The sequence below is a fragment of the Leuresthes tenuis genome, unplaced genomic scaffold (assembly GCF_036924035.1).
Source record: "Leuresthes tenuis unplaced genomic scaffold, fLeuTen1.0.hap1 SCAF_10, whole genome shotgun sequence".
Classification (NCBI taxonomy): domain Eukaryota; kingdom Metazoa; phylum Chordata; class Actinopteri; order Atheriniformes; family Atherinopsidae; genus Leuresthes; species Leuresthes tenuis.
The window spans coordinates 24,037,290-24,109,010 of record NW_027325364.1 but is presented as its reverse complement, the minus strand read 5'-3'; the positions used below and the strand labels follow the sequence as shown (position 1 = coordinate 24,109,010).

Sequence of the window (71,721 nt, the reverse complement as noted above, 5' to 3'; positions counted from 1 at the left end):
ATTTTTGGATTAAGCGAGACAGCGATGTGTGAGACTACAACATGGCCAGCGTAGAAAGAAAAGGAACCTGTTGGGAGAGGTCAGGCCGTAACACTTGTCTCATCTGTGAGGAGAAATGAGGCATTAGATTGAGTTCCCGTTTTAGTCACCCAGTCCTAATGGGTCATCTATTCTGAGAGTCTTGGAGTTATTCTGTGAAAAAAGATATTACAGAAGCTTTGCTTTCTCCTTTTCCAGGAACGCTCTGAGGGTGAAAGGTAACGGCAAAAAGAGGCAGCCGGATTCAATTCATCCTACTATTATGATTTAGTCTTGCTTTTGAAAATACTTTTCCGTTACCTGACCCTGCCCTCTTGTTCAATCTGTTTGTCCAGTTAGCAGAGCTAATAAATTCATCGCTTTCCACTTTAGAAGCCAGACATCTCCTGTAAAAGTCTAAAAGGAATCTGAGAATGAAAGTACGCTAAATCCCTCTCTTTTACTTTCCAATGTAAGAAAGAATGATGCAAAAAGCAGACTAATGCACAAAAAATTACATTTATCACGAGAATGCCCTTTAAAATCTAAATTTTTGGATGGATTGTCAGGATTTTTTTATTAGTATATGGACACTGATGGCCCTCAGAGGATGAATGACTTTGGCCTAATGTCACTAGCAGGTCAAACCTTTTACTGCCGTGACATATCAAATCAATGATTTGTAGCATGTGTGCATGTGTGTTTCTGTTTGATTACCAAGTTTCCTTTTATCTTACCACTATGAGGTCAGTCTTAGAAACCATCAGTTATAATTTGAAGACGAAGCCTCTGGGAGCAACAGCCCGTATTTCTGGAATTCCAATGCAGCCAACCGATATCCTGTTAATGGATAATGGACATGTGGGCCAGCTCCTCCTGTTCTGTGTGCCAGTCATTAGTCAAAAGATTTGTTGTCATTGATAATCTTTTGTCTCCAGTTTCTTGTGTGTGTGTAGGATTTGGCCTGCTTGGAGGAAAGCACAGCTCTTTGTTGTGAGGTCTGATGTACAGGATGCCTTTCCCCACACTATCTTGTCATTTGGAGGCTGCTGATCTTCTTGGAAGTTGAAAAATAAATGGCATCCTGTTTCTCTGCTCCCTCAAGCAAGTGCAATGTTCTTGTTCTTCCCATGATTACACATCATTTGGAACACAACTTTTATACTTTTCAAGACCTATTTCCTACAAGCTTGATAGATTGGCTTCATCTTACCAGTGTGCCTAAGGTCATATTTAAAACACTTCTACTGTCAGAAAGTTATTGGGACTCAGAGCCACCCTCGTGTCCAAATATACTTCTCTCTCCAGAAAGGCTATAATGGAAAATAAAAATGAATCCCCATGCTATCTTAATTCCAAAATGATATTGTACTATCTTCCCTTGCAGCTTCTTCCATTTTCCCCAATAATTTTAACAACCATTCCACCTCTTGCACCCATACTGCTCCCATCTTGGCATTCTAACAAGACTGTTGGGCATATTCTCAGGCCTTCAGGGGCTAATTAGTTAGTCCATTGGTCTCAACAAGCCTCAGTGGCAACCATGGAGCAAACCTTCAAGTTTCAAAACCGACAGTCAACCTGCTCCCGAGGAAGAATGTTACAACTGCCTCAGCAAGCATGAAGTAATGATAACTCAGAACAGTCATCTAGAAAAGATTTTGGCAGTTATATAACTACAATGCCTGTGGCACGCAGTGACAGATGAAGACCTGCTTACTGTCATGAGTGTCTGGGTCTGTGAGAGTGCAGGGGTGAGAGTGAAACTTGCCGAATGCATCAGCAGTTTTTCTCTTGTTTAAGTTCTGGGAAACATATCGGCCTTTTGTTTTCTCCACTTAAGGTAAACCTAATTTCTGACTTTGAAAAGAAAGTGTTGTGGTAGGTGGGCAGACAAACAAGATTGAGCTGAAAGCCGGGGCCCGACAGGCAGGAGAGGCTTTGAGCTGACAGCTGACAGTGAAGATGGAAGCCCTGCTGGAAGTGGGGTGTTTGGATGCTGTTTCTGCCGCTGCTGTAGCTTGATATGTCCTCCTACCTGAGGGGAGATTAATCGACTGCTGCTTCTCAGTATGGAGACAGAGGAAGTGTTGGAGGGCAAAATGCTTATCAGCAATTATGTTTGGAACATACTATGTGAAAATTAACAATAAGGGTTCCTGTTGCTGCATATCCTGGGAAAGAAGCATTGCGTGTGTTCAGGAAAAATTATTCAAAACAAGCAACATGGTTGTTAATTAGTAAACAAGAATTGGACTCGGGTGTTTACATTGATGACAAGATGAAATATGACTTTTTAGGAAAAGGCCAGTGGGTGATGATGATATGTTGTAACAGACCACATCTGGTCGATTACACTTTCACTCCAAAATGGAATCTTTTAAATATAAAGATTTATCACTCAGCTGTTTCCCATGAATGAGATGACTGGTACAGTATATATGAACTACTCTGCCGCTGCTGCAGGGATCTAATGAGGAATAGACAGAATTGGGAAGAGGAAGAGACAGAGAGGAGGTTGTTGACAGGGCAATCTGTCAGCACTCATGTCAAAGACAAATGAGCCAATCTGCACAGATTCAAGACTTCTCTGTGTGCGTCATGGGGGGTATTTGCTGCATCTGCTGTGGCTCCTACTGTTTTGGACCAAAGAATTGAGCTTTTTTCTGATTGTAAACAGATCAGAGGGTATATTTGTACTGTAGAGGTCAAAGAGAACTTTACAAAGGTAGATGATAAGGCAGATTTAGCAAGATTTGTTTCAGACCAGAACACAAATATACAGGTGCACTAGAATAAACTGCTTTATTTTTACTGTGGATTAACCGTATCTTACTGTTATCATAATAATTGAAATTTATAAGTACTGAATCATTTGTTACAGTTAGTAAATAAATAAAACACACCCTCTTTAAATTGTAAGGCTGGACCTACCAGGATGCTCATTACCTAATTAACTAAAATTAAATTAAAATCCAGAAGTATCAAAAACTAAGTACACCCTCACAGCTTCAAATGCATTTCATGTATTGATAATCAGCAAGGGTGAGTACTTCCATTAAAGGAGAAGTTTTGGCCGTTTGCTGGACTGGAGCATTTCAGGTGTGTGTTAACACAATGCAAAGGAGGAAAAAGACATCGACAATGATCTTAGAGAAGCAGCTGTTGCTGCTCATCAATCTGGGACAGATTACAAGTCAATTTTCAAAGTAGAAAGTATACATGACAGTTGCAGCAAGGTCATCCCAAGGTCAGACCGTGCAATGCTCGGAGTGAATTTAAAAAACCTAATAGCTCCACGTCAGACTCTACAGTCCTTAATTACTACGTTGGTATATAATGGTACTAATGTCACAAAAATTTTGGAACAATGTCCTTTGTACAGACAAGGTTGAAGTGGAGCTGTCTGGTTATGATGGACAGCACAAATTTTGGAGAATACAAAACTCAGCACAAACCCTTCGTACTAACTGTTAAGCATGGTGGTGGAGGGCTGATGATTTGGGCTTGTTTTGCAGCCACAGGACCTCATTGGAATCAATGAGTCAGCGATTACTTTTTTTTTGCATACCAAAGTATTCCAGAGTAAATTTGTGATGATATCTGTCTGACAGCTTGGCTGAAAGTTGGTCATGCAACAGGACAATGGTCTCAAACACAGCAGCATGTCTGAAAAAGAAAATAATCAAGATGTTGCAATGGCTGTGGATAAACGATTGCCCTCAAAACTCAATAAATGAAACAACATTATGTGGGCCAAAGTTCCTCCGCAACAATGTGAGAATCTAACATCATACAGAAAACTGTTACTTCAGCTTATTGCTGCTAAAGGGGTTTCTACAAGCTTAAAGCTACCTTTTATTTTACAAGTCTGTGTGCAAGGGTCCCCCAAATACACACTTGACTCAGATCCAGGGAGTAAACAGACAACCTCCCGACACCTGTCTGTCTGCTGTAGTCTGCAGCTGTGGACTTATTCTGGAAATCTTTTAGTTGCTCTGAACATCTGCTGAAATGAAAATTCATACTCTGTCATTCTGAATTGTTTCATGACTGTTGTTTTATGGTTTACAGTTCAGTTGCTCAGGTTGCATTTTATTTGCCTTTGTGTTCAGCAACCCACTGAGGTTTTATCTACCTCTCTGGGCTGCTGAACTGATGACTGGATCAGTGTTAGCACAAATGGTGAATGTGAAGCAAATCCACTTCAAGGGAGACTTTCCTTCAAATCCTGCAGAAGAATCTAATGTTATCACTTTTTGTAAATGAATGGTAACATGCTGGTAGATACCGTGAAATTATGTAAAACCCTCCTGTTACATAATATGCTCCAATATACAGTAACATGTTTGTCAAAAATAATTACAGTAGTGCTGTAAAATAACAGTAAAATGCTGTCATCTCTTTTGCATGTGCTGTTATTTTATAGTGAAATCTCTTCTAAGCCGCATGAAGTGGACACATTTAGCAAATTAAAATTTGCTCTGTGGAATAGTGACATTTAATGGAACACTATCCACGAGTTTTTGAGATAACCAAAACTGCCAATTTCCTATCAAACAGATATTTCAGTCTTGACCTATGAACCACTATTCATACAAGCCATGTGGTGATGCTAAACATTTTTCCCATCATGTATAAAAATACTGACTGAATTAAAGCATATCTCTCCAGCATATCTAGAACATGAGGAAAACTGTAGTGTCAGTGACAGAGGAAGAGAATCTGGCACAAACTAAATTGCTATATTGCCCAGCACACTTCTCTGCTGTCCTTGTCTCCTCCTCCAGCAGTTTGCATTGATTGTTACATAGGCTTTCTGTGTGTGTAGCAGACTGGACCCCTGGAAGCCTGCAGCAACACATTCCTCACATGGTAAGTAAGAAAAATGAGGAAACCTGTAGCCAAAGCAAATGAAAGGCAGAGACACATTCCAACTGGCCAAGCAGGACGGTCTCCTCGGTTTCTGTGTGTGCATCCCTGCCCATCTGTGTGTTACCCACTGCCTCCTGCCAAAGAAAGGCCTTGTTTCCATTCCAATATATTTCCATGAATCTATCTTTAGATGTGTTTTAATGTGACGAGTCCAGTTTTCTGAATGATTCCAGGGCTGTGCACATTATGAGTCTCTTGAGGCATTGTTGTATTCAGGTACAAGGGTTCCATTTCTCAGAGCATCTCCCAAATATGTTTCCTCCACACAAACACAGCACGTTCCATTAGACGGAGGACATTTACAGTGAATGGTTTATTGCTAAGTCAGAACAAAGACTCCCACTATCCCACAGAGGTAACAGGAGGAGGGGAGGACAAGTTAAAAGCCTCATCTTATCTACGTTCTTGTTGAAATATCTTCCCCCCTTTTCTACCGCTGGGGGAATCCTTTACCTCGCCGTACATTACCATCATTGTAAGGGTGTAGCAGAAGATGTAGAAACATTGGATAGTTTAGATCTGTCAGAGCTAATGAAATGACTGAAAACCAGCAGGGATAAGAAGATTTTTAATCCCTTTTAAAAAGCTTTCAAAAGTTTTTGGCCATCACCTTGAAATAATGCTTTTAACCACAGTCCACTTATATAAACCCCTCCATTTTCATCTCCTCCAGTGAGGGGATCCTCACTGTATCCCTGTTCAGTGTGTGTGGCAACTCTTTCTTATTGTTCTCACACTATTTCAGGAAGAGTCCAGAAGACAGACTGCAATATTCAGGTGCTGAAAGTCGAGTGTTGGACCGCCTTGTCTCATCTATGAGAGGCTCCATCCAGAACGCCTCTGGCTGCGACGCATTGTGTCGACTTTAATAGCTTCTGTAACAGAGTTAAGAAATGATTCACTTCGGTTTGCTGAGGGCTACATTTGTTACATAGCGCTCTGTTGTACGAGGAGAATGAATCATGTGCACAATATGCTTTGTTTAATGCCATTTTTTTATTCCTGTTATAATTGCAGTGCATGTGATTATCTTCCACACATTTTCATCAGCGCAGTCTTTGTAATCACCATGTAGCTGTTTTGACTTTCATTCTTAGCTGTACCTAATTACATTTACTCTATATTTTCATTAAACGATCCTTGCAGCTCACTGACAAATTGTTATCACAAACAGAAAATTGGAGGAATGAGTTTCCAATATGCCGTGAAGTGAGGGAAAGCAATCTCAATTTGGAAATTGCTGAATCAAGGTTTCATTTCAGTCTACATTCAGTCAGAAACATGTACTATTGGAATTCCAAACAAGTTGGGAAGATGTTTAAAATCTACACAAAAGCACAATGAAAGGTTTGGCAAATCTTGTAATTCAATATCTTATTCATAATAGAGCATAGAAAACATATCAAATGTTTAAACATCTGACGTTTTACTATTTCATGAAAAAGATTGCTCCTCTTGAATTTGATGGCAGCAACAAGTCAACAGTGGTACTTAAACAAAACAGCTGGAGGAACATGTTGAAACTAATTAGATTAATTAGCAGGTCAGTAACATGATTGGGTATAAAGATGAGCAGAGGTTCAGCAATCTGCTTAAAACTGTGTCTACAAATTGAGGAGCAATGTCAGAATAATGTTTCTAAATATAAAATGATGAAGTCCTTGAATATTCCATGATCTACATTACTTAATATCATGAAATGATATGAAGAAACCTCTGTGCTCAACAGACACAGCCTAAAATGGATGCCTGTGATCCTCAGGACCTCAGTCATCACTGCATTGAAAGCAGATATGACTCTGTCATGGAAATCACTGCGTGGGCTCATGAACACTTTCAGAAATAATTTTCTTTGAACACCGTTTACTCTACCATCAACAAATGCAGGTTAAAGTTTTATCAAATAAGAAGTCGTATGTGAACTTGATCCAGAAATGTTGCTGTCTACTGTGGGAGAAAGCTCACTGAAAAGGCACGGAGGCAAAGTGGAAAACTGATCTGTGGTAAGATGAATCAAAATTTTAAATTAGAAATCATGGACGCTGCGTCCTCCAGTCGAAAGAGGAAGACATGTTTCTGTGTTCTACTCTGAACAAAATTTTTGTTCATGTATTTGTAAATCATTGCATTCTGCTTTTATTCATGTTTCATACAGCGTCCCGACTTGTTCTGAATTGGGGTTGTAGTATCTTTTTCTTACGTGATCCTTATCAGTCTTGATACACTTTAAAAAGAACTCCACTGATCACATCTGTCAAAGCCATACCTTTCAGGCCTCTGTGTGTTTAAATGAGCTCTATGAAGAAATGAATGGAGAGAGTTGTTGTCTACATCGTTGTGGTACCGCTGCAATAGTCCAAAATGTCTCACTTCAGTCCAGTGTAAAGCCCAGAGTAAAATGCAGCATTTGAATGTTACTTTTTAATATCAACATCTCTTAGCAAATACCCCACCAACTTGCACAAACATGTCCCTTGTCAAAAAGCAAGCAAGGCTGCCTATGGAGGTTGGAGAGGTGATTCTTCTTTGGAAGTTCAGCAAGTTCTGCGTGAGACAATTGTTTCTCCATCCATCCATTTTCTATACCCGCTTAATCCAACTGTCAGGTCGCAGGGGGGGCTTGAGCCTATCTCAGCGGTCATCGGGCAGAAGGCGGGGTCCATTGTTTCTCCATCCATCCATCCATTTTCTATACCGTCAATCCGTTAACTGGGTAGCGGGTGGGCTGGAGCCTATCCCAGCAGTCATTAGGCGAAAGGCAGGGTACACCCTGGACAGATCGCCAGTCCATCACAGGGCCACATACAGACAAACAACCATGCACTCTCACACTCACTCCTACGGACAATTTAGAGTCACCAATTAACCTGACATGCATGGTTTTGGATGGTGGGAGGAAGCCAGAGAACCCAGAGAGAACCCACGCATACACGGGGAAAACATGCAAACTCCACACAGAAAGGCCCCAGGCAGGGATTGGAACCCTCTTGCTGTGAGGTGACGGTGCTAACCACCACACCACCGTGCAGCCCATTGTTTCTCTATTTAGAAAATGAAATTCTTCAATATTCGAAATGATTCGAAAGATGACTTTGCCAAGCAGAATGCATGGGGAGAGCACCTGACATGTAAGAAGAACTGTATTCTTTTCTTTTGCTGTCCTCGTCGATGTCATGTGCCACTGCCACTATGTTTTTGTCTGCCATGGTTCTCATACACCAGATTTTGTCATTCTGAGGTGTTTCCTTTTGCAAGCCACAAAGTCCTCGTAAGAAAGTAGGAGAGGGTGCAATGTTGCAGTTACATGCACCTCTTAAGTTTCAAGACCAAAATTAAGGCATTAACACGGCAACACTCAAGTAAAACTATTTTGTCTCTTCCTTGCTGGTTATAGGCAGTGACATCCCTTGGTTTGGATAAGAAATCAAAACTGCCTGGGCAGGGTCACAAAATGCCACTGTTTCCTTAATTGGATGCCAGATTTACACCCTGATGCAGTTACTCTTATGGCCCCTAGAGGTCACACACTCTGAATGTGATCATAGGTTGTTTCTGCCTGCCTGAACAAATGACCCATAGGGTTGTTTTTAGAAGAAGGACAGTCTTCTTAAAATGAACTTTATGAAGCTTCCCACTTCTGTCTACACGGGAGGTGTTGTGTGAGAGAAGCAGCAGTGTGTATGTGTCTGCGCAGGATGCAGCCGAAAAAGGTCAACAGCGTGTTGGCTGCACACAAAGCACCACACACGGTTTCTGCTGCTAATATATGTGCAATATGGAAGATTAGACAAGACCATGTTTGGTTTACACACAGAAGAAGGGAAATGTGAGCTACCACATGACCTGTGGTGAAGGCTTTTAATTATTTGCCCATAGTAGAGACCAAAAGTCTAGATATTCCATTCTCCACCGTATCCACATCATTCTTTTTAAATCTAGTTCTTGCAACTCGGAACATAGAGGTGCAAGACTAAATTGCTGTAATAACTTTTTAACCAAGTCCTTTTTGTTGCCAGCACTAGAACTGTTTTTGGCCGACCTGACGGCAGAGTGGGTTGTGGCTAATACCACAACCATCACACAGGCATAACTGCCATCTCAGCAGCGTCCTTAGCTCGACTCCTGGCCATCCAGATCTTTGCATGTCATTCCCTGGCTTTCTTTCTCACTTTTATGGCCTCTATCAACTTAGACAATGGTTCCTGGCAATCAGTGCCTGCAGTCTCTCATGACCTGTTGGATAGAATAGGATGTACTGGCTGGATTAAAGCAGGACATTTAAGGTAGAGATTAGGTGCTGACCAACTAAGTCCAAAAAACGTCCCTGTTCCACAGGTAGCATGAGTTTTTAGCTGTAGCAGCAGCTTCTAGTATGAACTGATAACCTAAATAAAGTCTCACCATACAACACTTAAGTCTGGATATCCCAAACCCACCAGAACCTTACAAAATTAGAGATATGCATCAAAATATTCAACCAACATAGCTTCGTAAAAATCAGACTCTATTAAAACTTTTACATTGAAATCTTTAAATTGGACGCTTTCAGCCTGAATGCCCTGAAAAAGGAGACAGACGGGAGAGTTACAGACTTTTACAAACTTTGCACAAATGTCCCTCTTAAAAGTATTAATTTAAGACTGCAACATTGAATATTGTCATTATTGGTTCAACCAAACCCTCCATTCTGATGTGTGCAGACCTTGATCAGTGCCAGCTATCAAAGGCACTGATGAAGACAGCTATCAAAGCATATCAATGTCAGCACATGCATATGATGCATCCATGTCCATATCCATTGAATACCATCACTACACTACATCATAAACTTTGAAAACAGCAACTTTTTTTTTTTTGCATGAATAATGTTATTAGGCCATTATCAACAATAAAGTAAAATGTGTAATGGTGTCAACAAATCAAACCAGTGCCTTATGAGTAAAATTTCTTTCCAAAAAACTATTGGCTTATACACTGACATGCATCATATTAAGGTTACTATTTCCAATCAATAATTCCTTTTTTTAAATCTCAAAATAGATAAAATGAAGGAAGCCATAATGTATAGTTTTACATGTGTTTTAGAAGAGCTGGACGGTCTCTTCTGTGATCAAAAGGAAAGTAAACTTTTAGAACCACAGCTCTGTGGGTCAACTTCCTGAATGTGGACGGATCATACAGAATTCAGTTATTCTACTTTTATGCAAATATATCAGTTAATGTTGAAATGAATTATCCCAAGTAAAAATGAAAATTTCAAGGTTTATAAAGCATAGACTTAAGACGCAGAGTTAAACAGCCAAGATCAAAATTTTATTCAAGCGTTCCTTTGTTCCGTCTTTGGCCTTGAAATGTTGAGTTTTCTGAATAAGTTTTAAAGTGTGGTGAAGGCAGTGCAGAAGACAAAGTTGTAAATAGTAAGTTTATATGTTATACTGTCTGTTTGTGTAAAAAAATAATGACGCTGACTAATTGAGTTGCACAGAGAAGATGGCATTAGTTCTCTGTCCTGTGGCAGAGGACCAGTCTGTGCTACTACTGGTCAACATTGGAAACACACTTGTTCACATGTTATCTAGAACATGGTAGACTGGAACACGTCATTGGGATTGGAGTAACCACACTTAGCTAACTCAAGCCCTATTCATCAGATAGATTTCAGTTATTAGATGTGAACAGTTAGTCGTGGAGTTCCACAGGGTTCTGTGCATTCCTTCCATTCTGCACTTTTAAGCACATTATTACCCATTTCTATACAAATGCCTCTCTTCTATAGTCGTCCATGTTGTCAAACTCAATCACTTAGGTAAATTTCAGGAATGTCTTAAACACATAACTGCCTGAATGAAGTGTAATTTTTTGTTTCTCCTCACTTTTAAACTCATAATACCAGAGCTGAAGACCTCACAGTGCCGTATTATCCCAACAGAGCGCTTTGCTTTTGCCAACAATTTTGTGTATCTCTTTGTCCATTTGTGCTTCTTCTCTTGCCACATATTTCCGGTGCACCATATTTCTGATCTGCAGTTTCTGAGCCAGCCGCGGAGCCCAACATTATTTGTTGTTATTTCTCTTCCCCCTCTCTCTCACCCTAATGATGATCTTTTTTTACTTCTTGTCCCCAACCCTAACCCTAGCTGTACAGCTCAGTTGTTTTCATACGACTAAATGATGCCTCTCGGGGTTGTCAGTGCCTCAAACAGAGGATGTTGTTACAGCAGCTTTTTTTCTCCAGTCCTCCAGTTTCTCTGCTTGTTATTCAATAGCTCCTTTATCACTTGAACAGGCCCATCATCACAGCACGGGGCAGCTGAACAGGAGAACAGCAGGCCACGAGGACTGGACTGTGTCACTAATATCATTATGTGTCACGATGTTGCAACACTTAAACTGTGCAGTGAGCACAACTCATCAGGCCTACTAAAGGAGGGGGGGTAACTGGCCAGTAGGGAGATGGTGATGTGATTACTGTGTGTGTGCATGCACAGCAGATCTGTTGTCATTAACATTTTCCACCCTCTTTGTAAAATTAGTGTACCACAGCGTTACGGCCCGTGGACTTAGCTTCCCTGCAACCCTGCCACCCTTGTTTAGGATCACAGCTGATGAGAGGGGGTGTTTAAAAACTCTCTTATCAGGAGAAAGGAGCAGGAGGTGTTTCTGTTTTCTACAACAGCTGTCTGGTTGATTTTGTACATCCTAACACGCACACACACACACACACACGACACACTTTTCTAGTCTCTCCCTCGCTAATTAAAGTTGGAGTTTACCTGATGTCTGTGAATCTAAATTAGCTTCCAGTCTGCAGTGTTGAGCTTTCAAGAAACTAATTTATGTGGCGTATACATGGTTTGACAGATACTGAAAAAACACACATTTCATGGTGTATTGTACGCTGTAGCTGTAGTTTTATTTAGAAGTGGCTGATCTCTTGAGGAATTCATGACATGAATTCCAACTTAAAAGATAATATAAAATGAATGTTTTTACATATGCTGTACTCTGCCGTATCTTAAGTAAATTAGATTTTTTGGGTAACCCTGGGGTTAGCTTAAATGACATGTCAACACAACATTCACATCATCCCCTTTTAAAAGAGACTTTTTATTTATTTATTTACCAGTTGAAACGATTTCCTGAGGTCTTCTTGGAGAAGATATTTGTGAAGTAACAATGCCCCATAGTCCCGATTTCAGACCTTACCCTGCTTTGGCTGCCATCCGGTAATATTTCTGAATTACATGAAATAAATTAATCTCTGACAAACAGCTTCTCTGCGAGGCACAGAAACAATAGAAGTTGAGAGAAAAAGATGGATGCTGAGAAAGTATTGGGAAAAGTGGCACATTTTGTCTCAGGGCCGACATCCTGAAGACTACGCACACCATAATTTAACCACATACCCTTGAGAGTACCGAACTGACGCCTATTTCGACTGCCCACTCATGGATGTCTAAACCACAGAACCAGTTGTCAGATCAAATTTTCTGTTCGGGAGGATGTTTATACGAACATTGTTGAAGGGATTTGTGTGAGAGCATGATAGATTAATCCTTTTGGAGCTGCGTTTTAGTACATTCCAGTTAATTGCAAGAATTTTGGTTTTGTGAGGAGAGACTGGATTTTTGACCCAAAAAGAAAAGTGAACCTGCATTTGATCCCGCTAGGTGCGGACTATTTGACTTTCCAAAGGCTAATTGGATTTTTATCCTTCTCATCTCTGATTGGCCCATGCACAGAGGGGTAACTGGAGAAATGTAAATTGTCCAAAGAGTTGGCTTCTGGTTGGTAATGGAGGTATCATCTAATACAATTTGATATCTACAAATGAAACTCATGTTACGTAGCACTTTAAGAGTACTGCGTGTCATCTGTCGGGGGGGCTGTGTGACCTCTCGTCCACGGATATGAATCTTGTTTCATTACTCTCCAGGGCTGCTGCCAAACTGCTTTGGTGGCATGGACGCTCATCTCATTTCATACAGAGAATAGAAAATGACAACATGGAGTACAAAGGCGCGGAACGACACACTTGACAACTGGGGGCAGAGATTGTAACTGGAGAAAGGTGGACGTAAGTATTTCCACAAACACTTAGGCGCCAGAGAGTGCCAGCTTGACTGAGGTCTTGAATGTTACACATGCATGTACACATGCAGAATGCATGCATAGACACAACGAAAAAAGTTGAAACCTGAAATGAAAATATGAATATGAGTCCAAATTATAAACAAATACTTCAATATTGCCAGTAAAGAACATAGACATAAAAGATTAAGAAAAATAAAGAATGAACATGCACACATAATACCCCATTAACATCAAACTGGTTGCCATTAAAAAAAAAGATGAATAAATATTTCTCTACAACCTGTTTAGATTAATAGTTTCAACATATAATGTATGATGGTTGTTCTGCAAAACAGCCACATGGCTGTCAGGTCCACTTACAAACAGAAGATGGATGCTGCTCAGCCATCCATAACATTTTGTCACAGCAATCTGACTTGTTCCGACCTACATATATCTGACATTATACATGCCATTTTCAACATGGATTTGGGTGGAACCAAGTAGAAATGCTAACAGATTAGTCTGGATGTTGCTGAGAGAGGCCTGATTTACAGAGAGAACTACTGCAGTCTTCTGATGTGTTGATTTAAGCAACATTAGAACTACTGACCAGAAAAAGATGGAGGAAGACTCCCGGTCTGAAAACTGAAGCCAATGTAGACATGTGTCAGCAGGACCCCTGCGAGGACACCTCTGGTTGCAAAAAAAAAAAAAAAAAGGTGCAAATTGTAAACTCAGCCATCCACGACATTTTGTGACAGCAATCTGACTTGTTCACACTTACATGTCTCTGACAATATACATGCCATTTTCAACATGGCAGTAGTCTGAACTGCTGCTGTCACACAGAGGGAGAAACAGGCAGAGTAAGGGTGGTTACTGCAGCATCTGATCAGCTGTGTCGAGAAATCTGACAAGTTGTGTTTTTAGATTAACAAAGAAACACCACAGTGTGACTTTCCACCTCCTCCAAAATAATTAGCAACAGCTGCAAGTTGTTTGTTTTCTTTTTTCTCTCAGCCACTGAGCCAAGTAATTGAAAGAAAAGCTCTAAAAAGTGTTTGAGCTGTAGCCAAAGCCTCTTCTCTCTCTGACCATATATCAGCATTTTCAACCACTCCCATCCCCTGTAGTTAGTTATATCTAATGCAGCATGACGTGATAAAACTGCAACTCTAGAACGACTTAGAGTTTTGTTTGTTGGTGCAGCCTCTCTTCTGACAACAGCAGTGATGGTGCAGATTTGATGTCCTCTGGAGAAGTTAAAAGATCATGTTTTTCTCCACTCGATCACCATCATGCTGTAACGGCAGTGCAGTTAATACCTCACTTAACCGACCACTACAACCACTACACAGTGGGCGCACTATCCATCCATCCATCCATCCATCCATTTTCTATACCCGCTTAATCCATCGGTCGGGTCGCGGGGGGGCTGGAGCCTATCCCAGTGGTCATCGGGCGAGAGGCGGGGTACACACTGGACAGGTCGCCAGTCCGTCACAGTAGTGGGCGCACTAATTGAATAAGAATTGAAATGGAGATGTAACAAGACATTGAGAAAAAAAACTGTGACTTTGTTTCACTCGTTACATTATACCAATCAAGCAAATGGCCAATGTCACGTGCACACTGTGATTGTATCCATCACCGTCACTTCTGAATGAAGCATGGGGGACATTAACGGAAAAGTGACTAATGTCTATGTGACCTAATGCTGTCCCATTAACAAACTGATGAATCCATTAATGCTGCATACCTCATGTCTGACATTTGCCATGTCATTAAACACCCCACCACTCAGCCTAAAAAAGCTCAGAAAGGGCTCCAAATTCGCAGATACCCACTTGATGGGATCTAAGACAATATTGGTGGTGGTAATGTTGTGGCATTCTACTGTACAGGAAAATTACCCTACTTCTCCCTGGATCTGTTTCCTCAGTAACCATATTCCTATCAGGTCTTCAGTTATAGTTACCATTCTCAAGTCACTTACCAATTAAAGCGAGGTAGGCACTAAGCCAGAGTGGTTTTTTTTTAGTTTTTGTGAAAAGCCACCTTATGACTGACACTATCCACTGGGTGAGCAAAGTTTGGGCATGTTCTCAGTCATATCCATTCCTCTTCTCAAAGGTTGGATGAGGACAAAATGTGAAACTCAATGCTTCAAGAACAGAACTCCCAAAGTGATATCTCACTTCCTTGAACATCCTAATGGTGAACAATTAAAAAAGAAGGAAAAATTCAACCAAACATCTATTGATGTCTCAAAGATGGCACCCGCTTGGTTTCATGAAACTTGAACTTTACTTTTAAGACTCAACAAAAATAGACCCCCCGGTTGAAACCAAAATATAATAAAAAGGGAGATCATCTTAAGCAGGATGACAAATTCCTTTTTCCTCTCTTACAGCTGTAATCTGAGGAATGGGACCAGAGTTCATCTGAACACATCTTGTACCAACAGATTAATGACTAATGACAGAAGCACAACTTTCCTGTTCAGTGTAGACCTTGTTTAACTTGTTTCTTCAAAGCCTACTGGGTATTCTAATTTGAAGGAAGAACACATGACCTTGTACAGTGCTGGACCTCGTGATCAAGCTCTTTCCGGCTGTCTGACCTGCTGGTGCAGATCATTACTCACTGCAACATCCTCGGCTGAGCTATGTCATATTACCAAGTATTTAACACCGCTCCCTGTCGACCACGTGGCCTCGCAAAACAGCCACCAAATGGACTCACACGCTCTATGAACTACATCATGAAAATATTCTTCCAAAAGTATTTAAGTTCCCTCTGGCTGCTCTTTTTCTTCTGCAAAACTTTTTTGAAGTTTGAGAAAATGCACACAGTATGCAATCAAAATCAGACTAGGCTGCAGTATATTGTACATTTTTCTTTCCACTTCTGATGTCATTGGATTTTCTTTTCACTTCACACTGCAATATTAGAAAGAAACTTCACCCACAGACACAAACACAGACAGATGATTTTCAGTCCAAACTTGAGGCTGCTCCATTTCTCTGCTCTTCTGTATATCTGATTCTTCTCGTTCTCTAGGGGAACCACTTAAGCTTAACCAGATGGCAGAAATATGGTGCCTTCTTCAATGCTCAGCACTTAAGAGATAAAAGACACACATGCCACAAAGTTTACTGGACTGCTACTTCCTTGGCTGCATGCAGTACCTATCTAAAAAATCTCATCTTATTCTTTTTGAAGTTTATTCTGGTACTACAACTTTATTTTTGATGTTTTGTTTTTGTTGGCTGTGCAAAGCAATTTGAAATGCCTCTGTATGCCTTGTCTTATTTGGGTTGGGGTGGAACCAAGCAGAAATGCTAACAGATTAGAGTGGATGGGTCCATTGCTGAGGGAGTCCTGAGTTACAGAGAGAACTATTACAGTCTTCTAATGTGTTGATTTAAGCAACATCAGAACGAATCTGTAATAAGAACCAACACAACAAGTTGTAGTTTCACAGGATGACAGGAGCAGAATTGTGTCATGGTCCCTTATGTGCATCTAATCTGAGTCCAGTCGAACTTTCTTTAAAGACAGATCAAAGACAAACAAGTAAGAAAGCCCATCTCATAAGGATTTTTGAGAAGGGGGCCTTTTAATCACATTATATGATCTTCTTTAGTAGACCAAGTTAGAAAGTTCTGTTATGGAACTGCAGAAAATTCCCATTTACTTTCTATGCACTTTTACACGACTGCTTGTCATTAAGCTGAATGTGGGCCTTATATCAAGCAGCATAACCCAATATGAACCCCAGATATTTCATGTTTTGTCTCATTGATTGTGTTTCTTATTATACATTCATATTTGCATAGCATGATTGGAACTCATTCTGAAGTTGCAACAGTCAAGTTTTTACCTCTTTGGAGCCATCACTATTTTTGCTCCATTCTCGTCAGTGTTGTTGTATTTTTTGTTTTCTGATTTGACAATTTTTGTGAAAGGTGGCTGGCCAGTTCTGTGCCCTCTTCTTTCTGCCACGATTTGCTGAAGTGTGGACACAGAAACGGGTGAAGTTGCTTATATTGTGTTTTTGTCAGCTTAAGTATCAAGAATCAAAACACTTATTAGTCATTGACCACTGTAAAAAAGGCATTGTATAGAGTTATTACTGTGGGCAGAAATTTCCTCCCAAAACATTGTTCTTTGTCATATTAGAGTTGAAGAAGCCTCTGACTGAACACTCTCACACTGAACCACTGTTAGATCACTATTTTATGTTGAGGGTGTGTAGTATTTTCCAATATACTGAACTGCTTTTGAAACATTCTTCTTTTGCTCATCAGTTCCAGGGGCTCCAGAACAGTCCTCAGCACAGAGCCAGCCTTCTTTATCAGTTTGTTCAGTTTCCTTGAGTCACTGTCTCTGATGCTGCTACTCCAACAGATGGCTGCAACGCACACTGCATGCTCTGCAATATCTTGGCACATAAATTGAAGGACTTAAGGTTCCTCAATAAGAAGAGTCTACACCGTCCACACTTATAGACAGCCTCAATGATGCCTGGAAAGGCAACATTGATTTCTGGAAGTGTTCCTGAAATCAATTAAAAATTTGAGAGAAAACTTTTAATGAAAAAGTAAAATGTCACATTTTCAGTATTTGATGTGTTCTCTATGTTCTGATATGAATAAAATATTATCAAATCATTTTATTTTTTTTAATTCTAAATATCGTTGTGAATATCGCCTCAAAAAGCTTCAGATTTTTAGATGAGTACTAAAGCAGAGAGAGAGCCCAATCAAAGATACGAGATGAGAATGCCACTTGATCATTCATTCTGTGAGGAAAATCATTATTACATATCGATGTCAGAAGTAACTGAAAAACTCAAGGATCAGCAGCTAGTTTCAGAGTGAAATTGGAGTCAGGTGTTTTCGATCAATGGGTTGACAATCAAGACTGAGTGGGTGCCCTGTTTTGACAGAAGAACAGAGATCTGTCAAAGACTGATTTTCACATGGTGTTTGTGGAAGCGTATCACATAAAAAGCAGAGGACCTCTGAGAAAAATATGTTAATGTTCACGATCATGGAAAAGGTTACAAAATCACCTGAAAAAAAAGTTCACCAGACTACAGTCAGATGGATTGAGTACAACTCAATATAATAAAGTCATTCTACTATGAAGGATGGCTAAAGGATAATGAAGTGACTGTTTTGGACTGACCATTAAAGTCAGGAGACTTTAAACCAACAGTTGTTTTGGAAGCACCTGTCGGACCTTAATCACCACCGTGCAACAGGTGTACTTTGACCCTTTGTACAACTACTTTAATGATAATGATGGTTTTACACTAAAAGTGAAAGGTAGAAGTGAAAGGTAACCAATCTGTGCCCACAGGCATTACAAATAGCCACAGTGGCAATTGAGAGCTTTGTGGATCTGATTACGGGCCAGTGTGAACTCACTGATAGTGTAACTGAGCAGTGGAGCAACATGTTTTCATGTGCTCAGGCTGAAGGTGTTATCTGACCCAGATCAGGTTTCCAGACAAGCAAATCCAACCAGGTGGTAGCACTTAATCTTATCATTTAAATGTAGTTTCTTCTCGTTTTTACCAAGTTGTTCTCTGCACAAATGGTGAGCAGCAGCGTTTTGACTGATTTATTCAGTTCTGGGGATCAAGTGTTCGAATGATTCTTAACTTTCTACAGTATGCATGAACATGTAGGGATGATTAACACAACTTATGAAACTATCATGATTTTCTTTATTTCATTCATGCAGCGATTTACGAGGAAAATTTGAGCTCATACAGACACCACAGAAATCTTCTGAAGGGAACATTTTCAAAACTGCTTTTGGTGATGTTATATGTGAACAAAATATGTGTAAGTAAAAGCTTTTGCCCCAAACTAAGTTTTCAACACACCTGTTAAGATCTAAAAGTCATATTTTCTGTGTCGATCCCATGTGTTAGATGTACAGTAATATAAAAAAGTCCATCCTCTTCCAATTTAAAGATTTAAAGGGGCGGATGTGGCTCAGTTGTGAGAGTTATTGGTTGCCAATAACCTGAAGGTTGGCGGTTTGATTCCTGCTCAAAAAGATCACCTCCTTGCCATGGCCAAGGTGCCCTTGAGCAAGGCACCATACGCCCATGCTCCCTGTGCTGTGAATGGCTGCCCACCGCTCCTGTGTGTGGCATCTGTCTCCATGAGTGTGTGGCCCTGTGCATGTGTGTGTTCAATAGGTGCCAGATGCGGAGGAGTAATTTCATGTATTTCGTGTGACAATGACTACATGACAATAAAGTAATCTAAATTCTATGTATCAGGACATACTCTGGTCATTACTTGGTCTTTAAATTAGGCAAGTACTAGCTCAGATGAAGAACAATGTCATATGTTGTATAGTGTCATTATTCATTCAGCAAAACTAAGCCCAAATGCAGAAGCAGTGTGTAAAAAATGAAGTCCACCTTTACTGCTAACAGTAATAAAGTGGGCAAGTAGCAACCAGGTGTTGCTAATGAAACGTATTTGATTAATTGATCATCTGTAAATGTGAGCACCTCTATGAAGCCAAAACTTTTTCAGTTTGCTGGTCTGGAGCTTCCTGGTGTGTCTGAACACAGTGCCAAGGAGGAAAGACATCAGCAATGATCTTAGAGAAGCTGTTGTTGCTTCCCATCAATCTAATAAGAGTTCTAAGACTATTTCCAAAGTGTTTGGAGTTGATCATTTTACAGTGAGAAAGATTAATCACAAGTGTAAAACATTCTAGAAAGTTGCCAATCTTCCCATGAGTGATGTTCCAGGAAGCTCGGCCCATGGTGAGATCTGTGGAATTCTCAATTCATGAATGCAACAGGCTTGCTTGGAGAAAATGTCTTCTTTAAAAAGAAAATGGTTTGTAAAGTGGCATATGAACATTGACTGAAACAAAGTTCTTTGGACAGATGAGACCAGAGTTTAGACAAAAAAAAGCACACAATGGGTGCATATCACCACAAACACCCCATATATTACCTGCCAAGCATGGAAGCTGAGGGGTGATGATTTGGGCTTGTTTTGCACACACAGGACCTGAGCACCTTGCACTCATTGAGCTGACTATGAACTCCTCTGTATACAAAAGAAGTCCAGAGACCAATCTGTCCTGCAAGCAAAAGCTTGACCCAAACTGGGTAATGCAACAGGAAAATGATCCCAAACCCAGCAGCAAATCTACAACAGAATCAAGGTTTTGTAACGAACCACTCAAAGTCCAGACTTCAACTTTACTGAAGTGCTGTGGAGGACTTTAAGAGAGCTGTACATAAACAAATGAACTCAATGAACTGGAGCAGTGTTGTAAAGAAGAGTGGGTCAGAACTCCTCCACAACAATTTGAGAGGCAAATAATGCCATGCAGCAAACATTATGACTGCTAAAAGTGGTTCTACAAGCTCATGAAGTGTACTTTCCAAACACTGCCTCTGCATTTCTGCCTGTTTCTTAAGAAATACTGACGCAGTGTAATATGTTATGTGAGGTTGTAATGACCTAATCTGAAGACCCAGTAAGGACCGGATGGTTTATAAATATTATGTTTTAATACGTAAAACTTTAGAACTGAAAGAGGGTGTCCTTTCCATTTCGCATGACTGAATGTCTCTACACAAAATCAGAGTTGGCTGGTCTTTAAAAATGTGATGGAAAGGCTGCCGTCTGTTACAGGCTAGGTTTCAAATGGGAGTTCAGAGAAAATCTTTTGAAGGGAGACTGAGACTGGCCAATTGTTCAGCCAAGCTACTGAGTGCAGAGAAATCAAACGACAACAATCACTCATGTGTGCCTGAAAGATTGCTTGCTGCTGAGGTATCACCATGTTGAGTGAAGACATTCAAGTCATGCTGGCTAAAAATATAGGGTATGCTTTCACTGAGAAATCTTGATCTTTCAAGACTAGCTTTTTGTGACTTCAAAAAATGAAGAAAAAGAACATCTTTTCACTGAAATGTTTGCCGAGAGTTAGACAGGAAAAGGCCAGTATATTTCATAGCATTTTACATGTTAAACTATCATTCAGTGAGTTAACGCTATACAAACACACACCTTAGGTGTCCCTCAGTGGTAGCAAATCTACATTGAAAGGGAATCAGTATGTATTTTGAGATGTAACATGCTCAGTTGCACAGTTTTTTTCCTTTTGTTTCCCTCTTAGATGTGCAGAGATATCAGCATCTCCTTCCCCCGCTGCTGTTCCTGAAGCTCATGCGGCGGATGCTGCGCCGGCTCGCTTACTCGCTGAGGCCGCACTGCTGTCACCTCAGATCGGTCTTCATTTGGGAGGGTGCTCGCTCATTAAGGGTGGCGTGGCTCAACGGGAGGTAGGCCTGCACAACGCACTCGTGTACGGCATCAAAAATTCACATCACAGAAGAGCAGGACATGTCATGAGCGCCGAGGCTACAGCTGCTGCTTGAGGCGTTGATGACCAAACAGCCCAGGCCACCAAAGCCCAACATACGTAACTACTACACATCCTGTAAAGATCAGGAGCGACGATGACCTTTGAGGGTGACTGAGGGAGTTTCTGTTGCTTTCTTAATAGTCTTTGTCCACAAAATGAGCCCGACAAGAGTCGTATTTACATAGTCGGGACTATTTTCTTCCAAGGGAAAGGTCAGTGATGCAACTTGCCAGGTGTTTGTGGAGCAGCAGAGCCGGTTGGTGCGGTGAATGTAATTACGGCACAGTGGCAATATGATAACCTGCCAATCTGTCTCTCAACACAGGGAAAGTGCACTGGCATATTAAATGTGGTTCAGCAAACATGGCAGCGAACAGGGCACTGTGTATTTGTATGTGCAGCACAATGAGGAGGAGGAGTCATTTCATAACAAGCTGTGTCATCATTTCAGACTTTCAGATGTAGCTGTAATATTTTTTTCATTCTGTTCACAAGAAAAACGTCTCTTACGGTTGAAACCTTTAAAATAAGAAACGCATGTCTTGACAAAGATATATATGGCGTCCACCGGGACCGACTGTCACAGCAATCATCTCTACAGATCAATTTCAAACACTTCAGAAAATCTTGCTGTTTGACAGTGATGAGGAGCGAAACATTTGTTCTCCATGATTTTCTTGAAGGCAACATTCTCTCTGTGCCGGTGCGCCAGTTATCTCGAGGGAGGCACTGCTTTAATGGATGAAGTCGGGGAAGGGGGGAGTAATGCTACTCATTACTTACTTATTTACTTTGCTTCCACAAACTGATGGGGACGGATAGGAGTTACATGTGCATGTTTAAGGTTAGAAAACTAGCCACAGACTACAGTTTAATACTCACGGTTCCCGTAACGTGATCCAACCCAAAACTTCCTGTCAAAACGCTGTCGTCTCACATTTTTTAAGCCTGGATTGTGACACTTCTTGGTATTGCATTTATAGACAAACATTCCTTTTTCAGCAGGGACAATTTGTATTTTGTCTATGAATTGTTAATAGCTCCACTGAACTGTGCTTATCCCTCTTAGTTTTAGTTTAGAGAGAAAATCCCGAACTGATTTGAGAGGCAGGACTTTTTTTCTCTCCTTTTAATCATCGCACAGCCCCTTTGATCTTTCAGGTCTTCCTTTACATGAAAAACAAATGTGTATAAAGGACATCAAACATGCTACTTACGCACTTATGCTTTTATTGCTAATAATTTATGGGACCAAATAAGAATTCCTTGAATACGTTAACTACGTCTTGCTCCTAATACAACAAATAAGTGTACTTCTACCTTCAGGAGATTTTAATGTGGTGCTTTAACTTGCAAAGGAGTATTTTACATCATTGGATTGGTGCTTTCACTTTAGCTCCAGCATGTCACATCGGTCGGTCGAAATATGAATGACATTTATTCACCAACAGAAAACTTAAAAGATTAAAACCAGGTGCACGTGTTCCACGGGGGTTCGTTGTAATCATATTACAGAGAGAGTTAGATGACGTGTTCCAAAAAAGTCAGGCCTCATCAGATTAGGTAAAGCGCTGTCTGAATCCCAGAGCTTCCAGTATCTGGCTCTGTTTACCACCTAGAACAAACAGTGCTCATGTCTGAACATCTGCAGCTTTCGGTGAGCTTCCGGAGACTCGGCGCCTCCTCTCTGGACCTCAGCTGACACCACAAGTCAACTATCGGCTATTTAGACATCCGAGCTGCTGCGTTAACAGGCACAAAGGCAACAGCTGATGGAGCCAGAGAGGGCGTCATCAAAGAACAGCGAGCGCTCCCTGCCCTCATTAATTCTATTCTTCTTCTCCTTCAACCATTCATTCTCACCTCTCACTGTAATAATACCTGCTCTGTCAAGCGTGGCCCGAGGCGTGGCTGGATAAAATCACTTGTTAATATGAATGTGCAGAGTGTGTGAAGGGAAGGAGGAGGCCTCCTCGCTGATGGTCTCTGTGGAAACATTAGGTTGGAGGCAGGCTGCACCTGCATGTGCCTCCTGGGACAAAGACTTAAGGAGGCCTCGCTTTGGGGAATAATGCGAGTGTGTGAAGCGAGAGCATCCATTTCGAAATGAGCCTGCTACACTTACAAACAAATAATGAAGAAACCAGTGTGAACATTTTGATTGTGCCGGTGGCTGAAATAAAACCTGTCAAGCTGCACTCGGAAAGAAAAAAAGACGGCAGCTGTTACTGAACAAATGTCACCCGATGAAAAGTATTCCAGGCGGGAGGTGTGAAAGCGAGGGTGTGACGTCGCGTCTTCACCTGAACTGCTGGTGTGTTTGCTCTGGATCAAGCACCAGCCAGAGCAGACAGATAGTGCTGCCTGCTGTGATGTCAAACAGGCCTAATCAGACACATCCAGAGACAGTCCCAAAGCTGCATTTTTTTTCCAGCTGTGAAAAAAAAAATCCAACAAAAACAAAGCAGATGTGCCGCGAAGCCCGACCGCTGAGCAGCTAAATGCAGGCTTGGCACACTGTGAGGGAAATCTGTGCGCGTGTCACGCTGCTGTGGTGGACAGAGACGGAGGAGGGACATTTCTCCGTACTCTCTGCACGCAGACACAACAAACATCATTCATTTAGGCTGCGAGACAGCAACACGCACGCTATAACCCTTCAACAGGAGTACCCCGCATCTATTATTAATCCGTGCTATGCTGGACCAGCATGAAATGAAAAGCAGCTGACAGTTATTAAGCGCTTAATATGAGACACTGCTTTCCCCTCATGGATCATGCAGCAGTCCCCCTAAGCAGCGTTACGCGAAAAGCAAAAGCTAATTTCCATAATACCTCTGTGTGCCCCACGAGAATCTCGGGTTCAGTTTACCTTCATTTGCATGTGCCACAGAACATCACACACCTTTTCTTTGCAGCCGAAGCGTGTTGAAATACTTACAATATGCGCCGACATGCACGAGCTGGCTGAAGCTCTGGCACATTATTTTGGAATTTGCAGCAAAAATCTTTTCTTTTTTTTTTTTAGATTCCCAGGAGGAAGCAAATTGGAGAGGAGATAACAGCTGGCTACTATTCATCACCTACACCTCCTGATAGGAGCTCATTTAAATTCAAAGAGAACACCATGTCCTCTATTCAACTTGAGGATGAGTTTGTATCTCACCACAGCAGCTTGCTTGTTAATGAAAAAGACAACTACAAAGGAAATAAAAGTGCCTGCAATGTGGTAAAAGTTGTTTATCATGTGGCTCATGCAAGCTTTGGCCCAGCCGCAGGAATGCGTGTGTGTGCTTGTGGCCCTGAACTCCTCCGTCAAAGTCTTTGGGTCACATTCCTCAGACTGATGATTAAAAGGCCCCCCAGTCCAGAGAGATACCAGAAATCAAGCAATTTATTTAGATGAATATCTTCACAGGAAAAAAAAAAGGTGCAATCACATCCATCTAATAACTCCAGACACTATGCAGAGAACACTATAATCATTTGAAAAAGGGCACAGTCTACTGCATGTTACATATTCACATATTAAAAATGGCAAACTCAAGCGGTGTAACATCATCTCTGCAGCAGAGGCATAATGAAAAGGATGCAAGGACCAGCAGAATGTTCTCGGCAAGTATTCTTCTACCTAAAAGTCAGCGCTCTCCATCCATTCATCCCTACGTAAAAGCATAAATGGAACACATCACTCTGAGCAGCTCTCCTAAAAAAAACCCTTTGCTGCGATTCACTGTCCATGCAATGTTACGGAGAAAACACAGTTGGCATCAGAGCTGCCAGGTACATGTGCGGGACATGCGGCGGAGGCTGAAATCTGAATGGTTACTTGGAGGGTTGGGGGATTAGGGGCAACGGAGGAAGACTTTCATGCAGATCTTAAGAGCACAGTCATTTGACATCTCACTGCAGGGTCCCACATAGTGTCCCATCCCCCCTTACACGTCCGAGTTGATGCTCAGGTTGGCCAAACGTGGGTCAGAGTTTATCTCGTACCTGTAATGGTACCCTTCCATGTGGTCCCTACAAGCATCCCGGATGTTGTATATCCATTTCTTAATACCCTTTCTGTTCAGATAGAGCACCAGCAGGAAAATGACGCAGATCAGGGCCAGCACCAGTCCAAGGAACACATAAGAGGTCTCCAGCACACCCTCCATGTCGGTTGAGCACTTCAGCTGCGACTTCTCCACGTGCAGCAGGGGCTGGTGTCTCAGGACATCTGGGTCTGTGCAGGTCAAGTTCTGTGCGTCCACCACCTGAGTGGAGTTTTTCAGCCACGTCAGCATGTTGTCGATGAAGCAGTTGCAGCGCCAGGTGTTACCCGCCAGCCGGATTTGGAGGCCAGGCTTGAGGCTGAACTCCGCCAGCGAGGTGGCGGGCAGATCCTTCAGGCTGTTGTTTCTCAGGTCGAGGTCACGCAGCGGGGGCTGCTTCAGAGTCAAGTTCTGGATGGTGACGAGCGAGTTGTTCTGCAGGCTGAGGCTGATCAGGTTGGAGAGGCTGGTGAAGGTCCCATGTGGAAGAAACGCCAGGTCATTGTTGGACAGGTCCAAAGTGGTCAGCTGGAGAAAATCTGCACTGTGTAGAATATCTAAGACCAAATCTCCAAATGAATCATTATGAATGGATCGGCTGAGGTTTAAGAGCTGCAGTTTACTGTCGTGGGGGAAAGCTCTGTCACTGAAAGTCTGGATTCTGTTGTTACTCAGGTCCAGCTGCGTCAGGTTTGGCAAATTCACAAATACCATCTTATCCACATGCTCCACCTCATTGCCACTGAGATCAAGATCTGTTAGGAATTCCAGGCAGATAGGGAAAGAGGACTCACTTATATTGGAAATGTTGTTTCCAGTGATGAACAGGAATTTGGTTTTGGCTGGAATGTTATATGGAATCGCGTCCAAGTCCTGGTTTTGGCATTTCACAGTTTCCGAGGTACACAAACATTTGTCCGGACAGCCGTGACAAGACAGCACGAACGCGAGGAAATAAAGCAAATGCATCGTACCACACTTTTGCCGTTTATTTCTGACCTCTCCGTGGCTGGACCCGCGCGACGTGCTCAACAGGCGCATCTTGGATTGAAGAAAATCCGCGTGAGCGGAACGTGCGTAATGATTGCTTTTCAACAAGTCACCGCCTTGTCTTCCCGCGGGGAACAAAGTTTCTCGACAGCGTTTCCCACCTTTATCCTTTCGGAAACTGCTCCCAGTTGCCACTCCATTCAACTACCCCCACACCATACTTGGGAGAAGATATGTCTACATTTCAAAGAAGAAGCCCGCAAACTTATACTGTCTTCCTCGCTTGTTTTCCAGAGCCTCGGTTTTTTAAAAGAGGGCACACGATATTTTTTTTACAGTCACAGCCAAAACAAGAACAGAGCGTAGACTCGGCAAACAACTCACTCGGGCTACTGTGTTCGAGACAGACAAAGCCCTCTTTCTCCCGGAGGAGAAATATATCACATACGCACTTCCAGCTTGCCTCTCTTCAAATCGCAGGGAGTTAGGAGGGAGAAACCAAACCCAGCAGCAGCACCGTGAACTACAGCTCGAGGAGGGACCATACCATTATTCAACAATAGGAGGGTGAACAGAAAACCCACACAAGTTTCACCTAAGCGTAATCTAAAGTTTTCCACATATGTTGTTGCATAAAGGAAATCGTTTTGATGAACCTCAAAATTAAGTCTCCATCAAATATATTGTATCTTTTAGAACACGTCGACTTCATATAATGTTGTTTGACATGGGAAAATTGATTTTCTTGGGGGGATGCCTGTGGGTGCACCATTTTGATTTATAGGCTTATCATAAGATGCAAATGGGGGTTTGTGCAGTTCAGTACAAATCTAATAAGTCTCTGGAACCCACAGATAGCCTGACAGAACCAAGATGCCCAAATAAAAGTGTTAAAAGAAGCACATAAATGTGATGTACTGAAAATGTCACATTAAGGAAACCATATTTACTGCTGCTTGTGTGGAAAGCCTGAGCTCCTTTCAGGATTTGTGGGTGTTATAGGCGTGTGTAAGTCATCTGCAACATTGCAGAAAAAACTTGATCAAACACAGAACTACACAGACAACAACCTCGAAAAAATAGCCAAGAAAACACAAAGTGTCATCATTTGCTTCGCTCAGACTGAAAGACAAAAGGTTTCAGTGGAAGTGAGAGAAATTAGATCATCAGATCATTTCTCAACAATTCAAACGCTTGGTTAAAAAGAAAGAATGCTGAAAACATTTGTAATGTGATATCTACTGAGAAATCAGATCAATATTATATAACAGTGATGATTCAATAACATTATTTGATCAAACAAAGATCAGGTCTGTCCACATTTTATTTGGAGAAATAAGTTAGCTGTGACCTTGCTGTGGGAACACTTTGTGCTGGATCATGCAGGATCCCACCACTGAGAAGAAAAACTGTGGATGTGTTCATGCTTGAATGGTGATGGAGGGCATGCTCATCAACATGAGGTATTTGTAACCCTAGCCCTCTCATATTCTCAGCCTGGGTCAAAGGGACAATCATCAGAGAAATTCCATGTCACCTGGATTATGAATGAAACTGATACCCCACACAAAGTCTAAAGGGTGGGGTAGAAACTGCTGTAAGTAACATGATGTTGTTGAGGTGAACCTGTGCACTTTTGACACTAACCTCTCATGTTAACACAAGAACGATATGCTTAAAAAACAGACTTTTGTCTGCTATGATTTTAACTTTTACTCAATTTAGAGATGATTTTAAACATCTTCCACAGCTTTTTTACAGCTGTTACTGTTGCCCAACACCTGTAAATTATGTTTTTAATGACATTTTATTTGCTATTTTATGAGAATAAGATCAAGTTTAACGATTGAACACCCATTAGAGTTATTTTATTGTGAATTTCCAATAACTTTTATGATGTAATAATTCATGTTTATGATGTCGTCCTTAAGATAAGAAAAGCAACATTTCACGTGATATCAGACAGCAACAGCACACTCTCGAGTAACATACCCAAAAATCAGCAAATAGGATATCAGGATGTACGCGCTCTGACCAATCACAAGTCTCATTATTAGCGAGGGGTTCTACCTAACCTGCAGGATTTCGATCCTGTGAAATTTGGCACCAGTGAAAAAGCCGCTAACGTTTCCAATTTGTAGTTATGTCACAGTGGATTTACATCGTTGATGCGACTTTCACAATGGCCTCTTCTTACTTTATCTAGCGGAAGGTAAGAAAAGCTACGAATTTTCCTATGCGTTACAATCCGCTAATGCTAGCTTGCGATGATGTGTCAGTAAAGCTAGACGTCCCAGCTGCATTATCTGCCAAACGTGATCAAGAAATGCTATATAAACCTACCTCTGTCAGTGTTTTTGCCCTGACAGAGGATGTAAGCATTTAAAACTACATAGCGCATTTTGATATGCCACCATCTGGATTTTATGAGCTAATTCGAGGTGAAGTGGCTAACGTTAGCTTGTGCATAACTTGCCAGTGCAGCTAGTTACATAAGCAGTGTGGGAAATGGCTGTCCGTTTAAGAAACAAATTCATATCAAATTTGATTTCCGGCGTACTTTAGATGAGTATATTTAAGAGTGCAGGCAACACTGATAACCTAACAGTTCGTGTTTGGTAAAGCTTATTACATAATCCTGAAGTTTTGGCTAACATTGGAAACCTCTATCAACTATTTTAACTCAGCAGGTGTAATGCTTTTAAGTTTGAAATTAAGTCTTTTTTATTTTTGCAGTATTCTACATTAATTATTGCATATTTCTTGATGAGTTCTCTGTTATTCAGGTCATGGTAATCTTAAATGCTTAAATATAAACCAGCTAGACTTTTTGGTCTTCAGTACCAAGAAAAATTAGTTCAATTGCCCTCTAGCTAAAAAATAATAAGGGTAAAGTAGGATTACTCTACATGTTGTTGCTACCATGTAAATAAAGTGTCAGTGTTGACTGCTGCTTGAGTGAATGACTCAAATTTTCCTCCTCAGGTGCACTCTACAATTATGGAGTTTTGAAAAGAAAAGTGAGAATTTTTTGGGGGAAAGGAGGCCTTTCCCCTCAAGTTTGGTGTTTGGACTGCTGGATGAGAAGATCGGAGGGTTTTTCAAATAGTTGCCTTTTGTAAATAATTAGATAAGAAGCTATTTTTGCAATTGTACAATTTTGTATAAAACCTATGAAAAGTTTTGTATTTATCGAGTTCCTGATGCCAGTATATGCTGCAAGCAGCTTGATTTGTCATCGATTCTTGGTCGAGATGGTGGACTGAGGCAAATCAAGCAAAGGCTCTGGAGTTGCTAGGGTGCGGTGGAACCTCAACACAAGCACAATTCTAGCACTCCAACCCATCTCGACCAGTTATTGATGCTTTTCGTTTTTCTTTGGAGAGTATCTCTGTTCCACGACGCGATTTTAGTGACCGTGTTATAGGTTTGTTACCACGCATCGCATAGTTTTTTAGTTTCGTTGTAATTGTGGGTGGTGGGCTGTCAGAAGGACCTTGTAACAAAAGGGAGGAGGTTTTGCAGCAAAGATTTGGTGAAGGTCAGGATGAGTTTGGCACCATTGTACTGCACCCCAAAATGCCGGTCACAGCAACACGCAGACCAGGTGATCGCAGCCTTAACTGGAGGATCTGAGGGGCAACTCCAGGCCTTCCTGACCTCACACTGCCACAATGCAACCACCTTGCGGGATGCCTTTGGTCGCACAGCCCTTCATCTGGCAGCCTCGCTGGGAAAGAAGGCCCTGCTGGAGTGGCTGCTGGAGAGTAGGAGTGCCGACCTGATGGTGAAGGATAAGGAGTCCAGCTGGACTGCTCTGCACCGCAGCGCTTTCTATGGACAGATCCACTGTCTCATATCGCTGGTGAAGGTACGTGTCAGTGGTGGATCTTCATAACGGTGCTGTCTGTTTCTGTCAAGAGTTGCTTTGTATGTTCTGTAGAATCATTAACAAGGATTGACAATACCAGATGAGTTATGTGTGGTGTCATTAGATTGGACTGCTTTTTCCCCCCTTAAAATCAGGATCTTTTAAACATTTGGATTTGTTTTGTTTCAGCATGGTGGACCTCTGTCTACCCTGGACAAGGAGGGTCTCTCTGTGCTGGACCTGACAATGAAGGACCGACCAACACATGTCGTCTTCAAAAACACTGGTAAGAACAGCTGAAAGGTGAAATTTCAGATAATTATCTGGGCTTATGGGCATTACTGATTCATTCTGTCTCAGTGAGGCCTTCCAGACGTATACATTTAACTCTCCCTGTGCAATGTCACCTCTTTTTTTTTTTCAGCATTTTTGTCCATGGTCTGCACATAGTTCATAAAATGAATATTGGAAAGAGTGTCCAGGATTTAAAAGTCTGAATTTGGACAACTTTTAATCGTTAACTCAAGCTTCGGGTGAAGACATTGCTATGTGGGGCCGTGCTTGTTAATAGTGCTTTTTTATCCCTTCAGACCCAACAGAAGTATACACGTGGGGAAACAATACAAATTTTAGTCTCGGCCATGGCAATCAGGAGAGCCGACATCACCCTGAGATTGTGGACATGTTTGCCAGGACTGGAGTTTATATTAAGCAGGTAAGCTAACAACACGCCGTTGTTGTGCCAGCTCTCAAGAGAGTTGGACTCATAATTTCCTACAGCGCAGGGCTTCCCCCGTGCTGAACAGAAAACACTGGCACATGTCTCTGTCTGAAGTCATGGGTGGTGCAAGACAGTGTCAGTAATGTGACATTGATTTTTGGGGGAAAGTTGAAACTCTTCGGTAAAACCAGCAAAACGCTCTCTTCCCACAAGCCCTTTTACCTCAGGGTGCAACGGCAGGCTCAGAAATGTTTTGTGACTCACGTTGGCTCACATTCCTGAATCCCCTGCTGTAGGAATGATGGATGTGTTTGAGAGTTTTTAAATTGCACGTGATAAATAAATGGAGTGAATCATACAGGCTTTGTTCATTATTTGGAATACTGCAGTGGATCGTGGACATTGCTTCTGGATGACTTATTTGGGAGTTGGCCCAATTTCAGCTACCGTGTGTGTGTGTGTGTGTACACTCTAGGTGCCAAATATAGTACAATTCGTAATGCAGAATGACAGTCATTTAAACTTTTTTTAAAATTTTTTTTTAATATTTAATATTTCATGTAGTTTATGCATTTAACAACTAATTGACCTGCGTTTTCAGAAGACTTTTTCAAAACATTTCTTCTTCTTTTACTTGATGACTTGTTGGACTCGTCCTGCAGAGTGATATCATAAAGCTAGTGAAGGCCAGGCAGATCCGATATCATGGCCACACAATGACCTAGTGGCACAGAGTGTTGTCTTTGTCTTCTTAATCCAATCCAGCAGGTGCTAGAGGTTAAATATTAATTCCACAATGGCATGTTTTTAATTAAATGAGCAACGCTGGTGTGTATTCATGTGTGTGTGAATGTCCACATCAATGTGATACTTAAGGAAACATCCCTGCGCTCTGTTGAAGGTTTGAAGGGAGCAATGTATTAGTAATGATGTTTGCTTTTCCACTTGTGCCCAGGCCTTTTATTGGCGTAGTGTTTTACTGTCACTACAAGAGGGCTTGGCTGAGTGACATGGAAAGAGATGTATCACAGCGTATGCTATTAGTTCAAAGTGATGATGATGAGAGCCTTATTAGGTACAACCGAGTCTTTCAGAATTTCACCTTTTAGTAAAACAAATGTATTAAAACTAAAATCAACAAAGAAACCTCACAGTTCGGTATGCCTTTCATCCTTTCTTCTCCTTTTAGGTGGTCCTGTGCAAGTTCCACTCGGTGTTCCTGTCACAGAAAGGCCAGGTGTTCACCTGTGGACATGGGCAGGGAGGGAGACTTGGCCATGGAGACGAACAGACTTATCTGGTAAAATGTGTTCTTGGTCATCAACATGATGAAAAATGAAATCTGTTGTGTATTCCCTTTTGATGCCGTTACGCTCCTCTGTGTAAGGCCAGCAGTTTAACAGGCTCCTCTTTTTAGTGGACACCTTCATTTTTAACCTGAGTTTTGTAATTTTTTTTTAAATTTTTTTTTTTAGTTCAGTCAGGTCCTTATTTTTCCAGATTCACATGTCAGTTGTTGTTATGTACATTTGTAATAACTCAAAGCATATGGACAAACCCTAAGGTTGTAGTGTCATTTGAGTCTATGAAAATAAGAACTGCCTCTAAGGGATATTAGGTTTTGGCTGTGTTTGCGTACATATCATTGCTTTAAAAATATTTCAGCATATATGAATTTGAGCCAGTCGTCTTGTCCGGAGCTGATAAAGATGGAGCCTCCTCCTTGACCTTAATCGCATGAAGACAGATTACCAATTTCACTTTGTTTATTTTTGTTTTCTCTCTGGTTTGGTGTCTTGGGTTGCTGACTTGGAAACTCTTTTCTTTCCCAGAAATGAATCTTCTAAAGGCTGTTAATGGATTTCTAAGAAGAGCAGTTATGCTTGGCAAATAGATGAGGGAAATGAATAACCCGTTTATAATGTTCCACCCAGAAAGTGATTCCAACATGAATCTTATGTAGTACATCACACTGGAGGTGGCAGTGAAGAGTCGTATCAGTCATTTCGTGGAAGATGCTGGGGTCGCCTCTGCTATGGTTGATAATTACTAAAGATAACCGATTTATTTATTTTTTAAAATTTTTTCCCATGTTTATACCTGCGTAAAAACTCAGCTTTAACTTCACTCACTCGCACACATACATGGACACAATTTTCTCTGATTTGATGTAAATGACAGTGTACGTTCCTATTTACTGATACAGAAATCATTAAGTCGGTAAAATCAATTTATTTTAAAGCACATCATAAAGGCAGCGTTAAGTTTATCTGAGCAATAGTTAAGCTCTTTAGCAGAAACTAAATAACTGAATACAACGAAGGTATTGATAAAAACTGACTCTGCATCTATCCATCAGTGCTTCTGATTGTTTAAAACAAAGGAGACGTTGCTATAGCTTGAATTTGGAAAAGGTTATTAAAGTGCCTGCATTTACTTCTTTCCTCGGCATTCGTCTTTCCAGGTTCCGCGAATGGTGGAGGGTCTGATGTCCCACCTCTGCTCCCAGGTGGCAGCAGCTAAAGACCACACAGTGGTGCTGACAGAAGAGGGCTATGTTTATACATTTGGTCTCAACACCTTCCACCAGCTGGGCCTCGCTCCTCCTCCCGCCTCGGCACATGTTCCTAAACAGGTGGGAATGCCGATGGAAAAATGGGTAATTTGGAAGAGTAATTTGGTCGCGGGCTTTCGTCTTGATGCAACCTCTTACGCCATGCTTTTAATGTGTTTTTGTATGAAGGTGTTCTCCAAAACGCTGAAAGGTAGAACAGTGATTGGAGTTGCGGCGGGGAGGTTCCACACAGTGCTTTGGACCAGGGAGGCTGTGTATACCATAGGACTTAACGGAGGACAGCTGGGTAAGTCTCGACGCCGATGTCAGCGAAACCAGTTGAATGAGAGAGACCTGCCCTGTTTTTTCAGTTGCATAATGTGACTGAACATTCTGATTCAGCTGGATTAAGATCAAAGCTCAGGCATAAAGCACATAACAGTGTAACCATTCATGCTCATAGAGACATTTAGTTGTATTTTGTTTGTTTTGTATACAACCTGAATATTGATCTGGCTGTGGTAGAGTGGTTCAAATGTTCTTTTACTTCTGTAGAGGAGACTTTTTGCAAGGTGTGAAGCTCAGCCATCGCAGCCGCTGTTGAATGACACTAAAGAGTAAAGTATACAGTTTGTACTCGCCTATGTCTGGTTCTTAGGATACCTGCTTGATCCAAATGGGGAGAAGTGTGTGACGGCTCCCCGGCAGGTGTCGGCTCTTCACAACAAGGATGTTACCATAGCCATGGCAGCAGCTAGCGATGGAGCAACAGTAGTTGTGACGGAGAAAGGGGATGTTTATCTGTTGGCTGACTACCAGTGCAAGAAAATGGCCTCAAGGTGACTTATTACAAGGAGGGAAACGGAACACAGAGTTAATGGTTTTATAATCTACGCCTCATATGAACGGCAGCTGATAATTACGTTACTTTTTTTTGTTGCCGATATATTTAGTTCTTTTTTTCTTTCTCTAATTGAAGATTCTGCTTGGTGTCTTTCAGGCAGCTCAACATCAAGAAGGTCCTGGTTAGTGGCGGCAGTCTGGACCATAGAATAGATCCTCAGATCTTGAATGAGGGAGGAGGGGAAAAGGTGACCGTTTTGGCATTAGATGAAGCGGGGAGGGTAAGTAAAGTGTCAAGGGCAAGGCTTTTTATTTTTGATTCAACTATTTTGTAATTTAATTACAAAACCGCTTTTGCCTCAGCTTCTAAGTGCAGTGAATGCATCCTAATGTTCCTTTTTTTTGCCACAACTTTACTTTTCCTATCGTTATCTAACCCGTGCTGCACAGTGGCTGGCTATACTGTCCAAAAACACTGTGTGGTATTCTATAGATGACGGTGATGACTAAGACTTGTGTAACTCTCCTTTCATTTTTTGGTCTGCCAGGTGTTCTGCTGGCGTTCCTCGGGCAGCTCAGTGAGACAGTGCAGGTGGGCGTATCCACGTCAGGTTTTCATGTCTGATATCGCTCTCAGCAAGAACAGCATGATGTTTGTGACTGCTGACGGGGAGGGTTTTAGTGGTGTGTGGGCTGGAGAATATAAGAAGTTTGGAGAGAAGAAAGGTAAGAGCTCTTGGAACAAAATGGGATGCAACAGTACATCACTAAACCCTTTTAATCATGTCTTAAGAGCCCCTTGGAAATGTGTGGCGGTGTATTTCTTTGCAGGTACACCTTGTGGTGCTGCTTCTCTTGTTTCTTATTGCGCTGTGGTGGCATGTTTTCAGGCTGTAAAACAAACAAAAAAAATTAAATGCTGTCATTGATTAACATTGTCACTAGTCAGTGAGCCTTTGCCTTTAAAGAAGAACAAGCATGTTCGTGCTATTTGCAAGTTAATAAAATGGCATAAGTTGAGAAAAATGATGGAAAAGTGAGGCAAGCAGCTTAAAAAGGAAACGATGTGAGAATGGATCGATATAAAATAGACTGATATTTCCTTACAGATGTCACCGTGGAGGTGTGTGGCCATTCAGATGCAGGCGCCCTGTATGAACGAATCCGCCTGGAGAAACTCCCTTTTGTCCACCGAGCTGTCAGCATCACAATGGACTCAAAGGGACGAAATTTTGGAGTGCTTCAGGCGGATCCCAAAACCAGGTTCGAGCTCTCCCCCGAAGCACAGCAAACCCTGCGTGCAGTCTGTATCTGTAATGACGCATTACCAAAAACAAATGCATTCATAGACACGATTTGTTTGTGGGATTTTAGATTAGATTTTTTTATACATGCTTGAGAAATAAAACGGTAGGATGGTATTATAGTGAGGCAGCTTGGCTAAATTAACACTTGTGTGCAACACACTGCACTTCAGAACCAAAAGCAAACAAAAAAAAGATGCTTATCTTTAGAGCAGTTGCATTATTTCTTTAGTTTGAATGGAGTGCACGCTGTTTTTCAGTTGAAGCATAAAAAAGCGTTTCCTGTATAAACGGGAAAATCCCAAACCTGAGGATACATTCTCTGTCGTCCGACTTCCAACTCTGCGATGATTCAACCATTAGAAATCCTGATAAGTTCATCAGATTCCACATCCTGTGGGTTTATTTATAGTTAACTGCAACATCACATGCCATTAAAGGTTTTTCCATGTTGAATCCACATAAATGTGAATACCTTATCTGGTACTTCTGCCATCTAGTGGAGGAAACAGGACTCTCCCCAAAAGGTTTACTTTGATTGAAATGAATTGTGTTGTGTAATGAATATTAAAATAGTTTTTTAATGCTTCCCTTCTATGTTTCTATTCCAGCTTGTATGAGGTTCCCATCATCTCTCCATCCTCTTTCTCCCAACACTTTTGGAACCTTCTTGGTGAAGCGGATGAAACGGACAGCATCCATGATGTGACGCTTCAAGCTGGAGATCGCACCTTCCCGGCTCACAAGTACATTCTGTCCATGAGGTCCGAGTTCTTCCGGAAGCAGTTCATGGCCGAGCCCTGTGGCGTCGACGATGAGCTCGATAAGGAAGTGAGGAGGAGCGAAGACGCGGTGGGCTGCGATCTGCTCATTTTGGAAAAAATCCCAGCGGACATGCTGGAATATGCTCTGCACTTCATCTACACAGACTCCTGTGAGCTGCTGGTGCACGGGGCCCGACCAAGAGTCTCAGGGGTCTCTGCAGGACAAAACCAGGTGAGGAGCCAATTAAGCCTCATTCCTTCAGGGGAAACTTCTTTTTGACTTGAGCTGCTTCAGTCTTTGAGTCTCATTAAAACATCCTGAATAAACTCGCAGCAGCCAAAGTTTGAAAGTATTTCTTCGTCCTAGGTTTGAGTTGACCTGGAAAATCTGTTACCTCGGACTCGGCTGTGCTTACTGCATTAAGACTGTGTTCAAATGTCTTTGTTGGCAGGATTCAGAGCAAGAGAGGCTTATCAGCAGCCTGCAGGACTTGGATCTGAGAAGGTGTCCAGCCCTCGATGTGTACCGCTCTCTTTCCCCTTCGAACAAAGGTGAGAGCAACAAGGCCAAAAACAAGGGCTCCAAGCCTGGCAAAAAGGGGAGAGGAAGCAAAGGTGAAAAGGCCGGAGCCAACGAGGGGGGGGCAAACCCTGTGAAGACCTTACAGGCTATTGCAAAAAAGCTTGGCCTGGGCAGCTTGTCGGCACGGTAAGAGCCTGCGTTTTATTCTAAGTATTCTAAGCCCAGTATGAAATCAGTTTACCGTCATTTTTCATAACGTTTTATTAAGCGATTGATTTTATCTTTTGTCTTCTTTCAGTCTGGATGGTGTCAAATATGAGGATGGAAAAATTTATGTCGTAAACAAGAAAACTGGCAGCAAACCCAAATTCTACCAGAAAAAATGGTGGGTGTGAGACTTTATGTTGGTTTTGGTAGCCATGGACATAAATGAACCAGATACACTCATTTTCATTTTCTCATTTGTGTTTTTAGCTCTTATCTCTGTGATGTCACTCTGAAATCCGAAGATGGGATAGAGTTTCCTTGTCACAAAAGTGTCCTCTGTGCAAGACTTGGTAAGCAAACAGAGATATTTGCCATTATTCATGATGGGGTTTTTCGTTCTTACTAACGAAGTCCCACCTTAAACAGAAAGAACTACACAAGAGATCAATATAAAGTTCAGCTTTTGCAAAAGGGGAGAGCCGTCGCTGCTTCAGCCACAGGTGTATGTGTCTAAGCAACCTACAACAATCTCCGACTCCCTCATTGCAGCAGCCTGGTTTTATTCAGAGATAAGAAAGGGGGAAGACCTTTACAAAAACAAAGGGTTTCATAGAAAAATCAGAATGTCGGTCGTTTACGTATGCATCTCCAAATGGAGGCAAATCTGCCAATTAGAGTGTGAGACCTTGATGACAATCATACAAAGAGATACATCAATAAACTAGTGTGAATCAGCCATTGTTGGTTTGTAGTGTGAACTCGGGTGAACTCGGTTGACCTCTGGAAGACTCCGTCCTGAGGCATCTCTCTTTGTTCACAAGCACCCTCATTTCCTCGCCACATGATTGGAACTAAATGCAGTATATGTCATATAGGACATGTATAGTAAAGCGTAAGAAATGCAGTTAAAGCATAGCAATACAATTAAAGGCACAGTAAGGTAATTGTAACACAGGGTATATCATGAGATAAATGTTAAAAACCCTAACAATTCACATCAGTCAAGTGTAACTCTGATGTATTTTGCACCACGAGCCAAGTGCTGTGCAGGCCAATCTCCATTTTGTTGAAATGTTTGCCTCATATGTTTTGCTTTAACCAAGTGTGACAGAAACTTCAGAAAATTAGTGTTTATATGTTGTTGTCCATCTTTTTTCCCCAGAATATTTCAACAGCATGCTTGGAAACCCCTGGATTGAGGTATGTGAATACTTGATCTCCCGCTGCTACTTTCTTAAACTAGTCACCAGTGTCAGATTCCACAGCCTGACACTTATATTCGAGCTAATAGTGCTTCTGTCTCGCATCCCTCAGGCGACATCCTGTTCTGCACTGGAGATGCCTACCAGCTCAGAAATTCTACAAGTCATTCTCGAGTATATTTATACAGACGAGTCTCCCACCACTAAAGGTAGAGTCCCAAGTTTTATGTTGGCATTTCGAGTTGGCCGTAAGATTTGGGTGATCATTGAAAGGAAAGGCTGATTTGTGAACTTGTTCTCCCCTTTTTGCCCTCTCAGAGTCTTTGAATGTGGAGTTTGTTTGCAACGTGCTGGTTGTTGCTGACCAGCTGCTCATCACACGGTTGAAGGAGATGTGCGAGGTCGTCATCACAGAGAACTGTATGTTCTTTGTCTTACCTTCTGTTAGCCCCTTTCATGTGGGCATAATGCTGCATTCATGCCGGGTTGAATGAACAAATATGATACATTTTTGATGTTTGAAAGCAGCAGACTGGATATGTTCATAGAACTGTTTAAATATTGACAGGGGCTGATGGCAAACTCTGAATACCCCTTATTTTATTTTGGGCTTTTATGTTTAAACAAACTCCAAATCAGTAATCATTTGAGTCTGAATTAAGTCCTTTTCTTGGGTATGTGTTCCTCTGCTTTAAACACATTTATTTATTGCATTTATTCAAGGCAATATGAAGTATTTAACATTTTCCTCTTATGATGTCATTACACCACAAGTTCATCAGTGACGGTTTTAAAAACAGCAAGCAGACGGAAACTAAATTAATAAGCGTTTGCTTTTCTTCTCAGTGACGTTGAAAAATGCAGCCGAGTTGCTGGAGTTTGCCACCATGTACAATGCAGAGCAGCTGAAACTGTCCTGCCTCCAGTTCATTGTGCTCAACATGGCCGCCTTGCTCGAGTCAAAGTGAGAATTGTATCATTTATTTTCTTTATCCACAGCAACAAGAATTAAGCCAAAGACCATTCTATTACAGTGCTTTGACAGTAATGATTAGAATCCAGTGATTAAAAGTATGTCGTTTGTACGAGATCCTGTCTGATTCTCATGCAGCATATGAGCTACAAAGCAGCATGGGTTACAGAGAAGTAAGTGTCTGCTTCTTTATTTCACTGTGTTGTCCTCAGAGCTCTGGATATTCTTAGTGACGAAGTACTCGTGGAGCTTTCTGCAGCCTACAGAAGGATGGTGAGTCACTCTCCACTCCTAGAGGCATACCAGCCTGTAATAAACTTTTCATGATTTCAAGGTTTTCTTTATTCACTTTATTTTGGTTTGTTGCTTTTTTTGGATTGTTGATATTTCTACAAAGTGATCCGCAAAGTCTTTAGTGCTTAAGGACATGATGTGTCCTAATAAATCAGCAAAGGTTCAGGTTCAACATTCCTCACAGAGAAGACATCCTAAAAGAGAAGTGGAAATTGGCAGATTGTAGCATTATGACTCTTGGGGAAAACTCAGGCCTGCCCGATGTTGTGAAGGTCCATTCGAGGTGCAGAAAGTGCTCTGACCTGCTGCTGCTCGGACAGGATACCTTTTGGATTGCAGTGGTGTCTGATACCACAATACGACCTTTTTTTCAGGATATCTTGTAGGTCCTGTGAGTTGGGCCTCATCCGGCGTGTTTCATACGTTTTGTGATTGCTGTATTACTTTGTGTTCTGGGAAGTTTTTTTTAAGCTGTTCCTAATTAGCTTTTTAAAAATTATTTTTTGTTATTGGAAGCAATTTCACATGATGCAACACAACAGTGCAGTGAAACAGAGAAGACTTCCTTCACCATCTTTTTATCCCACCCCCCCAACGTTCTGATTGTATGTCTCATAATATGTTCAGAGTACATACAACAAATACATAAATTAGGAAAATACTTGTTTATCTGGGTATTGTTTGCACCTATTACAGGAGTCCGTTACATTGGGATAAATTCGAGATAGCCTCAAATTAGTGCAGTGAACTTTGTGTACAACTTTACATTGTAGGAGGCTGTGCCTCGCACAGATGGAAGAGGAATGAAGCAACCGTAAAACTGGTTGCCAATAATCTTCAGGCAGTGTGGTTCCAAGCTCTTGCTCCCAGGATTCCTTGGGGCCCACTGCTGGGCCATCAAGAGTAGAGTTAATGTGGCTGTAAATGCTAGAAATTGTACAGGATCAAGAACCAATAGCGAGTCAACCAGTATTTCTGGGAGACGACTGGAGAATTTGGGGGTCTGATTCTGAACTGAGAGCTCTGAAAAGGACATAAAAGTCCCTTGGTTGTAAAGGTCCTTAAACTTGGTTATCCCTTTGTTGAACCAAGTTCGAAAGGTCAAATCAGTGCAAGAGGGCAGAAATAGGTGATTGTTTACTATGGGGGAGAGGTCTGAGGCCCTATGGAGGCCTAGGTTCTTCCTACTTTGAGTCCAGATTCTAATAGAATTAGTTACCACTGGGTTTGAGGTAAAGTTGGAGGTATCAAAGGGAGCTGAGAGCAAACCAGAGAGCGAAGGGACAGTTAAGAGGATGCAGGTTCCATATCTACCAACATGGGGAACAAGTCGTCTGTTGTGTTATTCTGTTATTTCTGTGTTATTAATCCAGTATAAAAGTTTAGGAATATTACAGGACCAATGATAATGTAGGAAATTGTGCTTCTGTTTTAACTGGAGTACCAGGGATATATTAGCATGAATGAATCGTAATGAATGATTTGTTTGGTATATTGAGCTGAAACGCTTTCAAAGACTCATTGTGTGGACATAAAAATAACTTTGCAAAATGTATCATATGGGATCCTTCGAATCTCCACCTCACCTCCACTTCTTATTGGTTGTGTGTGTGCATTGGACTGATGGTCATTTTCTTCTGTCTTGGTCGTGTTTAAATAGAAACGTGTACAGGATCAGATGGATTGCCTCGTATTGCATCACAAAGTTAACAGTCTGGGGTTGTGGCTTTCCCATTTCAGCGTTCTGAATTTGATTTCAGATCCCAGCGATGCAAAAGCGCATCATCACCCCATACCCCGGTGCACCAGACCTTAGTTTTTATGAGGAGGAGGATTTGGACTCTGCTTTCACCCCCAAACCACAGGCAGAACTGGATCACTCGTGCAGGTAAACAAAATGAAGTTCATATCAGTTCATATATAAAATATCTCACTTTAGTGTGAAGATTTCTTTATTATTATTATTTATTTTATGGCCTTGGAGAAACAGTAAAGTTACTGTTTGAAATAAAAAAATCTTGCTGTTATCTTGCTCCAACGTTGCAGTAATTGAAAATACAAGTAATTGAGTATTTTGAAAGTGTGCATCTGGGCCCACTTTAGGCTTCATAAACTCCCTGAAAAGCAATAATTAGATCAGTAATACACATAATAATTTTTTTAACACCCTGACCTTCCCTCTAAAACCTCAAAGAGCACAGCAGGCCAGCCAAGAATGAATGAGTTTCTGTCTGCCCGCGAGAGGAAAGAGAATCCCCAAAACTGAGACCATTTTCATAGATATCTTAGAAATGATTCAGTTGTGAGGAGAGTTTCGCCAGCTATTGAACACCTTTGGAGCTGCAGTATAAGTTGGCTTGGCAAACTTAACTTTACAGAAAGGATAACAAGGGAAATTTGACTGCTTCAGTAGTGTTATTCTTAAAGATTTTCTTTGTATATAGATGACAAAAAATATATAAATCAGATGACAAACATGTAGAAAGTTAAGATGTAGTGCAGAAGAAGGTGTGGTAGAAATCTTCATCAATGGGCTGATTGTTGTTTCTGTAGCTTGGCAGCAACTTAGCTTATGAGTGCACTTACAGCATTGGCAGGTAACACAAGTGTACTCACAGTAGATAGCGTGGACAGGAACTCGCAGCCAACAGTTCAACATCTGGGGTGCAGAGATGCTCCTTCTCAGTGACCTGTCCAAGATTACACCTTCTGTTGTTAACGAGCTCTGTAATCCTCCTCCTTTACTGTTGGCTCTCTGTCGTCAGTCTCTGTCTGCCCGTATAGTCTTAAAGCTGAGTAGAGAGGTGTTCATGCAGCCATGTCTCGATTGGGGATGAAAAAAAATGACTTCCTGATATTCCTGCTGTGTCCTCATCAGAGGTCCAAGCTTGTCCATTTTATCTGCCAGTTAACTCCCATGATGATCAAGGGAAGAAATGGTTTAACCCTCTTTCACTTTTTTCTCCACTTTGTTCCTGCTCTGCATCCAAGGCGTCTCCTCTTCAACCCATCTTGATTTGGGGGTCTTATTCCAGGCTTTACTTGGGCTTTGGAAAGCTCAGTTAGCTGCTCCAACAGGTTTAATAACTTTTCTGTTGCCATGGTTATGCATCATAACAGACGTGAAAAGAGTTACCCGCAGAAGTCCTTCCCGCAGCACAGCATCCAAACCAGCGTAGAGAAATGTTTCAGTAATCTGTGTTTTCACAGAAAAAAAGCTCTCAAGAAGATGCAAAGAAAGGCACAATGTGTCTCGAGCTGCTGCAGCAGGCTGCCTGCCTCCAGGGCGGCGCTGTTCTGTACACTTGTATGCTGTGTGTGGTTAGACTATAATTTGAGGATGCAAGACATTGCAATGCATTGAGTCATTAATAGAGTCATTGTGATCAAAGACTGATGGCTCTATAAGATGGTGTTGTAAACACTTAAAGTGTATAGATTTAAAGCATGACACCATCTGAGTTTTAGCTGACATCTTTAAACATTTTAACTACCTTGCCCCAAATAATGATCTGCTCATAACCGCTGAACACTGTTTTCAGGGAAACCCTGTTAAAGAAGGCAAAGATAAAGGCTAAAAAGAAACCAAGGGGACGCTCTGACAGTTCAGGGGGCTACACTCTCTCTGATATCATTCAAAGCCCACCTCGTGCAGGTAAACTTACTGACATGAACACACACACACACACACAGAATGTATTGTTTGAAATATGTTTCATATAAAAAGTGACACACTTTGTTGCCGTGTTAACCACCAGAATTTAAAAATAACACTCTCTGTCTGTTCAGTGGCGTCTCCGGTCCTGGTGAAGTCGACCACGGCCAACTCGACGGAGTCCCTGCAGGAGCTCCTCACATCAGACTCAGAGGGCAGCTACATGGGGGTGGGCAGTCCCAGAGACATGCAGTCACCTGTCTTTCACGACAGAGCCGAGGTTCATTTTTCACCTTTGATATGTCACACATGCTCATAGTTAGAATTGGGGAAAAAGTGACAGTCTGAGAACTTTGCAGTTAGTTTAATTATGCTTCCTGCTAGTAGTTTACCATAAAACAAACACTAACGTACATTTGCAGATTTGATTATTTATGTGATCGATAGAAAACATGCAATGGTGCTTTCGACAAATTCGTTCATGTTGTGCCTGCAGAGACGCACCTGAGCTAATATTTATGAGCCTGCATCAGTGGGTGACAGATTAGAGTTCTGAAGGTATGGTTGAGAGAACTGGAGGGAGTCCCAAAACCTTTTTTTTCTTTTTCCCCTTCCAGGATGAAAAGGCTTTCAGTCAGAGACTGAGGACCCCACCCAGCACCCCAATTTCCCTGAAGAACAGCCTCCCAACTCCCCCCACCTCCACTCCACAAACCATTCACAAGGTCCTTCCACCGTAAGGAGCACTTTATTTGCACTTTATTTGTCACATGTATGAAACTTTCTCCTGCTGTGCTTAAAAATGCTCGTTAAAGATTTGACAGATGGGATTGGTCGGTGGCGTAGTGGAGGCACCCCGTGTGTAGAGGCAGCAGTTGCTTCCTGTCTCTCTTCAACTGTCCTGTCCATTAAATGCATAAAAAAGATTTGACAGATGTTACCATATCAGTTAACCTTCATTTGGATGAGGTGCTTCCTTGAAAGGAGCAAATTGTCATACAAAGTTAACAAGGAACAGCTGTAAATGTAGTTGTGTGGCATACATCTTCTGTGTTTTTATTCTACAATCTGCAGTCCTGCAAATGCTCCTCCAGTCTTGGATCTGAGAACCATAATGGACATGGAGGCCAATTCTTTGCAATCTATGGGGGCGACTCCTAAAAGCCCAGGAAGGTGAGGGAATATTCAGTTTAATTTTGTGGACTTAAAATGACCTTAATCTAGTCTTGGAAAAAGAAAAGCATTCACGTTCTTTTAGTGAGTGATGTATGCAGATTGCATGCGCACCCTCAGATTTGAATGCATTTTAATGTTTGGAATTAGGTGTGACTTGAGTGCTTGTTGCTCTGTGTGCACGTATGAAGATGACCGTTTACTTCAGCTGTGCACATTTTCCTGTCTGCACGCAGCATTGGCACCAACATCAAGCACTCTCCTGTTTCCACTAAGCTGTCTCAGAAGCAGAGGAAGATGTTGGCCATGGCCAACAAGGAGGCCAGTGGGGATTCTCCAGCATCTAAAGCAGCCCCCTCAACCACTCCATCCAAAAGCAGTGGGAAGGCCTGGTGAGTGAAGAAGATTCCTGGACCCGACTTAAGAGCTGTGGTGAAATATCTTTTGTGTTCCTTTTGATGGGTTCACGGCCTCTAAGTGGAATGCTGGGAAGTATCAAACTGACAGATTTGTTTTTAAGTGTGCCTAATGAGTTTAAAAAATGTTTCACCTGGATGAGACAACACGGTAAAGACTGGTGGAGAATTAGTTCATGGAGGAAAAGTTGCTCATTATGGACAGAAAACTCTTAACTGGAGTGTTTTATATTAACCCCTCTACAGGAAATGCAAAGTAAGATGCAGAGGAAAAAAAAAACGTGTTGGTGGTTTCCCCACAGTGAAACAAATCTTTAGATCTGCTTAAAGGAGCAGTGGCAATTAACAAGTTCTGCATGTTTTATTTGTTTCCACCTACAGGGCAACACCTGTCCAGTCGCCACCTTCCTCGTGCTCATTTCGGGCTCTACTGGAGGAGGAAGAGAACCGTTTAACCAGTTTGGGACAAACGGGAACACAGAGGGTCCAAAGTTCCCTGGGTTCTCCTGTCAGTGCAGCACCTGCTGCCAGGAGGGTCACATTCAAATGTGCTGAAAACAGCGAGCAAGAGAGGCCGACTGGGTGAGCAAGGCAATTGCATATGACGGGGGTGGGTGAGGAAAAAAACTTCAGCTGATAATTGAATCACTCAGGCACAGTGAATTGTCTGAAAGGGGCTTAACTGCAGTTTAGGTTGCATTTTCTGCTCTGTGAGCCAAGAACTGGAGTCAGATGTTGCACCCATTTAGTTTTTGTTTACTTAAAAATCATTTTGATTTGATGCTGAATTTGACTGAATCCTGAGTTTGAAGCACGAGCACCTGCTTTACTTTGTACTGCTGACTTCCACTTGGAGGCACTGTTGAGGTGTTATCAGCTCACTGCTGTCTGCAGCCCCGCATCAACATACCCAGCTGTCTTTATAGTCATTTTGCAGAACCTCACTCTTAATTTGAATATTTTGCAATAGCTGGAATGCAGTCTTTTGACTTGCTGCCACTTGGAGATTGAAAACAGAAATCTAGTGTAGAGGTGTCATGAATATGGTGGTTTCAAGATTAGTATAAAAAATTTAAAAAAAGGGAAGGAACAAGAAGTGTTTATCTGTAACTCCTTGTTCAGGGAAGGCTAGAACTTGTTGACTCCAAGTGCTGGGGCACTGACGGGGTCTCCAGTTAGACACATGGAGAGCGGCGTGATGCTCCGATCTGAGGGAGGTGAATAGCTCTGAGTGACCCGGTACAGCTGGGTTGACCAGCCCTCAGAGACTGAGTCACCCTGACCTTTTACAGCATCCACATACAGCTGGATAAACAGCATACACACACTGTACTCCTGGCTGTAGTAATGGTATGCTTTGCTCTTTATATGCGACCTACTTCTGATGCCGTCTTCGATGTGTCAGGCCGAAAAGCATTAAAGTCATCAAAGCATGCAGCCGCAGCTGATGCAAGTACATGTCTTTTAATGCAGTGTCGCACCTCCCCCGCTGTTTGCACATACTTTCTGCTGCAGTGTTTAGGAGCAGACGGCTTGATGTTAAACAGTTGTGTGCGGCACTCAAGCGAGGCTGCTGATGGTAATCAGAATTGATAAGAGCAGTCATCATGTCGCATCGGATCACACAGAGCAGAGAGCAGGTTTCAAGACTTTCTCTGTATTTGGATGAACAAAGGATGATGAGTTCAGGGCTCGGGAAGCAGAAGTAGCCTCGTTCATTCTCGTGTCTGCCTTCTGGGACAGATTTTATAGAGATGCCTTTTTAATCTTTGATTTGACCAAATGTCAGACTGTTATTTTTGTCTTGTCTTCTTAAAGCATTTCCAAAGGTATCCTTTGGCCAGAATAACCCCTCCACACATACATCCATATGAACAACATGCATCACGAGTGACTACAAATTCTTTGAGCATTATTTGTTGCAGGTTTGCTGTAGATGTTCAGAAACATGAATGAGTGCTGCTTTCATTTGACAGCAAGGGAAGAAGAGCAGCAATGTTACAATCTGATAAAACTCCTGGTTTTCTTATCAGGATGGAAGTCATCAATAGAAAAGTAATAAGCAAAGCTGCATATAAGCATAGTAGTGAGTAGAAATGGGAAAAGGAACAAAAATAGGATGAAGACCCTTTGATGTCGTCCAAAACACATCAACCCATATTTGGGGATCAAATGGAGAAGATGCTTTTAAAGTTAAGCTCACAAGACATTGTAAACATTGCTCCCTTATTCTTTGGAAATCCAAACTGTGTATTAGAGATTTATTTGAAATTCAGTCTGGTTATGCAATCCCACAACAGGTTAGCTGAATCTAGGTGGACAGAGCAGGCCACTGACTCGTTGAAGCTTGTCAGCAGTGGTTTACTCAACCTTTGTTCACCTTTAGACTTTTGCTGCTCTCACTGTCACTGCACAGTCACTGATACCCATCCTCTGTGTGTGTGTGTCACCTGCATCTCCCCTCAGGCCTTGGGTAATGGGTGCAGTGGGCAGCCCTCCCCTTTCCTCCCTGGTGACCTTTGCTTCCATCGTGGAGGAGGAGAAGCAGCAGGAAGCCGCACTGATCCGCAGTCGAGAGAAGCCGCTGGCGCTCATCCAGGTAATGAGGCCGTGTGTGTTGGTGCCCTCAAACATGCACACACTGCTGCTGTGGCTAAATGTGAAGGTTTTATAGGCAGCATTCAGCTAGAAAACATTGCGGTGGTATTCCTTCTGTCTCCAGTCTTTTCCTGTCTGGATGATTTTTACTTGCAGATCTAATGAACATTGCATTCTGTGCAGTCCTGGTTAGAAATGAGGACCCTCCTCATTTATGACAGCTCTCTCTGCTCCTCTCCAGCTGTGGCCAGTCTGCCACACTTTTTTCCCCCTGTGGTTTTCTGCTTGCCATTATGTGGCATGACTAATTATCTTCAAGCGTTCAGCGTCAGCATTTCCCATTTCACCCTCAAATAAAATGCGGCTTTGCTGCCCACTATATCCTCACGCATTATCTCTATTTATTTATTTTCATCTTTTTCTGTACTTTCAGATCGAAGAGCGAGCCATACAGGACCTTCTGCTCCACTATAAGGCGTGTGGTAATCCGGATGAATTGATAGTGGTGGAGAGGTCTTCCAGAGGTCCCATGGCAGCGCCGACCTGGCACAAACACTGATGACTGATGCGGCAGCACAACCGCTACATACCATTAAAGCGGGAACATCTTATCCAGCTGCCCAGCCTAAATTGTTGGCAGCGTCTCTTCTGCAGTCGCCCCAGGACTTCATCACATCCATCAGGCCTTGTAGAGATGTGCCTCCGACTCATTCCAAAATGAGTCTGAGGCAAAACAACGCCTCTTTTCTCTCTGCAGTGCTGCTTTAATTTTGTATTGCTCTTCAGTGTTTTGTTTACGTCTGGGAGAGAATGGGTGCTTACCATTTCTGAGTGTGGTCTTTAAAGAGAAGTTTCGGGCCTGGGATTTAGATTTAATTTTCTTCTCAACAAAACAATAATATAAGAAGTATAAACTTTTCCAAGTGAACGTGGTTAGTGATGTGAAGTTGCCAAAGAACTGAAAGTAAATTTAGATGCTCAAGCCTCAAAATGGGTCCAAACTAAATCCAAGGGCTTGTGTGTCTGCATGTCTGTCAAACCAGTGGAAGCTCTGTGTTCACGCAAGCATGCCAATTATCATCTGTGGCAGAGCTTTACTTAAAAGTGAGCGACTTGCTAAAGCAGTACATTTACTTTTCTTCATATCTTCATTGTTTGACTGATTGCCTCAGTTGACAGTAATATTGCAAGTTATATTGGATAAATATGTACTTCAAACGTACATATTTATCCAAGTGAAAATGCATCTATGGATGCAGTTACTGCAAATGCTAAAGCATAGACTTTAGGGCAGGGGGTTTACTGTGTGGAACTGGCTGTCACTGCGCTTTAGAGACAGTGATGCGTCTTTAGACACTGGCATACACAAATGCCACTCAAAAAAAATCTTTATTTTCTCTTCATTGTGTTCTTTCATCAGATACTCAGCAGCCCATTTCACTGGTATCTCATCTGGATTATGTTCTCATCTTCGGATAACCTCTTTGTGTTTAGGGATGTGAAGAGAAAATGGCATGCAATAATAAAACATCTCAACTGTGCAATGAATCTGCCTCCGTGTATTTCACATCAGACTTGAGTTGTAATTTGGCACTTTGTCTTTTTCTTTTACTGGCTAATGTGCCTCTCAACATCTAAAAGAAATAACATTTAATTTCCCTATCTCCTCATGCGTCATCTGCCCTTCATGAACAACGGGCCATTATCAAGGCTCAGCCTGTGATTAACTGTGATGACCCTGATCTGAGCAGAGTATGGTGATTGAAGGAGTTTATTGGCTGTAATTACAGGTGGAGCATCATATCTGAAGTCGGAGAGAGACAGTTCATGGGGAAAATGTTAATTGCATATTAGGCTCTATTAGCCAGTGCTGAGATGACACATTAATCAGAAAAAACTCTTCCTTTTCACATCACACCAGTGTGACCTGGTAGCAAATGGGGAATTTTTCAGAGGGACTGCTCATCCTGTTTGTGCCCTGAATAAAAATGTAGTTTGGCAAGTAGTGTACTGCCACATGAGGTGTTTCAAAATTAGCCCATCAAGCACAATTTTCAGTAAACAGCTTTCAGATGCCGTACTGAAGCATTTGCACGCTTTACTTGTTGACATTTATTAATTTAGAGGTTGTAGAGCAGGCAGCGCAGAGTAGGCTACCCTATCAGATGAAATTAAGTAACTCTATCAAGAAATCTGAAAAGTTTGTTAATTTGAACTGAACTTTGAACTTGAAACTTTATTATGAATGAACTACTCGTATAAAAGTGTTATTATATGTGACACATTTTGAACAACTGATGTTTAGGCCTTTTTAGACATGTAGCCTTCTAGTTTTGCCAGACAGGTTGCTATTAGCTTTGAACTGTAATCCATAAATGTTAGCCAGAACCATTTCACCTTTACTTTTCTCGCAGAAAATGCTAAATTGACGTCACATGTCGGTTTGTTTGAGCGCCATATTGTATCTCTTCTTGTTCTCAAGTTGTCTTCATTACAGACCCAGAATTCTAGCTTTCAGGTCGTGTTTCTACGTTCAGACTAGAAAAATCAGCCTCTAAAATAATGTTCTCAGTCCATTTCTAATGCAAATCTGTCCACTGCCAGTATGAAAAAAAAAAACATTTGTATTGACTAAAATCCACTGCACATGGATTCATGTAATAAACATTTCACTGAATCTATTTGGAAGCATTATAATTAGCTCACTTTAATAAATTAGCCAAAAAACGTCAGATTTTGTCAGCAATCACATTTCGTTATAATGTCGGCTTGTTGATTAGCAGATTTTTTGATCATTGTTGTGGTTCAGATGTTAAGAGCCTCCTTCCTTCTTTCTTCGTCTCTTATCTTTTCTGCTAAATACAAAATCTGTCCAGGCAACAATGGGCTTAAATGGAGGTAATGGGAGAGCATTCCTCACAAGATGGCGTCCAGCATACAACACGTCCCCTCTACAATGTAAACCTTTGCTCTGTAAACTAATTTTGCTGTTATAGTTAACTTTACCTTTTTGCTTTTACAGTTGTATTTTTAATGTTTTGTTTGTTTTTGTTTGTTTCTATAGGTATTGTTTAAGGACAGGGTCTTCTATGGAAACAGAAAGAGTCCATGCCTGAATTTTTCATAACCTCACAATCACAAGTTCATCATGTCATTATCTCAAACTAACAATAAGTGCTTTGTTGTGATAATGGGTTAATATATATTTTTTGTTTGGTTTAGTAAAGTTTCTTTTCCCTACGCCGCAAACAGTGGGATTGCCTGAAGGGCAGAGTATGTTAAGCTCTTATCTACGCCCACCCCCAGACGCCGCTATGTGCTCAAGAGCAAACATTTACTAAACAAAATTAGACATTCTTCATACCTTGACTTAATACATTAATGTAGATCAACCCCAACTGTCATAACAGCAAAAATTAACAATAAAATTGAAACCAAGCCCCATTCATTTTCGAGCTCATTGAAGAAACCAAAATGTACAAACATGATAGCAGGTCGTGATCTTGAGAAAACAAAAAGACTGAATTTTCATTAAAACTAGATAGATAATATTTTTATCAGGAAAAAAACAAGCTTTCTCTTCTCTAAGTAACACAAAAATCAACTCGTGATTTTGAGATAATGGCAATGAATAAATAAATCCAAGCAGAATGCTGTCAGCTTCCGTAGTTACTTTTAATCATTAGACATATTGCTTTCTGTTAATCGTTTATCCTTTATTCTTACTGTCTACCTACATTCATCCACCTATTAACCATTATCCATTATTTTTAGCTGCGGTATTTGTTGTGTTCAGCCTCTCAGCTTCTTTGCAGCATTTTCAGCATTCGTCATAGCAACAGATCTTGTTCAGATATTAAAACTGACTTGTGGACTATGTGGAAGTATACTTTTCACCAAGTAATTTAATTTATTTCAATTAGTTAACCTACTCAACCATATTTCCGTGCTTCCCCCTGACAACTGCATGAGCCTTTGATCACACTGGTTGGAAATCACTGCAGTAGACTTCAGCAAGGAAAAACCCTGACAGATCAGTGCAGCATTGCACTGCATTTAAGGAAGGTGCTGTCTTCTTTTTGGAATAAGTGGAGGATAAGCCCTGATCATCCAGTCATCTTGCCAGGCACATGGAAAAGTCATAGGGCTGTCCTCCAGATGGAGCAGATAACTTCAGGATTAATTTGTTTATGGAGAAAAAGGGACGTTCCAGACGCTCCTACATTGGAACAGCTCCTACTTTCCCAACCTGCTGTCTGGACAGTGTCAAGTTCACGCAAAATAACGGGTAGAACCTCATTAAATACAGCCATCGCCCATCGGGCTGCTTATCAGTAGTATTTACTATTCAAGTCTTATAACTGTAAATTATTTTTAAGTGGATCTCAAACTTCTACAAATGACTTTATCCACAGTTATGAATGTTATGCTATCAAACATCATGCGATCATATAAATTAGAGAGCTGTTTTTGCTACTTCTAACATTTAGTAATTTTGCAACAGTAACAGTGCCACACTTTAGTTACAACCCCTGGCAGTTTGGTTACATCCCCCTGGCAGTGATTTTGGAATCACCACTCTTATAAGATGTTTATTCAGCTCATTTAGAGAGAAATGGAATAACTTTGTCATTTTTATTTCTAAAACAAATACCTTCACAAGTCTAAATACACAAATTAGCCTGCTGTTAAAAGTGAGTTTTCCAAGCCTGGCTGATTGGCAGTAAACATGGCACATTCATACACATTATTGATGGCACGTTTACTGTTATCAAGCCCTCAGTCCCAGGCCTATACTCTGACTTCCATTTGAGCATCTCAACCTCTTTAACAGTTTGAGCAGTTACACATGGTTCTGTTTCTTGTTCAGCCTCTCTCTTTTATTATTTATCTCATTTTAAGCCTTAACACAGTAGTTTGATAATTTGGTGATATATGCAGTTACTTTCTTATTAGAGAAGAACTTTAACTCACCAACAGGTCCTAGACAGCTTGCCGAAATCAGCATATAGACTGGAACCACAACAAGGGGAGCTGGCCTGACTCGGTACAACAGAAACCAAATCTGGTGCTGATTATCAGTACAGCACATTATCAAGCTTGGCCAAAACGTAGTACCAACAAGCCCTCAGTAAAAGCCCTATTGGCTTGATTTCAAACAGATAAAGGCAAGCAGTTTGTTAGCTGCAAGCTAATCATCCTTGTATATTTAAGACACACAAATTAATCTCAAATAGAAACTAAAACAAAAGTTTTCCTTACCTGTCAAATTGTCATTGAATCCTTGAAATTGTTTGTAACTACTGAGGCTGAATAGAGGGTCGAAGTTGACATGCCACTGATACACCCCTGAAGCGGAAAAACAAAGGTAGTCATGCAGCTGAACTGTTGCGTATGCTTTAAGTATGAATTTGACTAAATCTAATTCAGTTCAATGACACATAAGTTGCAGCAGTATGAATCATTTAACATATGCTATTGTTATAGATAACTAAATTCAATCTAAAAAACTTGTAGAAAGTTAGTGTAGCAGAGAGAGGTGTGGTAGAAATCTTTGGAGATCATCAATGGATTAGGGGTTGTTTTTGTTGCATGGCAACAAGTCATCTGCACACACAGCGTCAGTACGTAACTCAGGTCAACTCTGACACCCGACAACAGTGACACGTCCAAAATTACACCATCTGTTGTTAAAAAGCATTGCAATCCCTGCTCATTCACTGTGACCTCTCTGCCTGCTCGAAAAGTTCTACAGTTAAGTAGAGAGCTGTAAGAGTTGTTCTTGTGGCCATGTCTCATAGAAATAAAAAGAAAAGGCGTTTCTTGATATTCCTGCTGCGTCCTCATCAGGGTGCCAAGCTTGTCCGTTTAATCCGTCAGTGATCTCACGCTTCCTATGATGATCGAGAGAAGAAATGGAACAAACTGCCTCCTCATTTATCTTCCTTTTGTTCCTGCTTTGCATACTTGAGCTCAATCATCAGCTCCCACATGCAAACAACTCTTACACTGCCATGGTTATGCATCATAACATTGTAAAAGAAAATGAAGGATGAGGATGAAAAGAAAAAAAAAGAAGCACCATGGTGCAGAACACCGGTCTTACTAAGAACAGAATCAGGTTAGTCTGCAACGATGTCTAAAACCACACTGTTGTTTGGTGCTAAGCTGTCTTGGTTTGTATGCTAAGCTAAAGTAACTGGCTGTAATAGCTTCAGATTTACTGTAAAGATGTTGGTGTACTGTCAATCTTCTCATTGCATTCTCTGCAAGAAAGAAAAAATGCTAAGTCCTCCCAAAATGACAAAGTAGTCCTTAAGTAAATCAAGACAGAAAATATAGATGTTGTCTCACAGATTTATTTTCTTTCATTCCTTGATCTCAAATGACAGCCGGGTCATGTTGTTAGAGTAACTGGACACACCCATGACAGATGCGCAGTGCACTCAGGCATGCAGTTACAATGAAACAGAGTAGAAAATCACATTTTAAAAGCCCTAAAGTAACAAGTGGGGCTGTTTGATGTGGATGTCTTCCAGCATGGCTTCAGCGTGATTTGAGCTTCCAGGTGGAGGAGACGCTGTCATACCTCTGGATCAAAAGACAAGCACATACAGTACTAAGATCTCAGCATGTCTGTAGCATCTATCAGAAACTCAAGTGCTTTAGCAGCAGCACTAAGCAGCTTTACTGCATCTGGTTCTGCAGGCTGCAGGATCACAAATAATGAGGAAGATTAGGTGAGATGAATCCTCAGTTTTCTTGTGAAATGAGACCCCTTCTGTAACCTTCAGCTTTATTCTGTCAGAATATTTCCAAACCACACACGGCACACATGCCATCCCTACTGGATCAAAAAAGCTGAAATAAAGGTGTCCTCTGTGCAGGAGTGACTCCACCTAACCATACAGTACTTTTCCCTAACAGCGGAGCGATTCCCCAGCTTTTTGTCATATGGGGTCAGAAGCAGTTTGACTGAATAGGGCTGGAAGTCCCATTTCTGCCCCTGTGCCTCTGATCCACAACAAGAACTAATTCTGCCATCAGCAGTGGGAATATCTCAGGGACAAACTGACCCTGAAGAGAGGAGTAAGGAGAGCTGAGAACAATCAGTGGATCTTTGTTTTCTTCTTACATTATCACTCACATTTTCCGAACCAGTGTCTCAGAAAGTACATGCCCATATGTGAGACCATTGTCATGCTGCTGAGTTTCTGAGGGCAGCTGTTTCGCATCAGATTTGTTGCCCAGTTATTCCGTCCTCTTTTCTTCTCCTTGCCACACCAGCAGCAGAAAAAGAGGATTTCTGCTTGTACTTCTATTGACAGTTTGATACTGCATTTAAATCTCATACAATCCTCACAGCTAACTTTGCACACATCAACTGGGACTCTTTGCACCTTGCAGGCAATGTTTCATCACATCTCAATGTTCTTCTGGCTTCTTTCCCCATTCTCTTTTCTTGGACAGCGTCAAATGAGACAGAAATTCTTAGAAAAAGAGACCCTAATGTCTCTCTCCTGAAAGATTTTAGTGAACCAGCGAACATACAGAATCTAATCTATATGTATTAGGTTTCCCCTCAGTAAATCTACGAGTTGTTGCTTACTTAAATCTTTCCTAATCAGATTTCAGGCTGTTGTTAATGATAATTAACATTCCTATAAGCTCTTTTCCATTTCAAAGAGGAAACAAAGCTCAACCATAACTTAACTAAACATGACAAAACACACACTGAGATTGAATTAAACAAAATATCAAGAAAAAAATAAAATAATAATACATGATACCTTTTTACATTGTTAATTTTTTTATTATTGATGACTTTAATTGTTTTTATTGGAGGCATGTATATATATATCTATCTATATATATATACTTTTATATATCTCTCTCTATATATATATACACATATATATGTACATACATATATATTACCGTTTTGTACCGTATATTGCATGTTACCATAATACTTTAAATTACATTATAGAATTATATATACATTATACATTAAACTCCCACTCAAGACTTCATAGCCTCTTCCTCCATTAGCAGTCAAAGACTTTGCAAGTATTATTGTCTGAATGGCAGGCAAAACCTAGAGGTTAGTTCTGCTAACTGCTATGTTTGAGGTTGCAGATTCAAGACTTGGATGTGTTGTTTAATGAAAATAGAGCACAAAGCGGTGAAACGGAAAAGGCAAATAAGAGAAGGAAAGACAAAAACAGTTCTGAAACTAACGAAGGCTAAAGTATTTGCAAAAGCAAATCAGAAATAGCAAATACAAAACCAGTGCAAAATTACAGATACAGCCTTTTTGAGAAAAGGCAAAAGTGAAATTAAGGTGGGAAAAAAATGTAAAAAAAATATCATATAGAAATTAATTATTTTCAGACCGCTGGGATAGGCTCCAGCCCCCCCATGACCCGATCGACAGATTAAACGGGTATAGAAAATGGATGGATGCATGGATGGAATTATTTGCATTATATAGAAATTTTCCTTTATTTTCTTATTATTTTACTGGCTTATACTTTTTTGTGGCACTCCTATCTTTCCATATTATTTACCTACTATGTGAATATCAGTATTCCTTCTGACATTTTTTCCACTCAACAAAGAGTATCTGAGGATTAATTTCAAAATATTTACAAGGACATTTTTAATTAGCCACCTAGCTGCTAGTGTTTAAACTCTCCCCTGCTTTGCAGCTACACTGAAAAGAACAAAAATCTAGTTATGATTGTCTAACTTTGCAGTTAGTTTAGTTAGCCCGTCATCGGTTAATTAAGTTACCTCAGCAGTTTTGCTGCTTTAACGGACAGTTATTTATCTGTCAGCTGAAAGTTAGCCGCTTTTTTGTTGTAAGTTATTTTGTGGCATTGTAACACACATTTGAAAATAAGGTATCTGCAATAATAAAATGTTTTGAAGCTGTATCCGCCACTTTTGACAACTTGAAAGCTGTAGAAGCAGCATACAGATGTCTTTGCCTCTGGATATGATGGACAATTGTCTATGCACTCGTCGAACAGTTACGCAATATTTTTGTTGTTCTTTTTCTATTTACCTGCTTACTGAAGGTCAAAACTGTTCAATGAGAGGCGTGAGAGTGAGTCTTGGTAAATGTCGGAATAATCAAACCCCGACCACTCCAGGACCCTCATTCTGCTGTGTTCCAAAAAGTTTTGGACCAATTGGGAAGTGTGATTCAGGTAATTTGATTAAAACTTCAACTTGATTAAAACCCAGATTGGAACCGAATTTCCACATATTATAACTGTCAACAGATTGAAACAGCCAGAAAAGCAGCATCCGTGTGCTAATAGCTCAGGTTTTGTCTCAGCAGACCAAAACACAGACTTCCGAACCTCCTCCCCCTGTTTTATAGGTTCACAGGTGAAATTCATTCAAGCTTTAATGTACAGCTGTGTAAGTGATGGACTGTCCCTTGGGTGACTTTTTTTCTTTTTAAAACCATTGACAACAAAGAGCCTTCTCAACAATCTTCCTTGGAATTTCAGATAATGTGTGTGTGGTCAAACTTGTGACCACACACACATTTGTTTCCATCTCAGTGTGTTTACTACTTTGCAATCATGAGACAATGCAGCTGTTTTTTTACTGTAATTTTTTTTTTTAATGGCAGCCACCACCATTGAGATGGTCCCGCTATCTGCGATCCAGGCTTGTTTTTTTTAAAATTACTTTCATGAAGACTTATATAAGACTTGTATGAGCGGTGCCTTTCAAATTAGGCTTCAACTGCCACCAGCTCTGTTCTTTGGAGTCCATTAAATAGAGTTAAATGCTTACTGATTGAGCATTTCAAGTCAAATGGGATGCAGATGTACTTTGAAAACTGAATGTTTTCAATAGGCTACAATTTCATGAAAAATTAACATTAGAGCCAATAATTTTGACCACCCCGATTCTCAGTTTTGATAGTTTTTGTCATTTAAAACCTACCTAATTGCCCCTTTCTATTTATATGCAGCAAGTTTGACTCTGCTAAGTGCTATGAATGACGTTAATACTGGAGATAATTTTAGGAAAATGTTCTCCATCTCTTTGGTAGCTAACAATTTTGACCTTAACTGTAAACAGTGAGCTGTTACTCACCGTCAGCTCCTTGGCAAAATGAGTGAAGTTGCAGGCACTAATCACAGCAACCTGATAAACTGTCCAACTGCTATCACGTTGTTATTCGATACATGTTCATGTTTAAATGTTTACAGAAATCTTTAGACAATTTTTGAGTGTATTTATATATATATACATGAACACACACACACATATATATTGAATGATACAATTATTCATTTCAGAATTGTTGGGGGCGTAATACCGTTCAGCACTATTTTACCATATTTTGAATCTCTTACCACTATGTATGATTGAGCTGCTAAGAAAACAGGTTTTACTTTTATTCCTGCTTATAATTATTAAAATTCTGATAAAAACTTCACTCACATTAATGATCTTTTAAGCATCAAAATCTGCATTTGATTTGATGTTTTATATTGATCTGCATTTTCCAGTAATAACCCTTAAGAGACGATTAGTTCTTTTGCATATCTTGTTTTTATCTGTGGAAATTAATATTTTTAAGTACTAAAGTCACCAGGAGTAAAAATACATAAAGATCTGATTATATTAGATATTGGAGATTAATGATGAAAGTGATGTTTGATAAGTCCATCCTTGGACCAAGGCCTGACCTGAGAAAAAAGAAAAACTCAAAGGCAGCAACAATGTTGCATTCTATGGCAGATAAATCCAACTCATGCAGAGCAAAGATACTGGAAAACAAAACAGGTCTCTCTTTTTCTCTTTATCTTTTTATTGGGCTGATCTGTCCAAAAGATGTTTCATAGGCCCAGGAGGCAAACTTTGTAGGATTGTAAAAGATTGCTTCATGAGGAATAGTGGAAGAATCTTTTCAGAGCATCCAGGGCAGGAAAGCTGCGTCTGGATGTGGAAAGCTTTTCTTCTCTTTTCCTTTTTTCTTTTTTTGTAATGTTTAAACAAACAAACAAAATCTTATGTAGCAGGGAAAGAATCCTTGATTTTTAAAAAATAACAGAATAACTTCAGCCCTGTCCTTCAGCAATCTCTGCATGGTGGGTCACAAGGTGTGACTCACCACCACATGGCTCTGTGTCCTGTATGTCTACACTTGCAGTTTGTCTGTGACAGCGGCTTTGGTTTTGCATTAAGTGGCTGCACTGTGCATTGGGTTGGGATGGGGTCCAGTCCCTCACGACCATGTCTCCACACCTGGGAAACACATTGACAAGGCTGCTTTCGGTCCATTTTAACCGACTAATAGTTCCATGTATATTTCCAGATGTGGGATTCAGTTTCAAAGGCCTGCGTTCAACCTGTTTTTCACATGCCAAAACAAAGTATAAAAACAAAACAAAACCTACATATGATAAATGAATACTTCAACGCAATTCAACTATGTCTGTTTCTTTCGTCTTCATGTGAAACTATTTTGTGTTCTTAAAAAAAATCTGTATGTTTGAATGTGAACAATAAAACTAATTAGGTCTGTACTGCAGAGGCAGAGCTCATGTGTGGGACTTAACACGGTGCAGCAGAGTACAGGTAGAGTACAATTTACAGGTGGTTTATGGGTGGCTGCAGTGACGCAGCTCCTCACCCTGCCAAACGGAGTGACCATAAGAACAGACCCTGTCTGTCAGATCTCTCCGTGCCCAGGTCATAGCCTCCAATTTCATCTGACCTCTGACCCTCTTAATATGCTGCCTGAGCCAGTTAGAGTCAGATGACTTTGATTGGATATTTCTGAATAGGTTTCTTTTTGAGGGACATCACACATAAAATATCATGTTACTTTAAAATCTTTTAAAGCTCTTGCTGCATGTCTAACAGGTTGTTTACAGCTGGCTGGAGACCCACCACCTGAAATGGGACTTAAAAGACCACAGGCTTAAAAGATTACTGAGAAAATATTTCCTGTCTGTGAAAAAACTTGCACTGAATAGAAAAGCTTCATTGTTAAACTTCAAACGTGATTTCAGGACCAGAATCAGCCCACAGAGGGCGGCATGGGAGCACGAGGTGAGCTGTGGAGCCATCAGCACCATGTGAAACTTTGGATACATCAGAACAGACGTTTCTAATTATTGTTAATGTTTTCATGACATGCTTTGCTTCATTACAGTTTACTTTTGATTACAAAGTTCATCATTAACACAAGAAATAATTCGTGGCTTTGTGAATAAATTCAGTTATCTTAAATGTAATTCAATAGTTTTCATATGAACGAGCACTTTAAGGTCTCAGGATTAAAAGCATTATAAGAGTATGATAAAGGCAGGCCGCGAAGCTGCTTTTAACAGTATTCCCATGTTGAGCAGTTTCGAACAGTCTGAAAGGGGGGGGGGGGGGGGGGGTGACATGGTTGACATCCAGTTGACATCCAGAGACCATACAAACCTATCTGTTGCAGAGCGCTGCTGCGCGTCAAGTGGCCAGGTAACAGTTAACTTCATCACAAGCCGTAGGAGGTGTGTTGAACTAAACAGAGTCCAGGAAAGCAAGCTGCGACTCCCGGAGCACACGCAAATTTATTAACGGGATTATTTCTTGGCAGCAGGGGGTGAGAAATTAAAGTTATGTTGGAGCTGTGCGTAAAAATCCACAAGATTCCTCCCAGGGGTTGACCGTCGGATGGAGGATTGCGCCAAAGTGCGGCTTGAGGAGCAGCTTATTCATGCAAATTCACAAAATCATAGGCGTGCCTTTGGGTGATGGAGTCACAGCCGGAAAAGCAAACCCTCTTGGTTCATCAGCGACCTTCAAAGACTGTGATGCGCGGCGTGAGGACACACTGACAACAGGACCGGGGCTAACGTTTTTAAGGCGCAAAGAGAGAGAGCAGAAAGTTAGGGCTCGTTCTTCTGTTGACTGTCTGCAGTTCTCCCTCAACTCTATCAGCAGCTCCACAGAGGCGCCACCACTCTGCTGGATCTCAGACTAAAGGCTCACTGCGCAGACGGGAACGCACTGCAGCAACTCTTACTTACAAGTCTTTAGTCTTAAATATTTTTGATAACATTTTTAGATGTTAACAGTCACTTTGGGACATTTCAAATACTCCTTAGTACTTATGCGGATGAAGTCATCGTCACCTTTGTTTTACAGAATCTGTGCGTAAAGTCGCGACCACTTATTTGTCTCTATATTGTAAAAAAAAAAAAAAAAACTTTTTAATATTTTATCAATTGCTGAGGACTTTTCCCACCATGTCAGACGACGACGGCAGCTCCAACACCAGCTGCGTGTCTGAAACAGACAGCAGCAACGTCAGTGTACTCAGCTGGGAGCAAGTGCAGCGGCTGGACGCCATTCTAACGGAGACCATTCCGATCCACGGCCGGGGAAACTTCCCCACTCTGGAGATGCAACCGCGGCAGATCGTCAAAGTGGTGCGGAGTCGGATGGAGGAGAAACAGATCCACGTCCGGGACGTTCGGTTAAACGGTTCTGCAGCCAGTCACATTCTGCACGAGGATAGCGGACTGGGCTACAAGGACCTGGACCTCATATTTTGCGCAGATATGAAAGGTGAAAGTGATTTCCAGACTGTGAAGGACATAGTTTTGGACTGTCTCCTGGATTTTCTACCCGACTGTGTGAATAAAGAGAAAATAACCCCGTTGACGTTAAAGGTACACTCACCCTAGCAACTAAACACTCTTCCTTATTTCTGCTTTAGGTGTTTACATTTAGATTTGTCATAAGATTTGATTGCCTTTGTTCCATTTCGACGTCACCACCATTTTGTGCAGCTTAAAGTGCAATTAGATTGGTGTTAGTGACAGTAAAAGGATGCTTTTCTGTGGTTAAGAGGATTGAGTTAAACCAATTTAGAAGGGATCAGTCATAGGTACTATATAAGTACATTCTATTGCATCAGTAGCATTAAAATTTGAAGAACATGTAACCATCATATGTACAAGAATAGCTATTGAATTAAATCTTGCACAACTCTAAATTAGGCCTAAATCCAAATGGCTACTAAATTACTGGTGACACCTTTAAGACTATTAATTCAATGTTAATGCTCTTTTTCTCTCCCTCTCTGTGTCCCCCACACGCATGCACAGGAAGCCTATGTGCAAAAGATGGTGAAGGTGTGCAATGAATCTGACCGCTGGAGTCTCATCTCCCTCTCCAACAACCGGGGGAAGAATGTGGAGCTGAAGTTTGTGGACTCCCTTCGGCGGCAGTTTGAGTTCAGCGTGGACTCCTTTCAGATCAAACTGGACTCCCTGCTGCTGTTCTACGAGTGCTCGGAGAACCCCATGGCTGAAACCTTTCACCCCACCATCGTGGGTGAGAGCGTGTACGGGGACTTCAGCGAGGCCCTGGACCACCTACGTCACAAGATCATCTGCACCCGGAACCCAGAGGAGATCCGAGGCGGGGGTCTCCTGAAGTACTGTCACCTGCTGGTGAGGGGTTTCCAGGCTGCATCCGAGTCGGAGATGAAGTCCCTGCAGCGCTACATGTGCTCACGCTTCTTCATTGACTTCCCTGATATTGGTGAGCAGCAGCGCAAGCTGGAGTCCTACCTTCAAAACCACTTTGTTGGCCTGGAAGACCGCAAGTACGACTACCTGATGACCCTCCACGAAGTGGTCAATGAGAGCACGGTGTGTCTGATGGGACACGAGAGGCGGCAGACCTTGGGGCTCATAGCCATGCTGGCAGTTCGGGTGCTTGCCGAGCAGAATGTCATCCCCAACGTGGCTAACGTCACCTGTTACTACCAACCTGCTCCTTATGTGGCAGATGGCAACTTCAGTAACTACTACATAGCACAGATACAGCCGGTGTTTGCTTGCCAGCAGCCTGCGTACTCCACCTGGCTGCCGTGTAACTGAGTCAGCCTCAAAGAAAGGAGGAGGGCGAAGTCTGAATTTTTTAAACAGGAGTGAGCGCAACAGTTGTGCCCGCATACCTGCAGAGTGCATTACAGCTGACAGAAAACGGAGTCCTTTGTTTGATGTTTTGCATTAAAGCTTCTATTTTAGGTCATACATTGAGTACGTATGGTAACTCGAGAACTGCTGGCTTTCACTTTAAGTGCATATTTCAGAGTGAATAGTAGCACAATGTTTTGTGACATCAGCCTCAGAATGATCCTGCCCAGGCCTACAAGGTTTGGAAAAGACTAATTTGGGCAGCTTGGATGCATCGGCTAAATGCTAATTTTGCGTTTGGTCTTGAATGTGAGCAGCAGAACTGTCACAGAGACTGATTGAGTCTGTCACCAACTGATTAGCCAGCATGTCTCTGCTGCCGACCAAACGGCTGCATCAGTGTCCTGCAGCTGACAGCTACTTCAGCGCAGCTTTCAGGGGTTTGTAGCTCAATGCCAATACACACACACACATAAACACACACCGTGGATAAAATTAAAGGTGTGATGCAGGGCTCCAGAAATGAGCACTCTGCATTTAGCTTTATATCAGCAGAACTGAGGCGACATGCCGTTATAAAACTAGTTTGGGTATCAATCAGGGTTAGGGTTAAGTTAGGCATCTCAGCCTTGCATTTGGGTACGATTCTGGTTGTTTACAGACCAAAGATTTGTTTTTGATTGTTTCTAACATTAAAACCCAATTTTGATGGGGGATGAATAAACTAAATATGAAGCTATTGTAATGTCTCTTTGCATATGTGGGCATATGTGTGTTTATAAGTGCCTCCTGCTTCTCAGCAGGCAGTGAAAACGATGAGCAGACCTTGGGACCCCACTCTGTCTGCAATCAAACAAAAGACAGTAGCACCCCAAAGGCTTGTGAATGTATATGTGAAATCATGTGCAGACAGTATTGGGGTGAAAAGGTGTGGATTTTGAATTTAAGTATCAGTCAAGTGTGTGGTTACAATGTTTACATTGTTCATGTGAATATTTGGAAATCCAAATCTTTATCTTTTCTGAGCGATTCTCTGCTTGTGTGCTGTTGTAGCTGTTATGAGAGGGGTGGATAAGTATTTTTAGGTCATCAGCAGCAAAGAAACATAAACACGATATTTCCTGTATATTTTGTACAGTGGTGCTTCTCTCTCTTTTTTTTTCTTCTCATCTAAGAAAAAGCAGATAAGAGACAGAGAGGAAAGACTGCATTCAAAGATTAGGTCCGACAGAGAGCTGCTGTGTGTGGTCTGCGTGCTTCATCCTACAGTAGTAGGATATTTGCAGAGACACCTCAGATGATGAGACACTGTTTGCTGTAGCACCCTAGCAGGGAATTCGTCGGCTGCTGCCGAAGAGCTTGAACTTAGGGGTCCGCAGGTTCAGGTTCAGAAAACGTAGTGCCAAACACTTTGCTGGCCCAGCTGAGTGCCCTAGAATTTAATACGGTAATTTGCTGATGTCGATGTTGCGCTGATATAGAAGACAGAGAGAGAGAAAGAATCAGAGAGAGAGCAAACAAGGGAAAGAAGGGAAATTGGTTAAAAGCCAGAGGGGAGAGTGATGAGTCTGGAGAGATAGGTGCAGCTGGTGATGGGGTTTATCTCTCCAGGGCTACAGGCCTTACTTTATAAACCGTCTTTGTTAAGGTCAAATTACAACTTGCTGCGGCGTGTTCCTTTTTTGGGGAGGACCGAAATGTTCAGTAATCAGCATTTGCTCTCTGTTTTAATCCTACTCTAAATAAAAAAGAGTGGAACGTGACAAACGCTACATTTTTGCAAAGTAGCTGTGGGAGACTTCATGTTGCAACTTGAGTGTCATTAGTTAGATAGCTTTATCAACACTTATCAGTGGTTTTTATGACTCACTCCACATCATTTTTGAAGATTTATATACCGAACAGTTTTTCCAGATGGCAGGTAGAAAAAGACAGTGGTGATTTTATTTTTTAAAAATGAAGATGCAGGTTTGGCACCATGAATAGCATCGAGTAAACACAGCAACAGATAGAGAAATGATCTCACTGAAAACACGTTCTGTTCTCGTTCTCTGTCTTGCATAATTTTGATAATTACTGCTCTGTTCATATGTTTGCTCACAATGTCTGTCCATGTCGATGGATTGTAAAGGCATATTGAAGTCCTAACAGCTGACTAGCTAGCTAGCTCCAGTATGTCTGTCAACTAGTGATTGTGCCTGTCAGTTAGAGATTGTGGGTTTCTGCATCGTTTTGTATGCATTGTCTCAAGTATCTGTATCTGTTCATGCAGTCTTTCAAAGTTACACTTTGAAAAAAGATCCTCGTCATGTATGTATATTTTTTATGATTGTTATTTTTATAAATGTATGAGACACTGCAGATGTCGCAGTGCTTTTGAATCTGTGATCGGGCTTCAATGGCTTTTTTGCTACGTTATGTTATGTGTCCAATGGGTCAAAAGGTTTAAGATGTTTTCCTCAATAAAATATTAGAATTCCAGCTTCATGTTGTTTCTTGTTATTCATCTGTTTGAGTCTAAATCCGGTTTACTCATCTGGTTTGGTGCAGATAGAAGCCGTCTGCCAAACAAGATAAATCACACAGTGGTTGAATAACCCGAGTTGATTGCTAGTTATTTATTTTTTCAGCAAAGAAGAATCAGAGTGTCTTTTTTCTCTGACGTCAGCCTTTTAGCAGTTTTCAGATAGGTTCCCTGCTTAGTCCCCCTGGGGGGCAAATCCCTGCCGCGGCCTGTCTGGCCCAACAGGCCCAGCCAGAAACCCATGCAGAAATGGCCCGCAGCTGCCAGAAATAGCAGTTGTTGAATGTGAGGGGATTTGTATTCACCAAAAAGAAAAAAAAAGCAATTTTAACACCTTTGTAGGGTGAATATCTTTGCCTGCTCATCACATTCTCCGTTGACAGCCCCCACCACCCAACCCCACGCCTCAATACACGCCAACGGCAGAGCAGTGATGATCAGTACTAAGGCCTGCTGTGTCCAGAGTGTCGAGCTGAAATAAAACTCGCCACAGCAGAACAGAATGTCACGCAGGTCACATGACAAACTGTCCTAGATACAAAGGCATATGGAGAAGAAATCACACAATGACTAAGAGACTCTCTGTGTGACATAGTCCTATACATAGCAGTCATGATAAGGACATTATTGGTTTCACATAAGCGCATTTACAGCTCATTAATCTGAGCCATTAAAGGAATGATTGACAGGTCCAGACTGAACTGCTGTGCATGTACAGACACATTCTCAAACAACAGTAGTTGTGTGTGTCCAGTCGTTGGTCATTTTCATTGCTAAAAAAGTGCAGAAAGGATACATTCAGATATTTCAAGCTTGTCTTAACAAACATAAACACTAAATGAGTAGGATTGTTTTAACACTGGTCAGTGGCCACGAACTGAATCTGTGGTGAATCCCCGTAGTTTTATGATCAGGTAAAGTTTGGATGCATTTTTGCACAGCATAAGGACTGTGGCTTTGATCCCTCGCACCCACATCACCCCCTAGCGGGAATGATTTACGCAACCAATAACTTTTTCAGGGCTCATGTTGGCATGTGAGTATTGCTTTACAACAGACTTGAAAAAATGTTAAGACATCCTTTTAAAAAATCACCACGACACAGCCCTGAAGCAAGAATGCTGAACAAGTGAGTGACCAGCTGTGGGAGGCACCCATTTTTGGCATTTAAAGAAAAATGCACTTCTTTGCTGAGGACTTTCTCAGCACCTTCTATCTTCTATCTACACTGATGGATATTCCCTCTGCGTCATTATTGTGATGGAAGAATAAAACAGTGCTTTTTCTTCTTTGCAACAGTACATATTAGGGCGGCTGGATTAAAAAAAGATGAATATCTGTGAATATCTGAGGTTTTTCCTAACCACCCCAACACTTAATATAAGTAGAGTCACATTGTTTTGCCACTTCTCTGTTTTTGATTGCTTCAAATGTTGTTTTTACCTGTTTCTGTCTGTCTGTCTTTCTGCAGTAAAGCACTTTGTAAGCCAGGTTTTAGAATGTGCCATATGAACAAAACCTTATTTTACTTTAAGTTTAAACATATTTACTGGTTTACCTTTCACAGGAAAACATAAAAAAACAAACAAACACAGTTTTGATACCAGTCATCACTATTTTCAAGTTATTAGAAACTGAAAAAAACAAATCAATTTTAATTCATTCACAGTGAAACATGCACACATCGTGTAATTGAACCAAACCGAAACCTATGATATCATTGACTGTGTTGTGTAAAAGGAAAATAAAAAGCTGTACTGATCAATATTTATTTTTTTTTATTTATTTATTTTTTTTATCAATATTTTTGATATCAACAATGGATTCACTTTGACCTTACTGTAAAGTCAAAGGGTGTAAAGGGTGCCACTTGTGGTGAAACCAATGAAGCCATTTTTATCAGTTTTTGAACCAGCAACTTTATTGTTTTGGTTTATTTAGCAGCTAAATTACATTTTTTCTCTCAGAGAGGATTTACTTTAGTAGAAGTCCAGAGGGGTGTTCCACGAACATAGCTAAAGAAAGCCAGGCTGTATCGGGAAAGCCTCGCTTAAACTAATGCCATCTCCCAATTAAGCCTCAAGTCATTCCACTAAGACATGTCAGCTGCATCTAATCGAGGCTAATTCAAGCGAGGCTTTCATAGCCTGGCTATGTAGGAAGCCCTGACGAGTGGGTGGAAGGCAAGAGCTGTCATTTTCTCGGCAGCTGAACAAAGAATGCTGATGGAGCTGTATGAGGAGAGGATTTTAAGTGTCATCACCAGAAAAGGTAATTAGCTGTGATCAATAAAGCCAGGGAAACGGCTGCAAACAATTGCGACAGACTAAATGCGTAAGTTATACAAGTTTCATACCATCGTCAATTGTTACATGTTTATTTCACTGTTCTCATGTATTTATGCTCTCTTCTTTGTGTTATACATTTTCTTTTACATAAAGCATGCTGAATTGTCTCTGTATGAGATGTACTTCACACATATACTGGCCCTGCTCAGTTTATTAATAACCCAATAATCAAACATGAATCATCATACTTTGTGACTAGCACAGTGGTTCTGTTTGCAGTTTTATGACCCCAACACATCTCGGGCATTCGATGATGAAACTGTGTCTGTAGACACAGAAATGCCACAGGCAGGCTATTAATTATTAAAAATGTGAAACGGTTTAGACGCGTCTGCAGTCTACCTATTCTATACCAATAGGCCTAATTATCACCAAAACACTTTACTGCAGGTTGCAACAGGAACACAAATTCCAGCATCAAAGAGTGAAGTAAGTAACTCTTCACATTACTATCACTGTCTACATACTTTGTTGCTCACAGGCACATTTCCTCTATCACAGGATGTCCGAACTCTGTACAAACGGAAACTTCTGTTGGGTATAGCGAGCACCAAACTAGATATGGAATAGAAGAAACTGAAAATAAAAAAAGATCAAGCTAGAGATTATGAAACTGGAGAGGGATGCAAGTATGAATTATGACAAAGGAGAAGGTCATGGTGTGAACTGTATTTAATTCTGTTTTCTCTCCACAGCTTGAAAAACTTGAATGATTAAACAATTCAACACAACTTGAACTCGAAACTTGTCATTATTATACGGTTCATGCAAAGTGTCAGAAATTTCTTTCTACATTTATATTCACAGTGGGGTGCCATGACCTAACGTTTGGAAATTATACATTTTCTCTGTTCATTTAGCCTTCTTACACTTGCTCTAACTTAAACTGCCTCTGTATCAATGCTAAATTATGAAAAGGAGTCCTAATTTCCACGGAAATCTGTGTCCCTGTATTGGTCTCTCACTGTGTCAGCAGAAACTGAGTCCTTTCAGGCTCTGGAACCTGCAGGGAATCAAACAAGAAAAGACTTGAGCCTGAAAAGTTGTAAATGTACAACATATGAAGTATACTATTAATTTAAGATAGCTGTCAGAAGTCAGCCATGGTGCCTGAGAACTTGAAGCAATCAACCTGGATTTAATTTGGCCAAATATCATTTCTATCCATGCCCTTGGTTTAGCATGTACATGATTGAATGCCCTCTCCTTGTTCCTGGATCTGGTTATGGCGTGAGGAGGTACAGCCAGCATGCATAGCCTCTGTCCCCAAGCAGGACACCATTGAACTCTCCTGCAGAATAAGAGAAATGTTGGTTGGCTATACATGTGTTAAGACTTGGTGTCTTATATGTGCCTTATATGGCTATCTATAATAAAGTATTATGAGCACTTTAAATTCTTTAAGATGACCTCTACACCTGACCTCTAATTTGATAACCAACATTATGCCTATGCTATATACACCTTATTTCAAAAGTACACTCCTTCGGGTAAGTTAAATTCTCACGCCTTGTGCAAAACTCTGTGCCAGTGAGGATGCTCGGAAGATCCTAGAATCGTGTACTGATCCTGGCCATTTAGCCTCAATGTTGGAAATTAAATGACCTCCACAGATCACCAATAACGTTGGGGAAGCCTGAGGGAGATGATTAACTTAATGCAAATACGTCAGCCAGTAGGTTGTTTTACATTATCGGCTATTGTAAATGTGGAGCAGCAGCCTGAAAGGACCTGTCCCCCATTTATCTGAGTCTGCTCCTGGGTGGGTGTAGATCGGGTGTTTGTGAAATGTGGGATGGATATGTAATAAGGTATTAATTAGTTTTAATGACTACCATGTTCTTTTTAATTTAATTTCATGTTCAGAACTGAGTTGCGGGAGTGCGGAATTCTACCTGGTAGAACTTTCTTTCGGGAGTCTGTTTCAGCCGGTCAGACATTCTTTGAGACACAGCTAAGCTAAGCTTGAACGTTAGCCTGTTCAGGAGCAGTCTAATTCAATTTAATTCAATTTCAATTCTATTCAATTCAGTTTTATTTATATAGCGCCAAATTACAACAAATGTCATCTCAAGGCACTTAAATAATATAGTCCAATTCAAGCCAATTGGAATTCAATTCATTGTTCAGCGGCATAAATTACCATGGTTACTCCCCCCCCCCCCAGTTGCCAGCTTACTATCAGTTTAAAAGATTTGTGCCTTCAGGTGCTTCTGGTGCTTCTGGTGCTGCTAGTCTCTGTCTCAATTTCAAACACGACTGCACTTAATCCTCTCTTCAGAGCCCATCTCATTTGTGGTTTTCTCTTAAGAAGTCAGATTGATGTAAAGGCGCCAAAGAACTTAAATCTCTGGTCCTTAATTTGAGATGCGGCATCAAATGAAGTAGCCTGCTTAATTTAAGGGGAGCTTTGATTTAAAGCGGTTAAAGAATCTTACCACAGGAGCTAGCTGGTACAGAGTGGTAGCTGCAGTAAATTGGGGTGAATCCACAGTGAGTTTTAAAAAAAAATTATTATAATCACCCGTTTACTTTTACATAAAAGCTTTGACATTTTCCTGTCATTCATTCGCCAGTTCCTTGTTCCTCTTGGTCGTCTCAGAGCTCATCTGCTCTCTGATGACTTTTCCACTGCAACCATTGGAGAATGGCTGGCTTCAGGGGATTCCTACCCTTTTTTTTCTTCCTTCTTTCTGTGAAGAATTTTTTCCAGATGAAAGTTTTTATGGAATAAGCAGGAGCTGTTAGCAGGACGCCTTCACTAAACTGTGTCCCATTCAGACTCCAGTCCAGTCTGCTGGTGAGACGCCACGACCAAGGCCAAGCTAACATATTGCTTTTATTTACAACGCGGCTTGATCCCATCAAGCCCGATAATGAGAACGTTTCGGCATAGTGTTTTTCCATGTATTCAGAGAATGTGGGATAACAGGGAGCAGACAGCCTTAGAGCAGAATCCGACCCTCAGTGTTGGGACTAAAATCTTCACCTGCTTGACCATATTTATTGCTGCCCTCAGGCTTCAACCTGGTCTGTGTTCATATCATATTTTACATTCATTGTTGGTTAAAATTGTGACAAAACTGTATTTTCCAGCAGATTTTGAGCAAATTTTTCAAATTTCTTGAAAAATACAAAATAATGCAAGGCAAAGTGAGAGACGCTGTCAACCATTTACAGACAACATCGATAAAACCAGACACAGAGAGAGGTACACAGACAAAGAGGTCAACAGCAATTGGTCGTGGGGGAGTGATTTATGTACCTCAGACTTTTAAGGTTGCTGTAATTAAACCTTTACTTAAAAAACCTACTCTTGATTCAGAAGTGTTGGCTAATTATCGACCTATATCCAATCTCCCTTTTTTGTCTAAAGTTCTTGAAAAAATAGTTGCAGTTCAACTTTGTGATCATTTACATAGAAATAATCTATTTGAAGAGTTTCAGTCAGGATTCAGAGTGCATCATAGCACAGAAACAGCACTGGTGAAAGTTACCAATGATCTCCTGTTAGCTTCTGATAGCGGACTTGTTTCTGTGCTTGTCCTGTTGGATCTCAGTGATGCATTTGATACGATCGATCACAGCATTCTGTTACAGAGACTTGAACATGTTATTGGGATTAAAGGAACTGCATTAGGCTGGTTTAAGTCATATTTATCTGATAGATTCCAGTTTGTTCTTGTAAATGAAGAATCTTCCTCACACGTTGGAGTAAGTCATGGAGTTCCTCAGGGTTCTGTGCTTGGACCGATTCTTTTTACTTTATACATGCTTCCATTAGGTAACATTATCAGACAGCATGGCATAAATTTCCATTGTTAGGCTGATGATACTCAGCTGTACTTATCTATGAAACCAGATGAAACCAACAGGTTGGTCAGACTACAAGCCTGTCTTAAAGACATAAAGACCTGGATGACTCAGAACTGTCTGCTTTTAAATTCAGACAAAACTGAAATTGTTCTCTTTGGACCTGAGCGCTTCAGGGAGAAATTGTCTAGTTATATAGTTACTCTAGATGGTATTTCCTTGGCTTCTAGTTCTACAGTGAGGAACCTTGGAGTTATTTTTGACCAGAATTTATCATTTGACGCACATATAAAACTGGTTTCTAGGACTTCCTTCTTTCACCTTCGTAATATTGCTAAAATCAGGAACATCCTGTCTCAGGGTGATGCAGAGAAACTAGTTCATGCATTTGTTACTTCAAGATTGGACTACTGTAATTCCTTATTATTGGGCTGTCCCACATATTCTCTGAAAAGCCTCCAGCTGATCCAAAATGCTGCAGCCAGAGTTCTGATG

The 71,721-nt window shown here is 41.2% G+C and overlaps 3 protein-coding genes and 1 long non-coding RNA gene across 5 annotated transcripts; 3 read left to right on the top strand and 1 right to left on the bottom strand.

Moving 5' to 3' along the window:
- Positions 1-24,741: 24,741 nt before the first annotated feature.
- tpbg (trophoblast glycoprotein) lies at positions 24,742-26,977 on the bottom strand. The gene has a single exon (XM_072394813.1). The coding sequence runs from the start codon at positions 26,532-26,534 to the stop codon at positions 25,395-25,397; it is 1,140 nt and encodes a 379-aa protein (XP_072250914.1). The 5' UTR covers positions 26,535-26,977; the 3' UTR covers positions 24,742-25,394.
- A 1,541-nt stretch (positions 26,978-28,518) lies between these two features.
- ibtk (inhibitor of Bruton agammaglobulinemia tyrosine kinase) lies at positions 28,519-49,117 on the top strand. Of its 2 annotated transcripts, none has more exons than XM_072394812.1 (29): positions 28,519-28,695; positions 29,469-30,354; positions 30,544-30,640; positions 30,945-31,069; positions 32,265-32,375; positions 33,540-33,710; positions 33,819-33,936; positions 34,288-34,468; positions 34,630-34,753; positions 35,021-35,198; positions 35,582-35,735; positions 36,388-36,772; positions 36,993-37,249; positions 37,362-37,448; positions 37,538-37,620; positions 38,433-38,470; positions 38,585-38,681; positions 38,791-38,892; positions 39,319-39,436; positions 39,658-39,718; positions 41,500-41,627; positions 43,282-43,394; positions 43,529-43,623; positions 44,012-44,130; positions 44,469-44,567; positions 44,804-44,959; positions 45,365-45,565; positions 47,450-47,582; positions 48,015-49,117. In XM_072394812.1, the coding sequence occupies exons 2-29, from the start codon at positions 30,031-30,033 to the stop codon at positions 48,138-48,140; spliced, it is 3,981 nt and encodes a 1,326-aa protein (XP_072250913.1). In that variant the 5' UTR covers positions 28,519-28,695; positions 29,469-30,030; the 3' UTR covers positions 48,141-49,117. The 2 variants fall into 2 exon arrangements, with proteins under 2 accessions (XP_072250913.1, XP_072250912.1); XM_072394811.1 differs by having other exon boundaries at positions 28,520-28,695; positions 43,529-43,674.
- Positions 49,118-60,083: 10,966 nt separating this feature from the next.
- On the top strand, positions 60,084-65,022 carry tent5aa (terminal nucleotidyltransferase 5Aa). Its single transcript, XM_072394810.1, has 2 exons — positions 60,084-61,284; positions 61,723-65,022. The coding sequence occupies exons 1-2, from the start codon at positions 60,859-60,861 to the stop codon at positions 62,500-62,502; spliced, it is 1,206 nt and encodes a 401-aa protein (XP_072250911.1). The 5' UTR covers positions 60,084-60,858; the 3' UTR covers positions 62,503-65,022.
- A 2,671-nt stretch (positions 65,023-67,693) lies between these two features.
- LOC140315755 (uncharacterized) lies at positions 67,694-68,144 on the top strand. Its single transcript, XR_011917291.1, has 2 exons — positions 67,694-67,842; positions 67,915-68,144. It is a non-coding gene; the product is annotated as an uncharacterized lncRNA (long non-coding RNA).
- The last annotated feature ends 3,577 nt before the right edge of the window (positions 68,145-71,721 follow it).

Excerpts from the sequence above, each read along its gene's own strand:
- tpbg (XM_072394813.1), bottom strand. The coding sequence starts at position 26,534 with ATGCGCCTGTTGAGCACGTCGCGCGGGTCCAGCCACGGAGAGGTCAGA.
- ibtk (XM_072394811.1), top strand. The coding sequence starts at position 30,031 with ATGAGTTTGGCACCATTGTACTGCACCCCAAAATGCCGGTCACAGCAA. Across the intron at positions 38,893-39,318 it reads GGTCGTCATCACAGAGAACT|TGACGTTGAAAAATGCAGCC; the intron begins GTATGTTCTTTG and ends TTTTCTTCTCAG. Across the intron at positions 43,395-43,528 it reads TCAAAGCCCACCTCGTGCAG|TGGCGTCTCCGGTCCTGGTG; the intron begins GTAAACTTACTG and ends CTGTCTGTTCAG.
- tent5aa (XM_072394810.1), top strand. The coding sequence starts at position 60,859 with ATGTCAGACGACGACGGCAGCTCCAACACCAGCTGCGTGTCTGAAACA. Across the intron at positions 61,285-61,722 it reads TAACCCCGTTGACGTTAAAG|GAAGCCTATGTGCAAAAGAT; the intron begins GTACACTCACCC and ends ACGCATGCACAG.